Raw genomic sequence first — 72,089 nt, forward strand, 5'->3', positions numbered from 1 at the left:
CCTTTTTGTTTTGATAAATTTTGGCGAGCGAGCGCAGCGAGCGAGCCGAAAATTTTTGTATTTCAGCCTACAAAACATGGAACTCTTGTCAGTTTTTGCTTATCAAATCTTACAATTCTAATCGAGATATAGTGACGGCCTTATAGATAACGATTTTTACCAACAAACTGAAGACTTGAAAAAATACTCTAAATTAGTACGATCGCGAGTGAGCCGAAATTTGTATATTTCAGCGTCATCATCACGTTTTGTTCTTATCTCCTTTTTGTTTTGATAAGTTTTGGCGAGCGAGCGCAGCGAGCGAGCCGAAAATTTTTGTATTTCAGCTTACAAAACGTGGAACTCTTGTCAGTTTTTGCTTGTCAGATCTTACAATTCTAATCAAGATATAGTGACGGCCTTATAGATAACGATTTTTACCAACAAACTGAAGACTTGAAAAAATACTCTAAATTAGTACGAGCGATTGAGCCGAAATTTGTATATTTCCACGTCATCATCACGTTTTGTTCTTATCTTGTTTGATTTTTTTTGGCGCCCCCCCCCCCCGTATTTTCGAAACCGTTGGCGCCTTCTTTTGATCCAATTGGCGATCGCTTCAGAACGAAAGAAATTGCAGCCGCTGCTCCGTGAAACATTTTGCCTGCTAAACATAAAATGACATGTGTGAACACAATAGACATTGTCATTTTGTCCGCGCCATCATCACATTTTGTTCTCACCTTCTTCTTCTATGTAAAATTTAGAGAGCGAGCGCAGCGAGCGAGCCGAAAATTGTATTTCAGCTTACATAACATGGAGTTCTTGTGTGAACACAATAAACATTGTCATTTTGTCCGAGTCATCATTGTTTTGTTTTTAATCTTTTTTTTTATTTGGTTTTCTGCCCCCCCCCCCCCCCCACCATTCTTCCTCCCCCCCCCCCCCTCCGGTGAGTTGTTTCTTATTCTTCTTCTTCTTCTTCTTCTTCTTTCTTTTTTTTCCTTTTTTCTTCCTTTTTTCTTTTTTTTTTCTTTTTTTTTTTGCGCCCCCAAGGAGTGGCGCCTGGGGCACGTGCCCCCCTTGCCCCCCCCCCCCCCCCCCCCCCCCTAGATACGCCACTGGTGACGACGACTGGCGGTAAACACCCTGCGTATTAGCGGGACAATAGGAAAAAGAGTGGATTGGGGAAATCACCAGTGCTGATGACCCTTATGAAACAGCAAGAAACAAACTACTTAGGAGTGTGTTTTGCGAGTATGTGTGTGGGTGTGACATACACAATTCTGGTAGTGCCAACGGCGCATAAAACTAACATATAAATGAATATAAGCACACTACAGCAAGAAAACAAAACACACACACACACACACACACACACATTTGGTATGCTTAGCTTGCATAGGACGACAGTCCCATAACAGAACTAGATGAGCCTTTCGCAGGTCAAGCATATCACCCATCAGAGGCTGATAATGTATTACATAGTACGTTGTACAGTGTACTATTTAGTACTCTCTTCCATCACTTTATACGTCACGATTTTATAAACTTCTTATAGAACAAATTTCCACTCTCCTTGATAAGATTTCATTCCGAGGGCATACATACGTTAGTACAGTGCGCTCCGTTATAAACGAAAAATAAGGTTGTAACAAAATTTTTGTTGAACGACGTGAAAAATCCGGTCCCAACATTATCCGCTCTACATCTCTTAATGTTTATTTGGTTAATTATAACAAAACAGCTGCGAAAAGCTTATGAATACTGTACGGTGTATCGAGTTTCAGATTGGGTGTGGATCCACTTTATGTAACGATATCGGCACGCATGTAAGATCCATGACAGAGGGTAATGCTCTTTTGATATGTCAGTAATTCACAGCTCTCCCACTGTCACTTACAAACACACTACAATTGTAGCAGGTACAGTGGATTCTCGTTATAACGCAAGTCCTCGGGATGGCAGTTTCAAGTTCAAGTTTCAAGTTTCAAGTTTATTCAAAGTTTCCACACGTTTTCTTTCGTTATATCGAAATTTCGTTGCAACCACACAAATTAACGATAAAAAACATAGAGCCGCTAATTTCGCGACCTGGATTTTTATTTCGTTGTAACCGGAGTGCACTGTATGTAGAATGAAAGTCATAAAGAAGGTACATTATGATGCCAACTATCACAGCTCGTGGAATGTTACATTTATTCACTGCACACAGTTCCACAAACTAATGTACAGCATAATAGAAATTTCATGCATACACAATATATTTATATATTTATATATTTATATATTTATACATTTATATATTTATGTATACATTATGTCACAATGTATCTACAAAAACTAGCATAAATGAACAAACTCCATTCAAAAAAAGATACAGTACTAACGGCACATTGTAACAACCAATGGTAATTAAGTGGGTTATGAAAAATATGAGGTGAAAATTGAACAGCGGCAAAAATTTTCTACTTTAATGCACGTATGGTGTTTCATCTATAATTGACATCCTTACAAATAAAATATCCTCTTTGATTTTTAAATTTGTGAATTCCTTTGCACGTTACTTCTTATTTCATAGAAAATGCATATTTCAATGCCTGCACAGAGACTAAAAAGGGTACAACTTACATCTCCAAGTATAGACATATAACAAAGACAAACAGACAGGCATAAAGGAATGTCAGAGACTTTCATCATAATAGTTACACATGAAACAATACTCTTATTCATTCACGCAGCATCTTGCAAATTCTAAATCATAAATGTACTGTGCATCTGGTTAAATCTGAAAGTACTTCCTTGACATTTAGGATAATTTTCTTCTTAGTTGTTGTTGTTGTAGTTACTCTTATGTCACACAGTTAATTGTCATCTTTTCTTTGGCCATCAATCTAGAACTGTGGATCGCTGTGGACGATACTTCCTTTCCTTATCTGCCAGAAAATGTCAGGATGTCAGGTGATCTTCACAATGTTCTAAAACACCTCTTGAAGTTCTGAAAATATTTGATCTCTGCTGGTGCTGTCTTGCCCTACTCATTACAGAGTGTCTTTGTATTCAAGGCAAACTGGTATGGAAGAAAAATATTGCATGATACTTGGGTAATTCATATAAACTATCAACGTTTTATTAACATGAAAGTGTCAAAGTTTGATATACTGTACTTGTTGTGCATGGAAACCCCCGTAAGAGTGAGGTCGCCATGATTAATACCTCATCTATAACCACTACCTTCTTGTAAACATACTTAAAAAAAAAAAAGACTGGCTAGATACAGTACCAAGTGAACAGAAATTTGGGACTGCGAAAGTTACGTTCTTTAAAGTGTTGCCTCAGTGTAAACGAAAGCATTGTCAAAAGGTTTCCCTGTATTTATGACAACGGATGACATTAACTTGAAGTATGAGAAATAGACTTTGCTCCAGTGGCAAGAGAGATTGAAAGAAGGGAACAAATGTCCTGCGGTAGTTCAGAAATCAGAATACAGTGTCCCTGTTAATCTGTCATTAAAATGGTGGGGAAAAAATGCTTTGAAGCTAATCGGCAGTGGGGGAAGAACTCTTAAATAAGGAAAACTGTGACAGTTATATTGTTTAATCTATATCATGGAGCTTCATCTCAACGGAAGACATATTTGATGAGAAGACTGGTCACATTTTGAGGCAGGAGTTTACATCTTTGGCATTATCTGTGCATCCTCATTGTTGGCAGTACTGTGGTTCTCGGCAAATTGGTGTACTTTGCACAGCAAGATAATCTGCAACACATTGCTCAAACTTTATGAAACTTTGTAGGCTTCATTTAAAGTTTGCACATCTGGTATTTTCATTAATCAAATTCATTGCTTCTTTTAAGGAAAATAATAAAACTGACCCTTTTGCCTTTTCCTAATCTCAGAGTTTGAAATATTTGGTGCATATCAGTGGTGGATCCAGAGAGGGGTGCGCCGGGTGCATGCAACCTCTTTATTTTTTGTTAAAACAAAAGAAATAAAAAGAACTAGATATATCGCTACGGCGACTGATATGCCTCCGCCATAATGCATGGTTCTCCTAATAGGTCTATAGTACAATGTCTTGACAATGTGTGATGACAGTTTCACACAATTGGCAAAATATTAAAATGACAGGTTTGCCACAAATGTGCTGAATGTTCACTTTCCTAGAACTAGGTTCAATTGGATGAATGATTAAAATGTCAGAGTGCAGGTATTTGGGGAACTGATGATTTTTACTTGACTTTTGACCCTTTTATAAGTTTATGCATTGAGTGATTTTCAAGGTATTGAGAAAAAGTATAATTTCAGTATCAAATGGGAAAATAGCATTATCTAAACCTGGCCTTTGACCACACAGTTCCAAAGAGAATCACTGTTAGGTTGAACATGCATAAATATGTAAGTTTCATGATGATACCTTGAGTTACTTTTGAGATATGGAGGAAAAAGTGCAATTCAGCACTTTCACTTGACCTTTGACTTTTTACCTTTTGGCAAGAAACTTCCCACAAAATATATATTGGGTAATACATGCATACATCAAGTTAAAAAAAAAAAAACAAAACCTTCAGGCATTGCATAAATATAAGGAAAGTAGTGATATTTTGAGGAGTTGACCTTGACGTTTTACCCCCTGACCTTTGAACCATGACCCCCAACTTCCCTAGATAATCACTGCCCATTGGAACAAGCATATATACTAAGCTCCATGAAGATACCTTGAACCATTTGCGAGATATGGAGAAGAACATGAATTTTCAACCTTCTTTTTCACAAAATAACCTGTGACCTTTGACCTTTGACCCCGTGACCCTAAAATCCAAACAAAGCATTATCCCCCCAGGATATACCCTCATACCAAGTTTGATGTAAAACCACCACACGGTTCTTGAGATATCGACAAAAACAAACGGGACGGACGTACAGACGACCCGAAAACATAATGCCTCTGGCCACTTCGTTGGTGGAGGCATAAAAAGGGGTGCATGTACAACCCCCCCCCCCCCTTTGATTTTGTGTAAAGGCGCCTCCCCTTTATGAAATTCCTGGATCCACTCCTGCATATATACGGTAATGCTAAATATAGATCAGAGTGGCCTAGCAATGGGTGGATGGATGATGATCCAAACGCAAAGAAGACACATTTTGAAGGCAAGTCAAAGGCAACACAGTTTAAACAACAAATAATTCCTCATGAAAGAACATCAAGGTTGTGGCAGTTTTGGCCCAACAAATAATTTTCTGGTGAAAGGCTTTGGTCCATCAGTAGATTGTCCAGGTGACTTGTCTCATCTTGGACCCTTGTCCCTGCACCATCTCCAGGGCTTGCCTTGACTGGTCTGGGTAAAAAAAGCAGAGAATAAGCAAACAGTGAAACAACAACACCATGATTAGAAGCTAATCTTTCATTGCCATGGTGACTGGAAGGCATGCCTTGGATGCCTCTCTAAAGATGCTATCATGACAGATATTGAATGGTCCACATAAATACTGATTGGTGATTGGTCATACTGCATTCACATAACTAATGCAGTGAAGACTGACATTGTTACTGTAAAAGTGGATATTTTCACGCTTGGCTGGGTAAGAAGATTTTTCGTTTGTCTTTAATTCCACGGAATCAAGACACCAAGCACAGGAACATATAGCAAGCAAAAATATTTGCACGCTTTTATTTTTGTGCTAATTTTTCAACTTTTACAGTATTCAGTGAGCAGTGACATCAAGTCAGGTAACATCATTTGACAGGATGCCGAAGGGGCTGGAATGAAAAGTGTATTCATGTAGACCATTCGAAATAACAAATATTGCCTTGTCTATCAGTTTCACAATAACACTTGAAAGTCACCGTGAGTTATATTTTCCCTCATAACAATAGTATACAAAAAAATATAATGTCTCAAATATGTTTGTGAACGTTCTCAGTCATCCAGATTAAGTACGGTAGATCATTAACTACATGTGCATCAGTAAATCTAGTTAGGTGGAATTACAAGTCCATAGTGCAAAATTCCCCCACCCTGTTACGGGTCAACAACCAATTGCCGCCAAAGATCTGTTGGCCTGATGAAGCGTCCTGGAGAGGATGTGAAACATCGCTACTCCAAAACACAAGTAAATCCACTCGACTAGATTTACTGATATAGTTCATGATATAATGTCTCAGAGAAAATGTTAACGCCCTCAGGAATGTCAAGTGTTACATTTCACCTCTAAAAAGGCAATACAAGTGTACCTGTACAATATACTTGATTGTTATTCATTTGCAAATACTCATGTCAGGAATATCTAAGGCTATATGAAACCTTTCCAAGTTTTGCTTGCAAGTAGAAACATTAAACTGAAGATGACTTACATTTAGCTTTGAAGTTAAAACATATTCTTGAAAACTAACTTGGGATGAAAACCTCAAATCAATGCAACCTGAAGCTTTCTATAAAAAGGCTTATACACAGAGGCCTCCCTTGCTTGTGGATACATTTGCGCTGATGTCTTTTAATCAGTTCATTCTATGTTCTACGACAACATATGAAATTCTGGATGGTAAGTCTCCATGTCACAATAGTGTCGTAATGGGGTACAATAACAAGGCAGTTCCATTTTAAAAATCGTCTAAGCATATCAGCAAAATTATCATTATTTGAAGTGTAATGATTGTAATCCTGATACAATACAGAGTAAATAATTCTACAAGATACATTTTCTCTTTCTTTTTTTGAGCGGACAGGAAGAGTGATTTAAACACATGTGACGTGTCTTAAAGAGATCAGCTGAAAATTCTGGACATATTAGATATAAAAAAAGGTTAGAGGTGAATGACTGTTTTCGAATCCTACCGGTGATGAGGGGGCATCCATGGAAGAGGAGGATTGCTATCCTCGGGCAGAAATTGACCACAGCTTCTACGGATTCATCAGTCAGGAGCACACAGTTGTTGAGATGGAGCTCCATCAAGGACTGCTTACACACTCCCATGCACAGGCTGATGATGTCTTCATCCGTTACCTAGGAGACCGGAAAAATGATGACACACATTCCACATCAACCCCTAAAGAACCACCACCTAAGAAATTACATTATGATCATGTATAAACAGGTTTATACTGGGCAGTACTGAAAGAGTTAACCTAATCAAGACTACTACCCAGTATAGTAATGCTTGGGGTCTTCATGAATGAAAGAGTATATCGTCGCTGGGGCGATAAGAACCAGGCATGAGACAGAGAAAAGTTGAAAAAAGAGGAGAAGAGTTTGCGAGGGAGCGAAGCGACCAAGCTGCGAGGGAGCGTAGCGACCGAGCGGGGGGAGGGTGTGGGAGGGGGGTGTCCCCCCTCAGACGGTGAGGACTTTTTGAAATTCAAGGTACGAAAAAACTCATTTTAATGCATTTTACAACTGAAATTTACTATTGTTATGAGGTACATTTTACAGAGAAACATTGTGATAATTGAACTCATAAATGACACTTGCAAAATCTAAAGGAAGGAATAGTATGCTTAACTGTTGAATACCTAGGACCTACTCAAATGTGAGGCCATAATAAATCACAGTAATGTACACCCAGGTGACGTCTTGCTGGATTCAGTTCATACGGGTACAAAAAAAAAATCACAGCTTAGCATTGCCATTGTTGGCTGTCTTTACCTCAGTCCATTAACAGTTTACAGTGCGCAGACCAGGCAAAGTATTGCTGATCTTGTACTTGGTCCATGTAGTCTAGTAGAGAATCATATACCATGGTATGTAAGAGAGCTGAAAATAAATCATACATGCAGCTCAGCACTGTTGACCGTCTCTACGTCCATGCAACAGCTAACTTAGACTGCCTATAATACCTTACAGGAGGTACAAAAATTTGTAGACCCGGTTAAGTCCATAAACATTTTCTCGTTGAAGAAAGAAATATTCTCACCGGTCCACAAAATCACGATGACAAATGTAACGTTAGGTCACGCCAACGTAATCAGCGGGATACAAAAGCAGCGCATCGCGTTGACCGAAAGATCGGTCTGTATCTGTCCGTCGGGGAATGTTCCGCGGAGACTGCGTCTGGCTTCACGGATCCCTACGGAGGTCTACGCATCGCGTAGACAGAAAGATCCGTCTGTCCGGAGGACTCTTTTATATTTTGCCATAACGCTGTCCTCCGTATACGGAGATCCGTGAAGCCAGACGCAGTCTCCGCGGAACATTCCCCGCCCGACGGACAGATACAGACCGATCTTTCGGTCAACGCATCGCGCTGAATGCTGCGGCAGCATGCATGCCGAAGCTCCTTGATAGTAATGATACACGTAATACGCAGTTACAGCCTCACGTGTGCCCGTGCATCATATCACACCACACTGCAAGCTACACTAGTATAGTAGCTACAAGTTGATCGACACGCACGTTTCACATCCATTTCACGCATGAAACATGCAACATCGCACAGCTGCCCGCTGACAAAATGCACTCATCACCATTCACACACGGCGAGATATGGTGGCTGCAAAAAAAAAAAAAGAAAGAAAGAAAAAGAGGAAAATCACGGAAATTTTCCCGACTGTGTATTTTCTAACCAGAATTTCAAAATCCGCGGAAATCCGCGGATCCGCGGAGAAATCTCATGCCTGAAGTAGAACTCGTATCTACAAAATGTCAAATGTTCACGAGAGCCAAAAAACATGGCGGCCAAAGCACTGTGGCAAATGGGATAGCCTTTCCTTTGACATGCCGTGGTGGCTTCATTTTTGCAGTAAGACAGTTGGGATTTGGACAGGAAATCACTTAACCCATTATTTGACCATTAATCCAAAAAACTCATTTTCAACAAAATTGCAGATACAAGATCTTATCACCCCAGCGATGATATATGCTTTAGCAAAAGTGAATAGTCCTTATGGGTTACTAAACACATATTGTATATATACTTTATAAGATATTCTTTGATTTGGATTGGCTGAAATCTGGGGCATAAATTCAACAATATTCTTCAGCCCCATAACACTACAACTGCTCAATACAACACAGTATCAAACTGCCCCATAGTATTAAACTTCTCTCTTTTTGGTATGTATGAAGTGCATCTACAGACATGGGCACATTCACATACATGGAGTGTAACGCACGTATCAAGGTCTTGAAATGATTCCTCCTCTCAAGCTACTTCCATTGCATGATATGTCGTTTTCTCTCCTGGCGACTTGGCAATCTTATTATGAGCAATCATAAATATCACTTGCAGTGTCATTTGTTGATATCAGTTCAAATCTGCAACAGCCAACCTTTTTTATTTATTTATTTATTTATTTATTTTATTTATTTTATTTTTTTTTTGGGGGGGGGAAGCAGGTGGGAAACTAAAGAGAAAATACAAAGCAGCACTAAAAAAAAAATCCAACAAAAACATACTGTAGACCGAGAGACATTCGCGGCACTAAACTTTTGCGAAAGGGAGCTGACGGCCATTTTCACAGCATCAAGCATCGCGAATTAGCGACTGGCATTCAATGCATTGTGTAGACACAAACTTTGTTCACATTTTAATTTTTACAACTCTTGGTTCCTCGCAGACTTCGCAAAAGTTTCATGCACGCAACAATTCTAGTTTTCCAGTAACTTTGGCACTTGCCTGCGTTTTGGAGACATTCAGACTCCTGAGGGTTCTGCAGTTTTGTCCGATAGCCAGAAGTGATTCATCAGTCAGTCTGGGGCAGCCGCCGAGGTTGAGCTCAACCAGCTGCCGGCAGGATTGGGCCAGGGTGACCACCGCTTCGTCAGTGATGTTGACGCATCGACGCAGGTAGGCCACACTAAGGAGAGGGCACGATCTTGCCAGGGCATGAATACCTACGAAATGGCATCACAAAGAAAATTAGTTTTATACCTCCTACTATAATAGGTGACATGTAGACAGTACACAAACAGAGGAAAACTGTTGGAAATGATATAAATGGTTACAAAGGAAAGACTGTGCATGTTTTGTTTCAGTGCCTCCTGATACTGGTAAGTTGTTGTTTTTTTTTTTTCTCTCTCTCTCTCTCTCTCTGTTAAAATGCAGAAAAAGTCCTGTTTTGAGACCATAAAACATAGATCCTGCAAGAGAACTGCTACAGTACATTGCACATCAGGGGCAGATCCAGGAATTCTGTAAAGGGGGGGGGGGGGGGGTCGCAACTAATATTTCTTGTGCCACTTCCGGGTTTCATTTCATTTTTTTAAAAATGTCTTTTGTTGTTTTTAACGAAAAATAAAGGGGAGCGTGCGCCGGTCGCGCCCCCCTCTGGATACGCCACTGCACATCCAAAGCAGGTTTGTTCATCTCAACTGCAATGAACTGGGATATATGTCTCTGCCTTCTGACACAATAAAATTTCACCATAGGTACAGCCCTTCATGCAGTTTACTTTTAGGCATGGTTTTCCAAGAGCATTGATCACGACCTTTGATCTTGCCAACTGAACTTTGCTGTCTATCACCAAATCTCTATGATTTAGGATGCATTTCTTTCCTATGTACCACATCATCTTACCAGTCGAAAATTCCTATGCTGAGTCATGGATAGAAAATGAAATTATTGGCAAAGTTCAGAGACCTTGATTTGCAACATTTCACCTCTATCATCATATCCATTACTTCTTACACCATTGAGGGGTCACAGTAGGAACTATATCAGTGCATAGCTACAGCGTGACAAATGTTCTCTTTGCACCAAAGCACGTTAAATATAATATCTGAAAAGGAGAGACAACACCATCAGGATTTCTTACAAGGTAATACAAAGGCAAAATGCTAAACTTTACCTTCTGAGGTAATTTCAGCTCTTTCGCCCTTAGATGAGTTGAGGTCGATCTTTCGCAAATTTCGGCAAACTCCAATCCGCTGGAGAGCTCTGTCACTCACTTCAGACTCACTCAGATCCAAGATTCTTGTCCTCTTGTGAACTACCTACACCATAAAACAGATTAGAATGATTAAAGTTTACAAAAATAACCAAAATATCCTCCCCTCCACTCCCCCTCTACTGGTACCTGGCTTTATAAGATGTTTATATATTGGCATCTTAGAAGAAGCCTTGGGCATCCAGATAAATGAAAGAGTCTAAAGAAGTTATTTCATCTTCCAGCTCCACATTTACAATACAAAAGAAGAAATTTGCAATGAAGTTTGACAAAGGCTTCTCTTAGAGAAGGCATCTTCAGAGACAAATTTGGCAAATATTGAGTTTACAAATGAGTGATCTGACAACTTTCGAAGCAATAGTCCTCATTTGCAAAGTCATGCAAGAGGTTTCAAATCAAACGTATCACAACATGTTTTGAATGATAAATAAATAAATAACTTTCAACCCCAGGGTAACTGTAAAGGACCAAAATCTATCATTTCATACTTTAACTAATACTATGCTTTATTGTATTGGTCAAAGTAACCACAAAATGTACCCTGTATTCAGGTGTCAAATTCTGCTTTCAGACAAAATGTGATTGATAGAAGTTGAAAGGGTCTGGAAAAGAGAGCAACTTCTGTTAGGCATATAAATGGCTCATCAATTACAAATGAATATGATTTTGTCATTGCTTAAGTAGATAATATGTGGTAACTAGATGTACCTGGATACTTGTGGAATAACTTTGTGAATTTATCATTAATAGATGATTCTGCAGAATCATCACTATAATTACTGAAAAAGGGTAAAATATTTGCAAAGATAATGTAATGTACCATATGGCCACCTACAAGTACTTCAATGTTACTTGAACAAAAACAGATTTCATAATACAATCAGCTAATTAGGAAATAAAGACATGACCGAGATCCAACCATATGTACTTGAATGATGAAATTTAGTCTGTTCGGTTTGTCAAATTTCAAACTTTATCATTATTATCTCTATTAAAACTGTGATTAAATGATTATACTCCAAGCTGTGTAAGCATAGACAATGGCGAATTCTCGATACATGTATTTTGTTTTTCGAACAGGCAGGTTATACCTTAGATACATTTGCATCGGTGATAAGCCCTCGCTTGGACATAAGATGCAGAAGTTTGTCCTTTATGTTGACAGGCATGTTGTCAAGCTGTGACATAAAGCATGGCAGCTGTTTGATGACAGACAGCAGGGACCTGTAACATACCAGAGACCAGAATTCAAAAGGAACATTCAATAATCTTGAGTACAAAGCAATGATAAAACATGTTGAAACTTACACAAACTATACTGTAAAACATGATATATTCGCGGCATGAATTTTTCGCGAATTGGAGCCGACGGCCTTTTTTGCGGCATGAAATTTTCGCGAACTGCCACTGGCATTCAATGCATACAGTGTAAACAAGAACTTTCGCGCGCATTTTAATTTCGCGAATCTTGGCGCTCGCGAAATTCGCGAAATTAAAATGCACGCGAACATTCCTTGTTTTACAATATATTTTACCTTGATTTACCTTGATGTTGGGCATAAAGTATACTGGACTTATTTGCCCCTCTGCATCCTCTTGAAACTTGCTGCAATTGTTATTTGCTCTACTATTCGCATGCGTAGGGCAGGAGCATCATGGGAATATAGTATCCGTGTCATAACAGTTGAACTTATGTTTCCATGACTTTTCCAGATTTGATTTGAAGGTGTTAATGCTGCTGCTATTGATGACTTCAGGTGGTAGGCTGTTCCATAAATTGACTACTAGGTGTGAGAAATATATGCAAGTGTGAAATCAAAACTGTATGCGCCTAGACAATTAGTTTTCAGAGGTTATGCAATCTAGATGAAGAGAGTAATGTACACTATGTCTGACACTTCATAATCTCTGACCGCAGAATAAGAAAGGGCTACATTAAAGAAAAGGAGAAAAAGGTTTCAATATAATTACAGATGGTAGGTAAATGGAAAATTACACAAACATGATGACATCATGCATTCACTTTGTCTGTGTTATGAGTTTGATTGCATCATCGGTATTGTATATTACTAATACTAAATTACGGCGCTAGTGTACTTTCGCACCTGTTTGTCAAACGACCTCCAAACGTGCACAAACTCACCCAGGTCATTCAGTAACCTAAAGTACTTCCATCTGAGTCTCCAAAGTCGAATATACGTTAAGTTTTTACACTTTTGGCGTTTACAAGTGTCGGAAAATCATTGGAAAATCTTGATCGGTCTGCTCTGTACACAAGCACAATTACGACTTGGTCTGAATGTAGCGACACAGCGGCTTTTTCTATGGTGTCGTTGAAAAGCTAACATTTTTTTTTTCCTTTGTCCGCGGCCAAGTCTTCCGTTAGCAGTTGTAGCTTCATGGCGGCGGTTGAATGAGCGCATGCGCGAGTGTATGCTGTCACTTATATCTTTCTCTTTCTTTTCTTCTTTTATTTTCAGGTAGAATGTATTCCCCCTTCCTTCCTAGCAATTATTTCTTTGTGATTTTTCTCTTCTCTATCTTTCTCAATTTCCTTTTTAACTCAACTGTATAGATCTACTTTCTGCCTGTTTTTTGTTTCCTTCATGGGTTGTTTTTCCCTCCAACTACGAGGGCCTTTCCTCTCTATCCTCTCCAATCTTTTTCTTACATGTCGTTCTAATAATTCTTTTTTCCACTTTATTTCCTTTTCAATCTGTATAATTCTTTCTTGTCTTCATATTCATCTTTGCTCTCATCCAGGTTTGATTCATCTTTGTTTTCAATTTGTATTTCTTTGTAGTAATTGCTTTCCTCTTTTCTTTTAATGAACTCTCCATTTTGTAAACCTTTCGTTTTATTTTTTGTGGGTTTAACTTTTTGATACACTAGCCTGCTAGTGTATTTTTTCTTTTATTTCCTTTCCCCCTTTTCCTTGCCTTTCCCATATATTCTTCACCCTTGTCTTATCACATTTTAACAATCTTCTTTCATTCACACCAATTAACATACACACACACACACACACACACACACAACTTTTTTCTCTCTGTCAATCTTTTATTTTTCTTTCTTTTTCATAAAAAACATTAATATACAAATTATTTCATTGCAAAATAACATTAATACTAGTATACTAAATTATAGCAACATCAATTATACATTGTCAATATCAAATAAAAAATTCTTGATTTACCTTGATACAACATCATGGTAAATTAAGGTAAATCAAGAATTTTGTATATAAAAAAAACAAAACACACACACACAATATGAACAACCCCAATCAATCCTAAATCGCTATGCCGCGACTCGGTAGAAGCCAAGAGAAAGGTGGAAATTATCTTTTTAAAGACACCATAGAAAAACTTGCCATGGTCACTGTGAGATAGCTACATTCAGATTAATCGCGGTGCTCGCTGCTGCGTTGCCATGTGTTCTGTACATCATGCTGCGCTGTCTGCTCCTGTGCAACGCAGTTATCGCCGAGCGAGTAGCTGCGATCGAGCTTATTCCGAGAAGGATATAAGTGACAAAATGGTGAAAATTCCATTTCTACTGGACTTGAATCTCACTCAGATGCAAGTATTTAGGTTACTGAATAACTATGGTGAGTTTGTGCATGTTTGGCGGTCATTTGACAAACAGGTGCGAAAGTACACTAGCGCCCTAAATTACTATTACTATACTAACTTGTTAGTTATCTAGATCTAGTTCAATTCACTGAACCTACACTCATATTCAGTCAGGAACTCATACCATACATAATACGGCATTGCTTGCATGGACAGAGAGCATAAAAAGCAATTTATTAAGATGGTCCCAAACACTAGATCTAGTCCAAGCAATCATCGTCATCATCATCATCATCATCATCATCATCGATGATCATCGTCATCTCTAACCCGAGCCGAGAGTAGCCCTGTGCTGTGGAGTGTAGGGAGGCTGTAGGCAGGTCCTAAATCACTCCATCAGTCTCCCGATCATCAGCGCCTGATGCTGCACGAGTTATATATCACAAGCATGGGCGAGGATATTAGACAATTTCAAAATGCTCATCTGATAGTCATGGCCAGAACGTGTCTAAGCCATGTTTGACAGAGTTTACTAGTTACACGAGCGCCCCCTCCCCCATGCTGCTGTCATGTTGTGGGCAACAAACACAGAACTGGATATATGGGACTGTGTACCAAGTAATGCATAAATGAGCTCATCCTTCGCACGACGAAACCATTCATAAACCGTAAAAAAAGACAGACCCTATTCACTCATGTTCTACCAAAGTGGTGCTTGGAACACAATGCTTACGCTGAAAACAACGTCGAAACTTCGGCATCCATGCTATACCATTTACGGCGATTTTTCAAAGCTATTAATTTTCGGCTTCAAGTGTTTACAAAATTAAACGAACAATCACCAATAGATGGCGTGCTACATTTTGACATCAACCACCCATGGCCCAGTGCACCTACAACCCAGTCGACGACGAATACGGAGACTCGCCGCGCAATTAAGCTATTATACCCGAGTGTTTCCTACTCTGCCAACCTTGGACAAATTTTGTCTCTCAGTTTTCGACAGATGACGAACATTCGCTTTTATTTCATTTCATTCGAAATAGTTTGTATTTGTTTCAATTATTGTCTGAATAATACGTGGAAATGTGTTCTGTTCACACATCGTCACTATGTATAGCAGTGGGGCCTACATTTTATCTGATTAACATATCGCATAAAAATGACATAAAATTCGTAATTGTGTTGATATAAACAATAATCACAGCAAAATTGTATGTTAACAAAACGAAACTGCACTGGAGAAGTTAAAAGTAACTACACTAAGGTGTGGTTGAGACTGTTTATAATGGTCGCTTGTTTTATGGGTTGAGGTCAGTGGCGATTCTTACACTGGGCTCACCTTTCCAATCTCGCTCTTGTAAAGATCTGATCTGAATTGTAGCTTATTGTGCTGCTTTTTCTTCATTTTTTCCATCCTCTAACCTCCCTTTTTTCATGTTCTATGATTTTGTTATTCTAACCATGCGAATAATTTGTAAATACACTGTATCTTTATGATTCTTCTAATAAAGTAAAATAAAAAGAGTGACCCTACAGTCTTTCTTTTCCGGATCACTGGATTTTTCTTTTTGGCTCTCTCTCTATACAGCTTTCTATCTATCTATCTATCTATCTATCTATCTATCTATCTATCTATGTATCTATCTATCTATCTATCTATCTATCCATCCATCTATCTATCTATCTGTCTATCTATCTATTTATCTATCTCTCTCTCTCTATCTATTATATATCTATATCTATCTATCTATCTATCTTTCTCTCTATCTATCTATCTATAATCTATATCTATCTATCTATCCATCCATCTATCTATCTATCTATCTATCTATCTTTCTATCTATCTATCTATCTATCTATCTTTATCTATCTATCCATCTATCTATCTATCTTTATCTATCTATCTATCCATCTGTCTATCTATCTATTTATCTATCTATCTATCTATCTATCTATCTATCTATTTATCTATCTTTCTCTCTCTCTATCTATAATCTATATCTATCTATCTATCTATCCATCTATCTATCTATCTATCTTTCTATCTTTCTATCTTTCTATCTATCTATCTATCTATCTATCTATCTATCTTTATCTATCTATCCATCTGTCTATCTATCTATCTTTCTATCTATCTATCTATCTCTCTATCTTTCTCTCTATCTATCTATAATCTATATCTATCTATCTATCCATCCATCTACTAGTATCTATCTATCTATCTATCTATCTATCAAATCTATCTATCTGTTTTCCGCAGTTTCTCTCATTAGAACCATTGTATATTGATCTCATGCATTCTATTTGTTCATCCCCTCCCCTTCCCTTGATTTCCCTGACATCCATATTGTTTTTACCATTGGCTTCGCGGCATAAAAGACAGGGATCTGGGTGATATTGACTTAATTGTACACTTGTATTTGTCTGTTAACCCTCTTATTCATGTCAATCTCCTTTCTTACTTGGTGTTACACATGTCTACAGCAGACCTATGAATAGCCCCCGATGCTAAGCAAAGACGCGTTTGTGAAACAAGTGTACAGACGAATCGATTTTTCGTAACTAGGGAAATACCATTTGTGAGGGACACGCTTTCGTCCTAAAATGGGCATATGCCTCACTTTAAAATCTTGAATTTAGGTAATGAATTGTAGAAAAGATAGACTTGCTAAATATACTCTATGTCATTATATTTACATAGACGAATTTTTGAGGAACAGATAGAAAATGATCATAAATCATATAACGTCGATAATTCTAGACCCCCATACGGGACATGGATTTGATCCTGATGCCGATATGCACGAACTAATGTAGTCTACCGCGCATTAGCAAAGTACTATAGTACACGGAGTCTCGTGAGTTAGAAAACTTCGCCAACTTTGAACTGCAATAACAGCTAACAGGATTTGATAAAATAATTTTCACAATGTGACAACGATTGTATCATTGTTGAGACTTCGAAGAATGAAAATGCCAGGATTTTGTAGAAAAAGGTGATGCGATAGTGTCGAAATGACACAATTGCCGACGCTTTGTATGGTCAATTATGACCAGGAGGAGCCTCCAGGTTTTCGCTATCGCTTACCGGGAGACTTGGGGGGACCTCGACGGTCGGGCAACGGTACCTCTCCGAGACAGGCTCTATCGTTGCCCAACTCACCGAGATATGCCACACCGACAGTTACTGTCCAACGATCTCACACAAGTGGCTTTCCAATACCAAAGAAGCGATTTTTGACGTCGAAAGATGACTCTTATGCAACTCTTGTAAGTATTCTCGCTTACTAGAACTGAACCAGTTTTGTTGACTAGATACGATTGAAGTCTGAAAACATGAGTGTTTGTGTATGTATTTTATCGTCTCACATAACCCTCTCTTTATCTTTCCTTTCCACCCCCTCCCTTCATTCCTACCCTTGTTTTATGTAAATAATCTCCCTTCACCCCATTGCACATAGCCTCCCATGTCTATTCCCTGTTTTCGTTTGAGATTGTGTATTTTTTGTTATTTTCTTTCTTCCACTATGTATACATATATATACATGTATTTTTTTATCTCTTTTATTCTTGAGGGACCTTGTCTTACAAGCTATGCTTCAATAAGGTCTCCTCATTTGCCTTTCTTAAGATATTGTTACCCTTTCTTATCATTTCACATACATATGTAATTACATATTTATGTATTTGCAAAATTTTAGTGTTTTAGTTGTTGTTGTTCCTATATACTCCTGAAAGAAAGTGTCAATGTTATTGTTACGTTATTGTTATATTGCTTATTGTTGGAAGAAAGACAAATGAATAGATAAACTTGAAACTCAAGAGTACCAGTAGTAGCAGTACAAAAAGATGTTCAACACAGACATAATACTTAGTAGTTGCGATAACGTTATAGTACCTACCGCATACACTGATCACTGCTCATGCTGGAACTTGCACATTGTCTGTTTGCTTCAAGTTGCAAACTGTGTGTACCTACTTGTAACAGTAATCTACCTTTTTTCTAACTTTTACTTTCCAATCAGTCACCTAAACTATGATATGGGTCAATGTTTATAGTTGTGATAGATTACAGTTTGAAGGAAAGTTGATGTTCAGGACAGGTATAGATGTAGAATATAATGTAATGATATTCTTCTTCCAGTTGCAATCCTATTTAAAACTAAAAGGATCACCTGCTTGATCCTAAACAGTGCAGGAGTATAATATTATGCTGCTATGTTGTTGTGCTTTCATATGCTGGTTGTGCATGCTAGCACAGATCTCTCATTGTTCGGTACATCAACAAACTCATCAGCATTTGTGAGACTACCCATAAATGCAGACTTTGCTTCAAAATTTTAGATTGTGATAGATCTGTTTGTTTCTGGAAACCTCTTTGTGGTAGTTGCTATCATGTAAACTTTCTCTCCTATGCATGAAACAATTTCCTTTTTATCTTCATTTTTTAATTACAGTAATTGGATACTACCTTTGTCACTGAGATTCTCATATCTGATCATGGATATTTCTGTGGTTCTCTGCGTGAAGGATGTCATCCAAATGATGATTTTGTCTGTGAAAACAATACTTTTCTTCACAACTTAAATACAGCAGAAAAAAAAAAATATTAAAGCATTTCTTTCTGGTCTTTCAGTTCTTAATTTACATAAGAACTGTGGCGTTTGTGTGAAAGATGCTGTTATTGAATAAATGCAATGGTTGTTGAGATGTTAACTTAAATTTGATTTCTCCCTTTTATCTTACATCGCAATATAGAATCATGACAGCTCCATGCACCCGATTGCCTACAGGGACCAGCAGAAGTCGCGCAGCCAGGAAGCACTTCCCCTCCTCCAGACGCTCCCCGAGCACTTTGACAACTCACGGACACCGCACAACAGCCGAGCGGAGCCCGGCAGCCGCCATCGCGAGCAGGAGCTCCTCCCCCTCGTACCCGCCTCGTACGCCCTGCCCCCGCTGAAGACAATGGGGGAGACAAGCCTGACGGCCAATGCAGAACTGCTGGCTGATCCACAGTGGAACGAATGCCTGAAAGCCTGGGTGTCTGGAACACAGGTAAAGGAATATTTGGACACATTTCATGTACTGTGTATGCCATATCTATGGGGTTTTTACTTTTTGCAAATTCTGCCATTTGGGTGCTATTCGCTGATTTAACAACATGCAAAAATATCAACTCTGATCTTGACATGAATGCCATGTGCAGGTGCATATTCTTCTGTTCATCACTGTGCTTCAAAGTTGCGAATTTAACCAGTCACAAAATTATAACAAAGTCTTGATTTGCAAAAAAAAAAAAATTGACGTGCTAAATTATGCCGTATAGTTATATGTACATGGGATTGCATATATTTCGCAAGGATATCATATCATGCAAATTTTTCAAATGGTTGAATTCATGTTCAAGAACCACAGTATCAGGATAAGTATAATTATCATTGGTACTCCTTTTCTAGAAATAAGTTATTGATTTCCCACCCTGGAACAGATTTCCATTAGATTTCTCTTATAAATGGGTGACATTATTATTTGCCAGTTGTTGATTTTGCGAATACTGTACAAAAATGTATCAGTCAACTGGCAAATTTTCTCAAAAAATGCAAACACTGTGAAATGTAAATGGATCATACTTGCAGTATTACAAAATTATTCCCTACATTATTAAAATGATCATTTACTGTGTACAGATCACCCTTTATTCAACCTGCCCCAATATTGACATGATTTTCCTGTCCACAAGACAGTTTTCCCTAAGATAATCTGCCTCTTTCAGTCTTGAAGATTATTGCAGATCTCAGCCAGTTTTTGTGTTTGACCACTTCACTGGGATTTCAACATGCTCTTTATGAGAGACATGATGTGGGTTCTTAATACATCTTAGGGTATAGCTCTTTCACACATGGAGATTGATCGCTTTAAGTCTCCAACGAAGGACTTAGCGACAAAGATAAAGTGCTTTGCCAAAGAGCACTACTGCTGGGCTGGAACTTGAACCTCATTATATGCACACAGAAGCCTTGGGTCTTATTCTACAGACCTAACTTCTCAGCAAAAGATCAATTTAGGAGAAAAAATAATAATAAATTTTGTTGTGAAACAATAACCTAGGATTTATTATGTAAAGTAGACGGGAAAGGATTAAAGTTGATGAATTATTGACCAAAAACATGATTTTCATTTTCTTTTCTTTCTTTCTTTTTTGGCTCAAAGCAGTGGGAATGTTTTGAATTGGTGACATCTTCACCTAATTGTACTTGCTTGTAAGTTGTAGTCGCACTTTCATTACTCATACTCGTGCTTTAAGTTTGATTTTGAAGGAACTGTAGGTTATGTTCATCAAACTATGTTTTATCAAAATCATAACAGAGACATGGTGTAGAATTGCTTTGTAGATCTAATGCCACTTTTGACTCCCAATCATCAATATCTGGTTTGGAAGCAGTTTCAAAGTAATTCAGAATTAAAACAAAAAGAAGGTACATGTATGTAGCATTCTTCTCAAAGGAGTACACATCCATATGAATTGTGAATCAACTCTTAAGGACAGAATGCTTCAAATGTACATGTAGTTCTAGAATAAGTATCTCAGAGAGAGTAAAAACAACAAATTGTGCTGTTTTTGTTAATCTTAGCATGCATAGAGACTGTAATGGAGAACAGCGAACTCTCTTCCAAAACTGCCATCCACAGAGACTCCAACTCTCCCGTTTTCGACGGGAGATCTCCCGCCGAAAACCCATTTTTGCGAAATCTCCCGTTCTCCCGCCCTGGCTCTGTGTCTCCCGGTGGAAAGGATTTCTTACTTTAATATTGCTATCGTATAATGAAAAAATAAGCCTTAGATAGCACCAGAGAACATCTAGAACCCTAGGAACTTCGTGCTTTGCACACATCAACTTGGAGTCTCCCGTTTGCTAGGGGTTTCGGGGCGGGAGAATCTCCAGATCAGAAGGTGCTTGGGGTTGGAGTCTCTGCATCCACATGATTTCATTTATTTTCAAATTGTCAGATTACATTGGAAGAGTTTTCATTTATTGTCAAATGTGACATGCACACCTCAGAAGTTTAATTTACAAGGGCTTCACAGTCAATATTTTGGCATTTCAAGCATTGTGCTCGACTTGTTGATTATCGTCTGCTAAACCAAAGCTGATCAAGTACCATGTAACAGCATACAAATATTTTGAAACTTTATCCCCTAAGCTTTCGAGGCTTCGAAATACAAACCAGTTTACCTGTGCAGCGTACAACATGCTTTGTAGCTATGTTACCTAGCCTAGAAGCACCTCAAGGTCTTTGTAATTCAAAACATTGAAAAAAAATCCAACTGTTATTCTCGTTATGAAAAGGGAGCATATTCTTGAGTGATATGAGGTTAGTAATTTCTAACTTTGAAAGCTCTGATGTGTATTCAAATTTATGAAGTTCTTCCGTCGAGATGTTTTCATTGCAACTGATTGACAAATTGCCCTACATCGACGTAAATAAGCACTGAATTGATCGTTGCCGTAGCATTTCATATACAGTCTTTTAGAGACATTCTTGAACCGTGCAAAATTTGTGACATTTGCCAGAGTTTGCCAGAGATTCTTTACATTGTCGGGCCTTTATGCCTCAGGAGTGATAAACATGCAGTCAAATGCCCACATACACATTGTAGGTAATTAATGAAGAATTTGCCATGTTACAGTATGTAATATTATTATCCAGCACCATATGAAAGTAATTCAATCTCTAGGGTTTAAATTGATCTTCAAGATGAACCTTTGTTTGAATGTCCCAGTGCTGAGCATAATTCAAGGAAGAGCCGCAGTCAAACATAAAGATTGCATCTATAGATACACTTATTGAGTGACCATGATTCTAGAGCTTTTCAACATATAATCTGTTGAGGAATTTACTAGATAGCAAGGACAAGCCTAATCTTTACAGTTCTATTCAAGAATTCATTAATAATCTCCAAGAAGGTCAGACATACAGTCTACAGAATAGCAATAGCAATAGCAATAGTGGTTACTGATGTTAATGATTGCATCTTGGTGTTAACAAATGCCTGTCTTGCAGACAAAAACATAAAAAGGAACTTTTATTTTCCAGTTTCCTGCCATGTTTTCTCTCCAGAAATGTGACGTACAATTGTACCTCTCTTAGTTTTGACAGCATTTGTGATTGTTAGAGGGCAAAGTACAAGAGTTGTTTGAGTAAAGAAGGTGGGGTTGAAAGTTGACAATAAGAAACAATTTGTGCCCAGAGACCCTTTATAATCCTCCTAAAAGAGGAAGAATGTGGGGCAGAGTATTGATCCTGCTGCTGTTTTGCAACAATGGAAGACGGTTCTAAGAGCAAGACAGCGTAGCGATTCCTTTTATGTTCACCATGCTTCACAGTGGTATAACTCTTGTTTGCACCACAAAAATCGACGTGTCTAGAAGCTGAACTGATCCAAGCAGCAACGAAAAAAAGTGGTGTTGCTAGGTGCAGGCTTCCTTTATGACCACCGAAGTATACCAAATTTGTCGAGATATGCTCACTCAACCTGATTGTATTACTCACCTTATCGTTCAATGTTCAGCCATAATGTGCCCGAACAGACGGCAATAAAACACATATTAATGTGCATTACAATACTTCACTTTATCAGCACAACAGAGTGCGTATGTATTATTACGATACTGAAGCAGAACGTTGTAAATTCTTGAAATAGCATTCTATCCTTCTTGCTGGTAACAATTGAGTACTGTAAATGATGAAAAGAGCTTCAACAAATAACATTCAATGCCATGTTTCTAATTTGAACATGAAACAGAGTGATTATATGTACATTTTTATTAGATTGTTCAGCGGATTTAATGAAATCGAATGCATGTTTTGCTATTAACCCGTTGAAGCAGGATATACAGGAAACGTCAACTAATATTCATCTACCCTCCTGTAGTTCCATTCTTTGTCAACATGTTTCACTTTAGATACTGGTACCTTGATAATGGATTGCAGGGGGGGGGGAAGGTTCAACTCTTTTATCTTTCATTGTATGCATTGTCATTGTTGGCTGTAAAACTGTTTAATTTATGTTCTTTCAGTGGTACATTGTATCTTGAATCGTATCTTTTAGAAGATGAAATCTGACCTGGCACCACAAAAGCATGATAAATTTGCTAAACATCAAAGTTTAGAATCCAGTGTTTTTTGCATTTTTTCACAATGTAGGCTTTCAAATAATGTTTTATAACAGTGTCATATGTCATATTTCATTTCTAAACATCTACCACAGAAACCGAAAACCTGGTATGAGGTGTAAGCCTACAATTTTGAGAAAACTGTTCCAGATGAAGTCAAGCACTAAAGTGATTAGGATTTCAATAGAATATGTTTTATGTCAAGTCAACACATCTACAGTGCTAAACAAGCAACAGCATTTGCCAATCTTAAAGTTTTAAACCCAAACATTCTATAAAACTAAGATTTAGACAGGTACCAGTTAAGACATCAAATCTTCCATATATTCAACAAAAATGTCAAATTTCATAGGCTACAATATTTGCAAGCAGTTTTTCCATGTTGATAATTAAATGTCTCTGACCTTTTTAGGGTGACATTATGATGGGTCACCAATGCCTCATAATGAGGATGTTGTTTGTTTGTATGTTTTTGTTTTTTTAAGATAAAGACTTGTTAATCCAAGAAACATCCTTCCATCATCAGCAAACTTTGTGAAATAGTGATGGCAGTGTACTAAGCTTCTACCCAGAAAAGAGACCATAGGTAGAGATAATGTCCATTGCATGACATCAAGAACTTTGTGGACAAGTCAAGGGGGAGGCCATTAGTGGTTTGGCTTGATGGCTTGGGGGGAAATAATCAATGCTTCCCACGGCCATAGTTCTGATACAGTGTCAGTACTGAGAAGTAGTTTGCAGGGTTGGTTGCGCTGGCAAGAAAAACATGGAAGAGATCGCCATGTATGAAAAATGAGCATCATTTGAGGGGTGGGATGGAGGAAGGGGGATAGAGACTAACCAATGTGACATGCATTTACAATTGTAGAACATTCATTTAGCCATTGATTTTGGCTTACTCTTGGTTCATTGAATTCCGTTGTTACTGCATTGCGGATGCCTTTATCAGGGCAGCATGCCATGTGAAGTAATTGTCGTCTGCTATTGTTTACTGAGGTGTTTGACTTGCTGAGTTTTCGCTTCACCTAATCACTGAAGACGCTGTGATACATTCCGGTCTTTCAAACAAAACCACCTTTTCTTGATACCTATTGGTCATCATCATTCATAAAGCGAGCAGGATCGACCGGCTCAATACCTGTGGCAGAGATGCCAAAGCATCATTTCACATGTAACTTAGCCTCCTCTGCGTTCTGCATTGATGATCTGAGAATATTGTCTGTATGCTTGATTACAAGTGCCTTCAATTAAATCTTATGTTTTTTTAATTCTAGTATAAAGTTTATTAAGTAATCTGTGTAGTGCATGTATGTGTGCGAGATATTGCTAGTGTGAAGTAATTTCTTATTCAGACTTCCGAGATCTATCTTCATGCCTCAGTGTCTTCATTGATCAGTCGTATGTAGAATTAACAATGTAGAGAACATGGAAATATGATTAAAATACAGTTAAAGAGTCATGTGTCTGCCAACATTTCAAACAACCAACGTGAGCATAGAGGGAGTGTATTGTCAAGCGATATGTTTGAAGTCTGTATGGTGGGTTCTGGCAGAATTCACAGTTTCAACATCCACTTCAAACGACGTCTGTGATCACGAGGACCCTTTGAGTCTCTAGAGAGGGCCTTCAGTGTCACGGAGGAAACAAGTAATGGACGAAGAATGACCCCCTCCAGTGGCCGGACAATGCGCCACTGCAGGTTGTAGGTCATGAATTCTTAATGAGGTATTGATCTGGAGGTTGCACAGCTAACGGTAGAGAATTGGACGAGAGTTGCTTCTCATTAAGACTGAAGGTTGATGGCAACGACTCGATCAAAACAAATTTTGGCTGTCACAGAAAAAGTGTCAAACCAATTATTGCTACTTGGAAAAAAACAAAGAAAAGCGAGGAATAGCCCAATACTTTGCCAAATACAAGCCATGTTTTCCTCCTATTTCTAATATCACCAACATGTACATGTATGTAGTACCAAGTACAATGAATGAGGCAGTTATTTCATACTGTTACAGGAACTATCATGATGTAAAAAAAGCTATCCAGTAGGCTTACTTATACTTCAACAAGAGAACCTAATATCACTGTCCATATTTCATCATTTAACTGATTTAATTTCAACATCATCATATTGGTAAAAAGGCTCATTTTTGTTTTCTGTCCAATTTTAGGGCTCGGCATTTGCATACATCAGCTTTACCGGCGCCTTCTCACTCCACGACCGTGGACTTTGTGATTGTCGGGTGAGTATAAACTCTACATCATTTAGCATTTGTTCAGATGAAATAGGCCCGATCAGATAACGTTGCAGGAAAAGAATGTTATGTATGATTCATACAAAGAAGTAAATGAAATTATAGATCATCAACATAGAGAAGGGAGAAATTTGATAAATGACTTACAACTGTAAGTGTCATTTTTTTCCTTCCATCAATAATTCAGTGCACGTGGTTATCAATCACCCAATTAAGTAGCACCTCATGATACATGAATGCTTCCAATTATTTGTCAATTTATAAATCAGTCAGTCAGTCAATCAATCAATCAATCAATCAATCAGTCAGTCAATCAATCAATCAATCAATCAATCAATCAATCAATCCATCAATCAATCAATCAATCAATCATTCATGTATTTCAGTACCCATATTTCACTTTATCTCATTCTGTCTCTCTCACAACCTCTCTTTTTCACTTGGTATCATTCTCCCAGCTCTTTTCCAATTTTCCCCAAGACCCATTGTTGGCAAGGGCTAGGAAATGAAATTCATCTCAAAAACTTTGTCCTTGTTCTGTCGACAGCCCGAATTCGAGGATGCCCCCGTGTACCCCTGCCCAAGGTTCTACGCCCACTGGCACCGTGACCCCAATGCCAAGACCAAGGTAAAAGAGGTGAAGAAGAAGGACCTTAAGAAACCAGAGTTCTGGACTTGGAAAGGGAGGACACCCATCTCCGTCCCACAATCAAGACCAAGGAGAAAAGGTAGACAAAATTTGCCTGGTTGTCAAGGCAACCGTCTCTTCTGTCACTGCAGTCATCTGTCGGTGCAGGCATTCAGTGATTTGTGTGTGTTGCTTGCGGTGAAACATTTTTAGGAGTTTTTTCTGTTTGTCACAAAAAAAAGGTATATCTTTGGAAGCACTTTTGCATGCATGCACTAGATGAAGATTAGATGCAAAGCAAATGAAAGTGGAAATGAAGAGAAAAAAAAAATGATTTTCAAAATAAAAATTGATACATTTATTTCTCTGACATCTGTGAATAGAATAGCTGTAAAATAGCATGCATCAAGTTAGACACTTAGAAAGTTGGCAGTAGTATGATAGTGCATGATTCTCTTCTTAGTCTGTATCCAGCACAGTCTTGTAATCAGTGGTGTGCAAATTGTATACAATTTTTAGATTAGAAAGAAAATGGCTCTGACACTTTAAAAGTCAATGCACAAATTTCATTTCTATCTGCATACATAGACCATTGCACAGAATGAAAAAGTCACATTTCTAATTCAAAAGACCTATATACACAGCAGCACTTCTCTGACAGTGCCATTTGGAATTAACCTGTTCTTAGATTTGTAACTCATCAAAGATTTACTGCACGACCTGCTTGGGTTCTATATATAGATTTACATCATACTTACATTTGTAGCAAAATTAGTTTAATGAGCAAATAAGATGAAAAAGCAAGCATAAAGAAGTGTATCAAAACTTCAGAGCTTCATCAAGTACCAATATAAATTCATTCTTGAGTTACAAATACAAACTGCTCAGGGTTTTAGGGTGTTTTTTATTTTCTATAAGTGAATATCAATTCATAAGCAAGCAAGTTGAAAGTGACATCAACTACGCTATTTTACATTTCGAATGACAGTTTGCACACCAGAAATTATCTAATCTATTTCTGCATCATTGTTCTACTTTAGTAAACAAACTGTAAATTCTGTATATCATTCTAATATACATGTACATGTATTGTAGGCAAATGCTTATCTAGACAGAAACTGAGAAATTCTCACATTGCACAGCAAATTCCATCACTGTTTGATTTTTGTTTTGCATGTTATTTACCACATTTATGAGTGGATTCTTCTTCACTTTTGGCATGCCATATATATATCACTGTTTGAATTATAAATCACCTTGATCTCTTCTGTATTAGCTCAGGAGGGTTTTGTGTTTTTTTGGGGGGGCTTTCTTTTCAATCTTGCATGTTGCACTCTATCTCTTGTTCTTTACACCACCCTTGTTCTCATCATCCCCCCCCCACCACCCTTCACCTCTCCTATACCATACGGTCCCACCTTACCACAGTGAGATCGGTCCCCCAGCCCTCCCCTCAACCCCAACCCCCTTCACCACGTGCTCCCAACCCCCTTCCCCAAACAGCGACTCCGGTCCTGTGGGAGAATCTGACACCTTCTGACCCCTCACCTGTGGTGGAAAGCAGCCTCCTGATGCCAACGCCAGGTAAATATATCTTCTGCAGCCCTACCCATCCCCCATTTTTTTTTTTTTTGCCCCTAAATAGGTCAGTTATAGTCCATCAATAGCACTAAGCCTCATAGGTCATTCCTTCGCACTACCCCCTTTTTTCATCATAATGTAACAATACTGGTAGTAAGAGAGAATACAAAAATGTCATGTGAATTTATGACACATAGAGCTAAAAAAAAGAAATGATTGTAAGATGTATCTCTTATCATCAAAAACCTGACCTTACCATCAGAATCCTACAAAATTGAGATTATCAATAGCCCCCTGGAAAAAAAAAATGAAGCAATAACACATTTTCAAGATATCGATAGGAATTTTGTCAAATGAGTTGTACTGTTGTCCCAGGTTCTATCTGTAGAGTTGCCGATCACTGATATCTTGCATGGCCCCAATCAATTCTAACTATCATTTTACTCTTTTCATTAGCTCTAGAATGGCACATAATAGTAGTGATAGAAGTCATTTCTATCTGTAGAAGTATTAAGTATACTATAGAAGGAATAATGACACATTGCATGAAAACTTTCCTAGTCCCAACAAAATAATACAGAATCAGCCTTGAATCTATTCTGATTGGTGTATTTCTTATCATGTTTCATATCTTCTTCTTTTTTTGTAATGCCATACGCACCTTGTGATCAGCATATCTCTGTTCATTATTCTCATGAGATTTTGTGTTTTGCTGTTGATGTTTCACACACATGATGGTTGCATATAGTATATGTCTGTGTGTGTGTCACTTTGAGTTGTAAGAATCATATATCATGATATGATCACATTTCGTGTGTCATCTTGCACATTGCCGTGGAGGGAAATACGATTCTGTGGAAGCCTTGGTTTGATTTTTATATTTAAAGCATCAGGGCCCCATCTGGAGGAAAGACTTGCGATAAAAGTAACTTACAATAGTGGGGTGGCTTAGTGAAATTATCGTGACACGGCGGACAAAAGCATGATTTTTTCACCAAAGGTACTTCATGATGTACCTTCTCAAAAAATAGGGTGCTCCAAGAAAATTGATGCTGGGAAGGAGGTCAGAGGTCAAAGGTCAATGACCTTTATTTGTGAAATAGGTTTTTTTGCTATTTCTCAGGTCAGGAATATCCAATCTGGATAAAACTTGGCAGGAAGAATATTGAGAACAAGTAAAATATTTTGGTTGAATTTGGAGTGAATTTTCCAAAGGTCAAAGGTCAAAGGTCAATGAACTTTTTTCTAAAAATCATGTTTTTGTTTATTTCTCCAGGTAGGAAGATTCAATTTTCACAAAGTTTGATATGAACGTTGTATAGAAGGTACCAAGAGTATAAACCAGGGGTCAAATATAATTGTTGATTTGTGCGTTGCCATGGCAACCCAAAACTAGGGTTTTTAATTGTTAGTTAGTTACAGGAGGCTATTTTTCAGTTTGGAAGAGATTCCATTTGAATAGGTACAACTGATCGATGGGATGTGTAGAGGTTTGAAATACTTTTCATTAGTGTTAAGTAGTATGTTGCCATGGCAACTACATATATAGATTTTGGTTAAACTTAAAGGAGACTTCAGAACTTATGAATTTGAAGAGATTTCCATCAGGGTTGGTATAATTGATCAACAAAAAAGTCGCCAGACAAAGATTTGTCACCTTTATAGCATGTGGGTTGAGTGAATGCAGCAACAATAGTAGAACACATCAGTGAGAGTTTGAGGAAAATTGGACAATCTGTTCTAAAGTTATGAATTTTTAAAGTTTCTCCTCATGCAGTCGAGGCTGGATGAGAAGACTACTATACATTGTAATGTCACATGTGTACAACGATATAAAGAATGAATAAAGAAAATTCAACATAAATTATTTTCGCTTACAAAAGGATACTCGACTTCTCTTTCAGAAGGCAGGGGGAATAATATTACCCTTGACATACGTCAGTAGCAAGTCAAAGAAACTATGTGAACTTTATTCAAAAAGTATGGTTTTGTGAAATTCTCATTTTATTTTCCTTAGAATGTGCGCATGTGACATCATACACCGTGGTAGTCTTTTCATCCAGCCGCGACTGTGCAGATACCTTAAAAAATCATAACTTTTGAACGGATTGTACGATTTTTTCCAAGCTTTCTGTGATGTGTCCTACTAATATTGTTGTATTCACTGAATCCACGTGTGCATGAAGGTGGACTTGTCCTTTAAGGACAGATTCTGAAAGAGCAGACTGTAAGCTTTAAAATGATGTATCACACAATTCAAAGAGATTCCCCTAACCTATCTAAATAACAATACCGGTACTGGAAAGAAAGCACACACTCTGGATAAGTATAAACTGAGAAAAGAGGCTGCTTTGTCTATTTTAGCGTTTAATCTTTACCAAGCTGTCTCATGTCATTATGTTCATCTTTTCTTCCCCCCTCCAATTTTCATTTGAGTTTGTCATTATTAATTTTTGATGATAAGAACGATGCCACAAGGCATTGTTTCTTAACAATGCTTCAACTGCTCCTTCAGGTCCAAAATCTACATCAATATATATAATTTTCCTGATCTCCTCAACATTTTCCAAAAATAAAGCATACACCTTTTATGCATTGAGTCCTCCTTTGTGTGGATAATTAAAGGCAAAAACCCAAAATTAGTGCTTGAAAATTATTCTTAAGTGTGAGTTACGGATAGAAAGAACCTCTGTAAAAAAAAAAATGAATCTGTATAATCAATGTTAAGTATTGTTAATAACACAAAATGTGAACAATATTTCTATGATAACATGTTTCCAGACTAAACCGTCCGCATTTATGCTTTAATGAGAAAAATACTGATATCTCTTTATATGTTTGCTTTGATTGCAAAAACTGTATATGGTAGGATGTCTTGTGATACAACAGGGGGGCATTTCATGAAGCAGTTTGGTCAGATATTTTTCTGACAAACTGTTACAAACTACAGAAATCCTTGCATCTGATTGGCAGAGAGCAAATTGGTCCGACAACTTGTCGGACAAAATGCTTCATGAAATGCCCCCAGACCTACACATATTATGCATAAAATGTGATATCCTGAACATTTTTTTCAAGTCACTCTCCCAAAAGTGTATATATAGGACCTTTAAGTTTTTCTTGTGTTTGTTCCTGGCAGATTACTAGTACACAAATGCTCCAATCCATGATGAACTAACGGAAATTAAGGAAATTAAAATGAATATACTGAAAACCGAAACTACAGATACTAATAACTTACTTCATTCTTCTCTCCCCACCCCACCCCACCCCTTCTTTTTGGTTTCTTGATATACTAGTAGATCTAGCTGACTTTGATAATTGTCATTATGTAACATCATCTTCAATTGACAAGACGATAAAACTTAACAATCATTTCATTATGCTGCTGGACTAATGGGGTTAGTTGAACTATATTGTTTTTAATGTACTATACTTTTTCCTCCTATCAATCACATGAATTTTGGGTGGACTGTATTTTGACATAAAGCATCATAGAATCAACCGTCTTTGGGGTCGGGAATTTTGTCATATTATATTGTGATTTAGATTCTGCTCTATGCTGATTTTGTTTTATTTCTATCAACTTTTTAAACTTCCCCATAGACTTTGTTCACCAGCCAACTACATCCCACCCTCTTTGGATAATGTGAACCAATCAAACATTGCTTTTACTTTTTAATAACATGTCTATACATAGCTATCAGACCAAAAATATTCAAACCACTTTAAGTCTTTATGAGTGAAATTACAAATATCAATATATTTTTAGAAATATTCAAATTGTCTAAATTCAACTTCAGCTATGAAAACAAACTTTTAACCTTTTTAAACATTTGAATAACCCCCATAAGAAATAAGAAACATATAGAGAGGGGAAGTGCGGACTATAAAAATTGCTTACGGGAACCAGGTAATCCCTGCGCTAAACCTATGGAATTCACACAATCTTGGAGGAAACGGGTTAAATTTGTTAGGAAATATGTAGGGCAATACCCAAAACCTTAAGTTCTCAATGGAATATGCAGCTCTTCTACTGGTAAACTAGTAGTTCTGGGAGAAAAAATGAGCTGTGACATAGTCCTACACCTGGCTCAGTCATTGCCCAAGATTTAAAGTATCTGAGCCAGAGTCACATGTCACTCTTTGCTATTTCTCTACAGGAGGTAGGACAGTACTAAAAATATCCTTTACCAGAAATTATATCAAATTATTTAATGAAAAGGTGCTTAAGAAAACTGGACTATTCCAACACACCTCCCTCAGGTCTGCAGCACAGACTAACCACCTGTTACCATAGGAAAACCAGTAAAAATGGTGTATTACTGTAAACATGCACATAATATGTCGTATTATGGGTCTGAATTTTAAGACTAGCAACCATGTACATTGCATTGCATTGTACAGAAACCTGGCGAATGCCCTGTGTATAGTCTTTGAATTCAGACATTATTGTTATGTACAAATTAAGGGCATTTTCTCATTTTTTCTGTTAGCGGATTTCTTGGAGCACCCCCTAATTTTGATCCTCATATATATACAAATGTCTGAGGAAAAAATGACACTTTTGTCCGGCGTGTCACGATTATCAGTATATTTGTCACTAAGCCACCCCACTACAATGGTTGCAACAACAACAACAACAACAACATATCAAGCTGATTGGTTGTTGTATGGTAGTTGCAAGTACAATTGGCAAGAAATGATATGTGTCCCTTCTAATGGGGCCTATAGGTACTTCATGTTTAGACTGCAGACTGTTTCTCTTGTAGAGGAGAGGTTTGTGGTAGAAAATGATTTATAAAGATATACTGTATTTTTGCCCGATTTATATTGCATATACTTACTTTCTTTGATTGTCTTATGTTAAACCAAAATGCAGTATCGACCATTTTATTTCCCATTGAACAGATGACGAAAAAAAAATGTTGCAGGTTTTTAACTATTGACATATCATGTCTAGATTGTTTCAGCCTTGCATTCTGTATTATGTTGTTTGCTCGTTACTTTGTTGATTATTTAATGTCAGGTATTTGAGATAATTGTGGCACAAGTGTCAGTTTTTCATTTGTTGCTTGAATGCAGATGTTTGTGTTTGTGTGTGTGTGTGTGTGTGTGTGTGTGTTTGAGTGATTGAATGTGAAAATAAAAAGTAAAAGGAGGGAGGGAGTTGAGGAGCAACAGAGATACCAGACAGTGTTCCTGAGTGCCTTGCAGAAAGTAATAGATCCTAATTTGAATGCCACTTGTAACAATGTGTAAACAAATTTAGAAACAGATAATAGACCCTGGATTTTTTGCATGTACTGTAAAAGTGGAAATTTACGCGGTGTTGAAATTTTTTGCGCATTTCGCGCAATCAGAAACTAGCGTGAAAATAAAAACACGCGAATATTTTTGCTTGCCATATGTTCCTGTAGTTGATATCTTGATACCGTGGATTTAAAAACACACGAAACTCCTCTTACCGCGCCGAGCGCAAAAAATTAGTCGCGCGAAAATATCCACTTTTACAGTAATAGCTTGTCAAAGTGATAAAGTCCCTATCTTATTTTGAGTGTCACTATGATATGAACAGTGAATTTATCAAGTGTATTAAAGACAGATGCATTTTTATTGCTTTTATGTGCAAAAGTGGATTTTCTTTGCACTACATACTGTGTAGCAAGAAGTGGTCACAGACTCAGCAGGCGAGTGCAGTTAACTCAAGAATTATTGCTCAAAAAATGCACGGAGTAGAATCATCTTTTCAAATTTGAATCAGTTTCTACTCTTGTGGACAATTCACACTACAATTTTTTTTTTTCAAATATCAGTTGGATAATGTTTGGCTCAATTAAACTCCCATGTACAATATTTAAAAAAAATGTTCTTGTGTCATAAGGAGATGTATGGATTGGGTATTCAGTCTGTAAAATCATACTCATTAACAGTTATATATTTTTTTCCTTTGCCTTGTTCATGCTTTCCAAAGTTCAATTTGTTGAAAGGCTCAAAGGTAAGCTTAATGATGTGGAAACTCTATTGGTCTGTTGTGCTGTGTGTATTCAATCATACTTACGGTAGCAATGCCGTCTTTGGCTTAACTCTTATCGCGGTTGGTGGGGGGGGGGGGGTGGCCCTTCAAAACACAAATGTTGTCTTGGTAGCATACAATTTGTAAACACAATACATTTTCAGATGAGAATGATTAATACAATCATTGGTCAAAGCATCACTTGTATGGACAATTTAATCCTTTTTATTAACTTGAATGTGCCATGACTGTTAGCACATTTTATATTACACATTCATGAGATTACATCGATGTTATTTTTATACCTGGAAAAAGACCATATTTAAAAAACAGTGATCATTATAAGAATCTTTAGTTGATGTACAATACAGAGTAAAATGGGTTCTGAAAATAATATCGTTTTTAGGATTGCACAGAATGCCCTGTGTGGAATTATGGCATTGGAATGTGAGCCTTGCCCAGCAGGGAGTACTACTAGGCGCAGTTATCAATCCTCTAACTTGCTGTGTTTGCAATGTTTGAAATAACTGTACAGTAACTAAGAATTGTTTAATGACAAGAATAAGGTAATGTTATTGTTAAGAGTTGGTGCCATGGTTGCTATGGTTTCTGATGACATGATTTGAACAGGAAAGATAATCATATTAAAGATAACACATATCATTGTTTTAGTGTGGAGTTCCAGCAAGTCTTACAATATACCACGGTATGCACCCGTAAAGGCATATTTTGTCGTTCAGTCAAGCTACTGCAGTAAAGAGAAATACATTCATGGTAACATGTTCTGTGTTCATTTCAAGTTTGGTGAAACTTCTTCAAAGTTTACTCCTTTTTGGGGGGAGGGGGGATGGGATATGCCAGTCTACTTGAAGTGTAACAATATTTTTGCCAAATTCTCATTAGAAGTGTGAGCATAGTTGATAGCTATTGCAAAAATCCATTTTAGCAGTTATGTCATGGCATTTTATCTGGTGGATAATCAAAATTAAGAGCACAAACATGTTTGCAATGCAGTAATTTGCCTCAACACTTTGCAAAACCCATCCTATTATTTTGATTGTATGTTTTAATATGTCATGATATTGTATGTTGTTTCATCACACCCCTACACCATGATGCCTGAACACAATTATTGATAGTTTGTGTTTGTCTGGACCACGAGTTCATGTACTACATACCACCATCATCATTGTAATCACTGTCATCATCCCTTAACCACAACAGTAATGAATGCAAAACAGATAGTTTGATAGTATGTTATAACAGACCAACCAGTAGTATCAGCTCCTACCATTTGAAGGGATGGTATATAGTTTTGTTTGAGATGGTGGCTTCAAGTTTCCAACTTTTATTGTGAGATAATAAGAAACAATGTAAGAAATATGAAAGAGCATACAATGTTTAAGAAGAATTCAAAGTTTATTTGATGAAAATTGGTTTTGAAATACTGTAAAAGTGGAAATTTTCGCGCATTTCGCGCAACCAGAAACTAGTAGCGCGAAAATAAAATCACACGAATATTTTTGCTTGCCATATGTTCCTGTGCGTGATGTCTTGATTCCGTGTAATTAAAAACACGCGAAATTCTTCTGACCCGGCCAAGCGAGAAAACTTAGTCACGTGAAAATATCCACTTTTACAGTAGCTGAGATATCCTAAAACAAAGAGACCCTAATAAAAGGTGAGACCATGGAGATACAACAGTTGCTCTATGGTGAGACCCACCTTTTCCCAGGACCACTTTGTTTTACTTTTTCTTTGATCTCTCAGCCATTTCAAAATCAGTTTTCATCAAATAAACTTTGAATTCATCTTAGAATTGTATGCACTTTCATATTTCATGAAGAGGTTTGTAATCATCTTGCAAAAAGTTAAGGGACAAGTTCACCTTCATAGACATGTGGATTGAGTGAATGCAACAATATTAGTAGAACACATCAGTGAAAGTTTGAGGAAAATCCGGCAATCCGTTCAAAAGTTATGAATTTTTTAAGTATCTGCGCAATTACTGCTGGATGAGAAGACTACTACAGTGTGTGATGTCACATGCGTACAACGATATAATGAAAATAGAAAGAGAATTTCACAAAATTTTACTTTTTGAATGAAGTGCACATTTCTTGGACTTGTTACTGATGTATGTTAAGGATAATATTATTCCCCTTGCCTTCTGAAAGAGAGAAGTCGAGTGTTCTTTTGTTATGCGAGAAAAGTGAAAATAAGGTGAATTTTCTTTATATTTTCTTTATACCGTTGTACTCATGTGACATCACAAGCTATAGTAGTCTTCTCATCCAGCCTTGAGTGAGCAGAAACTTCTAAAATTCATAACTTTTGAACGGATTGTCGGATTTTCCTCAAACTCTCACTGATGTGTTCTACTGATATTGCTGCATTCACTCAACCCACATGTCTATGAAGGTGAACTTGTCCTTTAATGTCTTAATCCCCCACTTCAACCAAAACTGTACCATCCCTTTAAATTGTCTGATTCTTATCAGGCAAGCTGCAAGCATCATTTAGCTGCCTGGCAACTGAACACCCTCTTCATTTTTTATGGAATTCTAGCTATAGTAGTCTTCTCATCCAGCCTTGAGTGAGCAGAAACTTCTAAAATTCATAACTTTTGAACGGATTGTCGGATTTTCCTCAAACTCTCACTGATGTGTTCTACTGATATTGCTGCATTCACTCAACCCACATGTCTATGAAGGTGAACTTGTCCTTTAATGTCTTAATCCCCCACTTCAACCAAAACTGTACCATCCCTTTAAATTGTCTGATTCTTATCAGGCAAGCTGCAAGCATCATTTAGCTGCCTGGCAACTGAACACCCTCTTCATTTTTTATGGAATTCTGGAGTACCAGTACGTACGTGAAGTGATAGTGGAGAGATTATATTAAAGATGTACAGGGTTTTATGGGATTTGCATACATTTATTATTAAGGAAGTGGGGAAAATTTTCATATACTGTATTTCAATCAGTGTCTTTTGTTCCTCCAATTCCAGTTCCTAGTAGTCAACCAGAGGAGAATAGTGACTATGGATCACTGTCAACTGGTGAGGCATTTCAAACATATTTTCTTTTTTTATACCTTTTCTTTGCTTGGAAAATTTCTCATCAAAATCAGAGCAAAAACTGTTCCTTTAGCACTAACAGTTTGCCTTATACATTAAAAAAATATAAAATGCACAGCTGCCTCCGCAACCACTCTGAAGTGAAGTCAAATGCTCAGTTGGCTTTTTTTTTTTCAGAAATATGCAGATTTTGTTTGATATCTTTGGAAACAAATGTGTGACTTTTAACTGCAAAATGAAATAAAAAAGAAAAAAGGCTAACAATATGTATGTGAGTGTGATGTTATGTGACAAAGTGGATTCATTTATTGAAATAAGCACAAAACGAAAATGCCAAATATGTTGTGTCACAATTCTAATGGTTATTAGTGAGTTGCCATTTCCACTGTGTTTAATTGACCTCTCATGGCAGAGTTATTTTAGGCAGTGAAAAAAAAGGGAACAATCATCTCATTAGTCAGTGCTTTGTCCCCATTAGATACCATGTTTGATAAAGCACATCATTGTAACCCTGTCTTGTCTTCACACACAGCAAGCATATAATTTATTTTAAATTGATTGAAGAAAGAATGATAAAAACCTTAAGTCCAGTCACACTACAAATAGACTAATTACTTTGTTTTGATAGCCACTACTGTATTATAGCTTCCACGTAATATGTTGTCATTGCACCGATAGAATGTTTCACGTATAGAGCACAAATAACTGTCTGCTGTAAATCCACAGCATTATCTCTGAATTGATTTGTGCAGTTTTCATATATTTCATTCAGTAACATATTGTAGTACACAGCATCATACACCATTCATATTTGTTTTGTTCTGTGTTCACTTTAATAGTAGAAATTTTGTTTGATAACACGTCAATGCAAACTGTTTTTTGGCAATTTACCACCACCTCTTGTTGCACGCTGCTTCCAAACGTAAAGGAAAGCAAACGACGCCGAGTAAAGAGTTTGACAAGCAGTCCGTCATATCAGCCAGCACTGGTAAGACTGGGAAATCTAGAGCTATTATGTTTCTTTACATCATGCTCAACCCTCCAGCTCTCTGTTCCCTGCTCCCCCCCCCCCCCAAAAAAAAAAAAAAAAAAAAAATGCTGAATTGGTTTTTGATATGTCAATGTGTCTTTCCTCAAGCTAATCTCACATAGTACCATAGATCTGGTTTAATTTTAGCAAGCATAGACCTGTCATTTTGATGGATGAGTGCATGCTGCTTAAAGTCCCTCCAATACATCAGAATCCTGCTTAAGATGCATATTGCTATACATACCACCAAAAAAGGTGCCACTAAACATGCTGAAAATTATCTGCATATAATCCCATCAAAGCTCTTTTACAATCGTAAGACAATTTAAAACTTCTATAACTGTTATATGTGGTCATGATATGGAGCTCGATAACATTTTTGTTTGCTTACCGTGCTTTTCAACCCTAAAGTGGTATTAAAAGTTCTTTGTAACGTATTTGGCTGACAAGTATATGCAGCAAAATTTGATATCTTCATAGCACAGAAAAGGTAAAACTTTTTGGATAATGTGCTTCCTGTTACACAAAGACATTTAAATGGCTTTGGCCTCCTTTATCGTCATTTGCACAATATTTTCACTCTTGTGAAGGAATGTGTAGTTCCGTAGAGCAACAGAACACATCCTCACATGCATGCCCTCGGAGCTCACTTTCAAAATGAATATTAATTTTATCATTGGTTTCTTTGAAATCGTGGACAATCTTGATTCTTCTAGATGAAGATGCAAATGATGGAAGATAACTCTTGTATCAGGGAACATATGCTTGTGAAACATACCTCCCCCATGTGTTGCAGACATTTGTTCTGCCTGTATTTTATGCATTCTTTGTCAGCTATGTATTCAAAAGGCAAAAGGTCAAGGATCCGATTTAAAAGGTTACTTCCCCTGCTCGAAAGTTCACTGACCCCTATCAACCAGTCACCTGTGTCGAGTAAGTTCAAAGTGTGATGATAAATTTTAGTTCATAGAGGGCATTCGTTTTGCGAGTGATTCAGACATCCCATTTCATGGTGATTGGAATGCCAGTCTTGCAACTAGGTCCACCTCGAACATGAATTCTTGGGTGTTCATGCTTTACGACCTATGGGAAACACTAGTGTTTAAAGAGAATGATCAAAACTTCTGTAGAGGTTATGGCTTTGATACTCCTCTTACTCCTTTTCAATACTGTTTTTGGGTTCCATGGTTATCGCTTCATTTTGCATTCAGAGTTTATTCAGAGTTTTATGCAAGTGGTGGAGGAAAGCTCCTCTGTAGAACTTTTTAGCATCATGCTATGCTCTTGCTGCTGGTAGATCAAGCAGAATATTTTAAGCCTACAGGAAAACAGGTGGTATCCCCATACCATCGACAGTTATTATTCATATCTTTCAAACCTATCACTGCTTCTAGGGGTAACCTGCACAATAGAAACTTGTTCATGTAGAGCTTGCATAAAGTAGCTGCACTGAAAACTAAATCCACCAGCCACAAGTTGTTGTAAGTAGTCACTGCTAGAATTGTTGCTTACCACCCATTCATCATCATCATCATCATGCATGCCGGCACACATTCAGCACCATCATCATCACCACCACCCCACCCCCCGCTGCAATCGTTGCCGTCATCGTCACTATCACCGTCACCACCACCACCGCCACCTCCACCGATCCCCCCGTGGTCACCGCCGCCCCGCCCGGCCGAGGAGGGCGAGGCCTTGCCCAAGCCTCAGTTGTCACTCCCAGTGATCACGGCCGTGCCGACATTCGGCACACTCCCGGCTCTCTTTGCACTCCCCGTCATTAGGGTGTCCCCGCCCACACCCGAGGAAGGTTTGTCAGCGCTTGCAGTCTCAATGTCGCACCACGTGCAATTCCACCGTTTGCCAAGAGTGATAACTGATGTCTTTGCACGAGCACAGCTTGAAATTTGTAACGTTTTATCAGTGGAGAGCATATTCTGACTATGGAGCTTAACAATTCTAGCTCCATGCTCTGTCTTAATTTGTGAGTGCATTTTTGTGGTGTCAACAAAAACACACCTATCAGGGTGTGTTACAGTCTGTAATGTTTAATGAATAGGGATATTTTCATCATTTTAACCATCCTGGAGAGATTCTAACAAGCTTTGAAAATATGAAAAGGTTTACTCTGTAATATGTTGATGAGGGGGACTTCTGAAATATGGTGTTTGGTTTTGAAATAACATATGTTGAGATGATTGATGAGTGTTTGTTTTGACTGGCATATTAAATAGGAAATCTGAAATAGATGTGGTTTGTATGATATTTTGATATTTTAAAATCAGTATATGGCTTTTAATATGTTTGATTTGTTGGGTGTAGTCTTCTTTTCAACTATCCTTAAATGTTCCCTAACAGTCCATGTTCATATTAAAAATTTTACTTCATAAAATTGATTTAGAAGACTTTGAAGAGAGATTGTGTGAGGTTTTTGGGTCTATGGGAAACGTGTGTTTTAGCAATATCTGCTCGTCGTCAACAGGTTAAGGGTTAATCTCAGGAAGTTCCATCTCTCTGTCTCTCTGGCTTTCTCTCATCTACATCTTTCATACTCTGCACATTGCTTTCCTTTCCCTCTTCATTTTACCTCTAATTTATCATTGAAGCTCTCTCCCTGGGAAACATACATTCTGTATCATATTTTGTCTGCCAAACAGCGCCTCTTATACTTCTCTTGACAAAAATCCTATATGTATCAGATATAACTCTATGTGGCAGACCGGCCCAAATTGTATCTGAATTTCTTTGCAGTGTCTTTATTTGGATGACAGTCCTATTGAAAAGAGAAAGAGAAGAGAAAAATTCAAATGCGAAATGAATCTAACTCGGGCTCTTCTAGGCAAATACAAAAAGAGAAAATTGAGTTCACCTAACTGCAGTGCTGATTCTTAAAGAAAAATTCTTCTATGTTAGTTTAATGATATGTATAGACAAAGTATCTCAATACCTGAATACCCCAACGATATAAACTACTATTTGCTTACTTTATGGAATAATTTGTCTTTTGTTTTTGTTATCTCTACATGTGACTTTCCTGTTATACTGATGATATGAGTGTGTTTTTCAGGTTCAGGGGTTGTACTAAAAAGTCAAGTATGTCATAGTAATGTAATGAATTTGTTATTTTTGCATTTTCAGTTCTCAATTTTGGTGTTTTCATGTGTGCCAGGGTTGACATAGTTGTGTATAATCAATTGTCAGTGAGTGGTAATGTGGATCAACATGGACATATGAGTGTCATATTATTGTCTAATGTTCTTCAAAAGTGGAATTAATGATATGAAACAAATGATAGATTACAGTGTACAAGTACAGACATGTACAATTTGTTTATGAGACTCCCTGTAGAGTAATGTATGAAAAGGTGGCTATATGATGTATATGATAATCAGAGATTTTTCTTTCCTAACTGTATATCGGCAATTCACAAAATTGCAAAAATATTAATACAACGTGTGTACTTACAATTGTAAGTGTGCATTCTTTATGAAAGTTTGGACATGATATTCACATGCTCATTTGCATAAGGTTAAAATGTCATGTAAAGGTGTGCACTGTCAGTATGTGTGTGTGAATGTTAGAAATGACTGAAATGAATGATGGCAGTGTTGGTTTTTGTTTGTTAATTTGTTTGATTGTTTGTTTGTTTGTTTGCTTGCTTGCTTTTGAAAGGATAGAGCTAGTAGAAAGAGTAAGTGTCTGGTTGTACCAGTGCAAACATCACACGCAAATGTATGTAGAATACATCATGTGAGCCTGTACTTAGAGAGTGTCCTAATGTGCTCCATTCTGCTGAGTGGTGCGTGCATGAATAATATTACGCATGTTAGCAAGGTGGACATCCAAAAGTCGCTTCATCGTCAGCAGCCCAGTACCATACATAATATCAGCATACAAGATTTGGATGTAAATTTGCATCTAGTTGAAGACATGCATGCTGCTCTAGCATACCAACTGAAAGTATGATTGCATATGATATGAATTTGCAAAATTTCCTTGTGCAGATGCTCATTACAAAAACACAGAGTGAAATGTCAAGCAGTATTTTTACTCACCTGTTGTGCTTATGCTGCAGTGCCTGTACCTGCCCTGCCCCACCCCTCTCCCCCTCCCCCCAAAAAGTACTCAATATGATGTATCAAAATACATACAAATATAACCTTAACCACTTTTTATGCACATTGCACAGGAATGCTGGCTTTCTGCTTTTCCCTAACCCATCCCCTGTGTCTGTTTGATAAGCTCTTCCTCTTGTTTTCACCCCCTCATCTACCCCCATCCATCCCATCCTGTGCCCCCACCAGTCAAGACACCGGTAGACCTCGTGCGCCTCCCCAGTCCCCCTTACACTGCCACCACGGTCGACTGGGAAGAGGTCGTGAGTTGGGGAGGAGGTGATGGTCAATTTGAGGAGGACGAGGAGGGGAATCTGCTCCTCCCGGGAGAAGTCTCCTCCTCCGGTCTCACCCAGCTGCACTTCACCGTCGACTACGTGGAGATCCTCCAGCCTGAGGTTTATGGTGGGTTCAATCATCATCTTCGTTATTTTGTGTGCTCTGTATATATGTTAGCATCATTTTCTGTTCAATCGTCTGAAAGTTCTTGTACAAAATTAATGGTATAGAGAGCTGTGATGAGGATATGTGTCACATTAAAACCTGATCTAGCTGGCACCTAAAGCAGAAGACCACTTCTTTAGAGAGACCGCAAGATTTGAATTTTCCACTGTGAACTTGATGAGTAATTGGACCAGTTCATGAGACCACATTATAGTCAATGGCCTGGAGCAACTTACAATTGAAGTATGTGCTCTGAACACATAGTTATGCTAGTTCTAGTATAGTATAAGTGTTACTATGTTCTGTGTATAATGGAAAACATGTGCCTGACCTCTTCAAACATGATGAATTCAGCTTTGTGAGTTTTCCGAATAGCGTCTCCAAGATTTTCAAAGCCTTTTCAGGGATTCTTATTTTGAAAATATCAGGGACATGATTGACAGTAGCACTTCACCACCTTTTTGTTACCACCTGTGTTTAATCTGCATAGAATTTAATTGAGATATTATATTCCTACATTTTATTTCATTAGGTTAATGAGCAAATTGCTTGCAGTAGGTTTGTAAAGTGTCTATTCAATATATGGCTGCTAGTGTCATGTAAAGTGTGTGAGAGCAATTTAATATTTGAAATCTCACACAGTTCATATCCATACTTCCCAGACTGGCATATGAAACCCACTTGTATAAAATCCACTTAATTGGATAAGTGTAAATAGTGCCCACCACTTGGTTTGCTACTGTAATTGATATGGCTTTTCATCAGTAATCATATTAAGTATGCTCATATTGCAATAGACACTTTCATATGTTAATAGTTGATATAGAAAGCACATAGAAATTTGGCAGTAAATGTCATACATTATTGTCATTGCTCTTAGAATTTCTCAATCAAAAGGTACCACCAGGAAAAATAGAGAAACCTGTTAATATGTAGTTATAATTATAGTGAACTGAAGAAGCGGTTTCTTTTTCATGTACAGGTGAAGCATTGTCCCTTGATGCAAATCAAATGTCATCAGTCGGGTCATACAGCGGACTGGAAGTGACCTTTGACCCTCCTTTGAAAGTAGAGGAACCCTGGGTGCCAGAAGTACAGGACATAGACAGGATTGACTTGCGCAGTCCCCCACCCTCCCCCATTCCAGCCCCTAAAGTGCCAACCCCACCCCCACCAAGAGGTGAGTCACTCTTACTAGTGCAGCTAAATTACCATAAATTATATCCATAATTTATCAGAACGATACGTGAACTAGTGAATAAATCAATGGTTTCTATCACTTGCATTCAAAAGAAGCTAGACATCCCTAGAAGAGATAATGAATGGCATATGCCATTCTATATCAAAACAGAATATGATAAGAGTCTTTTTTTGTAGTTTACCATGATGTCATGTACCAAGAAACACAATGAATGGTTAACATATTGTAGATCTGTGAAAATGTACCTGTTTCTTAACCCATTGAGGACGGGCTGATTTGCTTCAACACGCATTTCCCATAATCACCTGCCCGAGTACACTCTGGACTCGGCCTCAACAGGTTAATCACTATGTAAATGTTGGACACCCCATTCTCTGGTTGTGTGATCCATTATACAAAGTAAATAGCTAATGCATAATAGCTTATGGCCTTAAGTATTGACTATTATGCACTGATAATTACTAGAAAATGAATTGAAATATGTTGAAAGAGTAATGAACGTAAAAGGAATAATTGTCAAATATATGCCTCTCCTAGCAGTTCCTGCTATGTTGTTCTATGTGACACTATAGCATATTCCTTTCCAAGTGTTGTAGACACCTATTATGACTGAAGATAACAAATTTTTGTGTCCTATGTTATTTTTTCCCCCACAGAACCAACTCCACCTCCACCGAAGTCCCCGACACCACCACCTCCTAAATCACCTACCCCTCCGCCCAAATCTCCCACACCACCACCATCTCCGCCCAAACCGGCACCCAAGCGAAAGCCAATCGTGAAGAAGAAAAAGGCTGCTCCCCCGCCCAAACCCCCCAAGTGCCCATCTCCGAAGCCCCCTACCCCCAAGCCACCCACCCCAAAGGAGCCCACCCCCAAGCCCCCTACACCTTCCCCATCTCCAGTCAAGGAACCCACACCCCCACCACCACCACCAAAGATCAAGTTGGGTATGTATGATTGAACATATTGAATTTATATATTGTATGTATATATATATATTTTTTTTTTTTGGTTTCAGAGTATAAGCATTTCACAATCACAATGTTGCTGTAGTGTTTTTGTGAATTTGAAGAAAAATCTAATTGCTGTACAAAATGGTGAAAAATGATATTAAACTAATTATGGATATGTGGCGTAAAGCCATGTATTTTTTTTTCAAAAATTAACAATGAAGTGCTTCATGTTTCTATTCTTATTTCAATGTCATTGAAGTATGAAGGTAACAATTGATATTTAGATTGTAGAAGGGATAAATAATACTTTTTCAGCATGGTGAATGTGTTCTTTTTTGACCAATAAAGCTGTCTATGTAAAAAAATATATTTTCTCCTAGAATTTGTGATCATCCTGTCTTAATCTTGTCATTCCTTGTATGTTTGTCATTTTTCAAATTCCTGACAACTTTCTTTTTTCTCATATATATGTCCGCTCTCCAATCAAACATGCTGTAGAATTATAATTGTTTTTCTTTGCTCTCGTTTGGATCAGAACTTAAATTGTCATCTGTGACTTCATTTCTCATCCTATATTCATTACAACCTCCTCTGTTGAAGGGATTTGGGGCATTTCTGTAACTTCCATCCAAACATTAATCTTATTTTTTTTTTGCAATGAATATTAGGTTACTAGCAATGAATTTGTCAAACACGTGCTAAGCATGGGATATCATATACGTCTTAAATCATTCACACATTCAAATAGTGACATTCTATTATTGTTAAAACAAGAGGATATCACTGTAAGATCATTTATTCTTTTCAGTAAAACCTGTTGCATTTGAGACTTTCAAGGTCAGAAAATTTTCAAGGTTTAAAATGAAATTCTTGTAAAAATTGGAGATTGATGTGATTGGTATACTTGGTATAATCCTACATTATCTATGACACAAAATGAATTTCATCAGGATGGCCTTGGTCACTTGTGAGAAACTTAACAAAATTATAAATTCTTATTAGAAGATTGAAAACGACCTTTGAAACATCATTGATTATATGTTTAGAATGTTGTTTTACATGCATGAAGATTTCATTTTACATTTCTTGAGGCTGTTACCAATGCGTCTCTTTGATACTATCAGCTCAGTGTTGATCATTCATGTCTCATGTCCTAATTATGTTTAAATGATCATCAACAAATCTTACATTGTGTATCTCTGATTCTTTAGTTGTCATTTACTAAAGAGCAAATGATATTGATGTAGAATCAAGAAGACTCCTCAGAAATTGAGGAGGCAACAGATTTTTGCCTGTGAGCATGTGATGGTAGCAATGTTGCATAAGCTCATCATTCTTCATTGATATATATTGCATATCATTTGGTCAAGAACTGGATAAATGGAATTAACAATAACAAATGATTGACTCTCATGCTGTAATCATCTTTTTTTTTTCCTATCAAATGTTTGATCTGTGGATATGGATGGAGCATTAACCCATAAAATGCAGTGGTATTATTGCTGTAGAGATTGTTTGTCATCCTATAGTAACTGTTCTTAAATTGGCAACCCTGAATTTTAACTCTTTCCTTTTATTGGAGAGAGATTAGATGGAAGAGTTTACATTCATTAAATCTGCAACAACAACAACAACAACAACAAAAGCCGAAAATCCTCCCAATTGTTAATTTCAGACAATGTATTGCCAATTTAAGGATCAGTTATAGATTTAGCAATTTATCAGTTTTTGATATGTCTGCCATTTAACAACAGTATTTGCTGTAAATATGGCTCAAATGAAAGAATACTTGTGAAGCATTAGCAACAAATGATGAAGAAAAATCACACTGTAAATATACAGCAGCAAACCATAAAAATGTGGTTCCAGGTGCTTGTTGGGTTAATGACCATGATATCAGTGAATAATATATGTACTGAACTGTCATTTCATGTGTCCTGTTTCTGTCCTTTGTTTCCGAATTGCTGGCCAATCATTCTTATACCATCTCCGTCATCGCACTTCAACAGCGCCGCCTCCATTACCTCCAGTTGTCTATCGCACTCCTCCTCCTCCAACGCCCACTCCAGAGCCTAAACGTAAATCCACCAGGATGAGAAAACATTTTTATTTTCTCATTCATTTGCTGTGGTCTTTGCTCTTGAGAGGTTTTGCACCCCACAAGAATTGTTGTGAAGAGCACTTCTACATTCCAACAAAAACTAAAGTGTAATATAAAAATGTATGTGAATGTTTGATCCTTATAGAAGTATTTTTTTCTGTTTTGACAGTCTTTGCAATGCACCAGTGTCACTGTGTGTGAGCACATCAGCCTAAAAGTATGATTTAAATATGCAGAAGACTCTGATAGTAATATATCTTTGACCATCTAAAACAACTTGTAATAGTTGTGATTTTGATCACATTTTTTTTCCAAACCAGAGTCATAATACCCAGTTCTCAGTTTGAAGCACTATATATCTCGTTTGAAGTCTATCTTTATAAAGTGAGCACAGAATTGACATTTGAAATAGAAAATTGTATGAACTATTTTTTTTTCACTCTTTAGGCTAGGTTTATCATCATAAAGAGAGAGAGTGTGTGTGACAGTTTGTATGAGGGGATGGTGTTCGTAAGATTTCACTTTGGCACTTTGTTTGAAACATTCATATTCTCACACCTTGCTGTGTCTTTTATTCTGTCTTGTCACACACCACTATAAACTTCCCATTCTCTGAAATATATTCAATGCTAACATGTCTGGTAACTCTATTGTTTTCCATCATTGTGATCTCAGGTAAGTGTGACTGCTGCTGCTGCTGTTGTATTGCCGTAGTCCTCATAGAACCGTCGCAATTCTCTTGTGTGCATTTGCTCTTGCCACAGCCATTCCTCCATTCATCCACTTCCTGAGGTTGTCAATCCATCCTGTTTTCCTACATCCTGGCCTGGCCTTCCCCTCTACCTCTCCTTCTACTGTCATCTGAACAAGGCTTGTCTGATCGGCGTTGCCAAAGTCCATACATAGACAGCTTCCTCTTTGTTTAGTTGGGCAAGCAGACCTTCTTCTGAAACTTTTGCTCTTTGGTGAATCCATGCATTGGTTCTCCTAATTCTCCAGCTGACCTGAAGCATTCTGCGCCAAACCCATAGCTCAGATGATTCTGTAATCTTCATGTGGCTCTGCTTTGATGTCCAATTTTGTGCACCATAGAGGTCTGTGCTCCACATGAGAGATTTCACTCGCTGTTTTTGGTGTGGTTTTTTTTCTCCAGTTTCAGGCTGATCTCTTTTGCCTTCCACAATCCAGTTAGTTGGCTGGTGGTATCTCTTGCAATTGCTAACCTAGTGCAAATCTCTGGTGTAGAGTTTCCATCAATTCTTACCATTGATCCAAGGTATTTGAGGTGGTCTACCTGGCTGATTGCACTTCCACTAAGGAAGATCTGTTCTTTACTACCATGAACCATAACATGTGTTTTGGCTGTGTTTATATGGAGACCAAATACAACGTGTATGTGGCTGCATTTCTCTAGTTCTGCTGCTTGGATTTCCAGTTCTGTCTTTGAGCATGCAAGCAGGGTGGTGCCATCAGCATAGCGGGGATATTCCATTTTGCTCTTCCACCAGCAATGCTTCCTGATCTTTCATCTAGCGTCTCATTCACCTGTCGCAAAATGGCTTCCCCACAAGCATAGAAGAGTATTAGGGGAACACAATGCAGTCCTACTGAACTCCTTTCTCAAGTGGGATACTGGTCTGTGTGGCCACCTTCTACTCTTATAACTCCAGTAGCTTTCTGAGTATAGTCTCTCAAGTAGTCAAACTAGGTGTTTAGGGGTGCCGTAATCCAGGAGAGTTTTCTACAAGACAGCGTGATTAACGGGGTCAAACGCTTTGGTGTAGTCGACAAATATCAGCCACAGTTGGTGATCTTGTCTTTTCACCGTTTTCTCCATGATGTTTGCGAATGGTGAGGATAGCATCGGATGTCCCTTTGCCAGCAACAAAACCAAACTACTTCTCTGCGATCTGTGGCATTACAAAATGTGCTAGCCTGCTTGGAATAACTTCTAGTAGCACTTTAGAAGCGTGGCACAACAGACTGCTGCTTCGATGCTTGGAGCAGTCCCGCGTTCGTCGTACCTTTGGTAAGGTTATGATTTCAGATTGTGTCCACTCGCTTGGCCAAACACCAGTTTTCCTGATGTTATCAATGATTGCTTTCATGGCTTGTATGGCTGTCTCTCCTCCCACCTTCTATCATTTCCTACAGAAGTCCCATCCCGACCAGGTGCCTTTACATCCTTCAGTTTCTTTATTGCTGTTCTAATTGTCGCTGTGACAATAAATGATATCATTTTGGAAAAATTGTCAGGAAAGCAGCACTTGTCTGTGTATGTTTTCTCAGCAAGAAATAATATTATGTAATGTGAACTGACAGCAACTAGAATCTGCCATTGGGAATCCATAGTGAAGGAAAATTCAATTTATGTTCAGATTTCTCACTGCTACATGTATGAATGATTTCCAGCTTGAATTTTTGGTTATGCTCTTATGAAGGCAAAATACAATGTTCTCTGCAGATAAAATGTGGCAAATGGCTCTACAGTTTCCATGAAGTGAAGCTTTTAAGCTTTACTGTACTTGGTACTTGCACTAGGAAGCTTTCTTCACCAATTGGCTCAGATTTCAAAGCCCCCTTGCCCCAATTGTGTCTCCATGCATTTCCCCCATTTTGACTGAGGCATATTGCTACTCTTCAGTGAGCTTGCTAAAACTTACAATCAGGTCAGGTTTGGAAGGATTAAATGAATGCTGATGTGAAAGATTAGCAAATTTTATAGCTAAGTGCCCGAGCACACAGATTGAATTGTACAGTACCTTTTGTGCTAGAATGTAAAGTGTCTTTTTCACTGATTGAGGTGTTGCACTAATTGTGTGTTTTTATTCACTTTTCGCTGAATATTATTGAGTTACTAGTGAAATTATTTGTTTTAAACATATGCTTTTTATTTGAATTTTTCATGGGGATAGTGCAAATGAAAATAGAGAATCATTCAGTAATCATCAAAAACTGTAGTCACATGAACATTTTTAAGCAGTCAGGCATCATTTACTCCTTTACTGTGATCTATTTCAGTAGTATGTCTGAGTTCTATGGCCCTCTGCATCATATTTTCCCTGTGACAGACTTATCCCATGCCAACTTTTATTGTTGATTGTATTAAAAACTGATAAGATTTGTTGATCACCTGATGTTTTAACTAGCAAATATCACAGATGCCATAGATTTTGCACATTATTTTGCATATTCATGTATATTCTTTTGATCTCTCTTCTTTTCAAAATGAATTGGACAACCAGTTCCCACCCCAGAGCCCACACCTGAGCCCACACCTGAACCCGAACCTGCCATCCCCACACCAGCCCCTCCCACTCCAACCCCTACGCCCCCTCCAAAGGAGCCCACGCCCGAACCGGAGAAGGCTCCCCTGCCGCCAGCGGAGAAGGACCCAGAGTTTCTGGCTGAGATGGAGAGACAGAGGTTGGCAGAGATACGACGGCAGAAGGCGCTGGAAGCCTTCGAGAGCCTGAAAAAGAAGTTTGTGATGCCGGAGAAGTCCGTACCAGAGGAGCTATCATTCAAAGAATGTAAGTTAGAAGACTGTGATGTAGAAAATCTTAGTCCTTAACAAAATTGTATTAACACCAGATTGCTATAAAGATGGTAACATGTATGTGTGAAGCATGAATGGGGTCTTATTCAGGCAAGTTGTTTGCCATTGTGACAACTCATCCTCTGTGCATATCCTAGTCAAAAGATGTTTAACCATTCAGTGACAAAACTTTGTGATTGTAAAAAGTCTTCTTGCAATACTAGCCATGCTTATGGTGTAGTCTTCTTGACATACAGTGATAAAATGACTTAAGTTTGGAACTGGCTAAAGACTGATAAAGTTATGAGAAATTGCACATTTAGGAGTTGTTGATTAATTTATGAGATTATATTTCGTGAAGTTTTGCCTTGTGTAGTGTGGAACACATGCTAAGTGCTAAAAATTCAAATCACCTCTTTATGCCACCTTATAATCTTTAGTATTTACTCATTTTATGTGGTTTGTTCAGGTCTTTTCTTTATATATTTTATCAACCATACATTTAAAATATGTTTGTCTTATGTTCTTTTTCCAGATGGCTGGCTGGCCCAGTTTTGTATACTAAAAGAAGAGAAGGTCAGAATGTACCAGATGGCTTTTAGTACGGTAAGTTGACTCATCTTTCTTCCCCTCTCTATTCATCATCTGAAAGGCCACAGCTAGATTTGATTAACATTATGAAGCTATTAGGACTTGTTGATATTGGCATTTTTTGGTTATCAAAAATGTCTAGGGTTGTAAATGGGTGAAAACTTTGCTTTCATGCGTAGCAAAAAAAAAAAGGAGAAAGAAAGAAAAAATGTGAAGAAGAAGAGGGAGGAGGAGGAGGAGGTGGAGAAAAAAAAAGAACAATCACCTTTTTAAAGCAAGTAATTCTACTGGTATATTCCTTAGAGATAGTTTATCAAAATAACAAGATTATGCTGAGTGTGTCACCAGGCATTGACATCTATGTAGTGCATTATGAGCACTTAAGTGGCATTTTTTCTCCCACTCTAATACCTCCAGGGGCATTCCAGGAAGTAATATGTTTAGCGAGCTTCCTGACACAGTTGTTGCTCACGTCTCAACATGATCAATCCATTTCCTGACAAGATGCATTGTTTCCTGTGTCAAAATTCCTTAATTTTGTTTCATCTGACAAAGCTGTTCATACCTACCCCAAACAAGTGCAGCCTTTTTAAAGGGATCGTATAGTTTTGGTTGAGACCTAACTTCAGGTTTCTAACATTTTTGGTGATATAATGAAAAACCTCTTATGAAATGTGAAAGAGAGCATGTAATTTCAAGAAAAGTTCAATGTTTATTTGATGAAGATTGGTTGTGAAATAGCTGAAATATCCAAGCATAGCAAACCTAATAAAAGGTGGGACCCACCTTTTATTAGGATTGCTTTGTTCTACTTTGTTTTTAGATGTCTCAGCCATTCCAAAACTGATTTTCATGTAATAAACTTTGAATTCCTCATAGAATGGTATGCTCTGTATTGTTTCACAAGTGGTTTCTTGGTCTTTTGCAAAAAGTCAAAAGATCAATCCTCATCTCCACTAATACTATACCATCCCTTTAAAGTTATTCTGTACATATTTTATCAATTGTCTAATTCCTTATCCATGTAATCATATTATTTGTATTTTGTTGCTCTTCAAAGGTTGATGAGGATGAAGACGGCTTCTTGAGCCCTTTTGAGACTCTCCTGGCTCTGAAAGGCATCACAGGAGCTTCCACTCTGACTGAGAAAGAAGAAGCCTATGTCCTCAGGGTGAGAAAATCTCTCGAGAGAAATCCGTTCATCATTAGCCATGTCTGACACAGTCAAAATTGCTTGTGTGTATGTGTGTGTGTGTGAGAGAGAGTCTTGTAGTAATGTCATGTGGAGTCAGTCACCTGGTGTTAAACAGGGGCGGATCCAGGAATTCCGTAAAGGGGAGGCACCTTTACAAAATTAAAGGGGGGGGGGGGCACACAGGGGCATGTGCCCCCATTCTTTCTTTTTATTTATTTTGTTTTAACAAAAAATAAAGAGGGGGCGTGTGCCCAGTGAGCCCCCCTCTGGATCTGCCACTGTTAAACACAAGAGGAGGCAGTGAAACAAATCAAATATTGATTATCTTTTTCAGGAACACATTACTGCAATTCACTTGAAAGGAATCAAGTGCAGTGTTTCAGAGTTACCTCTGATTTTTGTCAAACCTACGTAATTACGCCATCTTCAGTAGGCAGTCATTTTCCACACATGATTGTCTTCCTGACACTGATGTGTTAGTGTGTGTAGGTGTACTGGTTTTTTTTTTTAAAGAATATGTATGATGATTGTGTACAGTGTACAAGTGTATGTTGTAATAACATCACTACTGACCAAGTTTGTGCCACCACTGGTTGTTTGCCCCCCTCAGGTGCTGGAGTTGGCAGATTACAACCTGCACCATGGCACAGACTTCAGATTGTTTTCCCTGATGGCGGCTCTCTACCAAAAGATTTCTTCCATTGAGTGAGTATAGCCATTGGCAAAGAGGTTCCATTTTATTGAATGGAAAGTCTAGGTCCCAACGACACTGAACAAAACAAAAAAGAAGAGGGAAAGAACAAGTATTCATCACTTACATCATGACTTTCATGTCGGTGGCCAGTCATCAAATTATTCATTTGAAGAATTGTGGTTGTCTTTTTAGTTGCAATCCAATCTAGTTCCTGTACAATATGCTCAGGGTCTTACATTTCTTGGCATGTCTGTAATCCATCTGATTTATGGCCTTATGGTAACTTGTACTCAAAGTGACAAAAATAGGATAAGCTGATAATCACAATTTTTAATGACATGAGATGTGTCAGTGTGACTTTCACAGGTTCATGGTCATCATTTGACTGGCTATGTCTACATTTTGCAGGGTAACAATTTTTTGGTTTCTGTCATATCAATTGTGATAACATAGAGCATGACTGCAAACTGAGTGTATATTTCTATATGCAACACATGTTAGAGTTTGTTGGAAGCAAAATCCTCAAGAAGACTATCAACCCATGATTTGAAATTGTCCAAATTTGATGGTTAAAGTGCCAAATTGGCATTGCCTTCCAGAAGATATTCCCAACTGAAAAAAAAACCAACATTTTAAAATGCCCATATCCGGCTTACTTTCACAAAGATTGGTCAGAAATAGAGCATTTCAACATTTTATGTGCACTTGTAGATGTCTAAATTCATAAATTGTTCTATTTCATCTATATCTCTAGTGTGTTCGTTCGCAATGTGATTGCCAAAATGGACTTGGAAACCTTGGACTGGAAAATATTTCGTGCCAAGGTGAGTAGAGCTGATACTACATTGGACAGAAATGATTGATATCACAGGATAAATACCCAGCTTCTATTAGGTATATAATGAGAATAAATGTAGTGTCATTGCTTGACAGAATAATTCATACTTCAGGACGAATCTTCCAGCTTTTCTTTGTATTCAATCTGTATCATAATTCTAGTTGTGGTCAGCAAAGCTATCAGGTTATTCATTTCATTAATGGCATGTTTTGCATTTCAAATGTAAGTATGTGCTTCTTCAGGTTGCATATTTCCATGATAGTTTAATAAAAGGTAATGTAAAGATCCATATTCCGTTTGTCTCACATAGACATCATAATAGATCAAAGAATATATACTGCATCAATTTCTGTGAAGGAAGAACTGCATGGTTTTGGGAGATATTGTTATAATTTCACAGTCATTGCAGGTATATTAGTCTGAAAGTGCACAAAATGAAGAATCATTTTGAGAAAGAAAAAAAAAGGTTGATTTAGATACACTCACATCTCCAAGCTTCCAAAGTATCATTCCCTTGAAAGCAGTTGTTCAATTTTTGTCCAATTTTGTCAAGTGGTCCCATTTTTTTGTCCCCGCCGAACGAGTTCGAGCAGGGGACTATGAAACGGGCTCCGTACGTGTGTGTGTCCGTCCGTCCGTGTGTCCGTCCGTGTGTCCGTCCGTGTGTCCGTCCGTGTGTCCGTCCGTGTGTCCGTGTGTGCGTCCGTGTGTGATCAAAATCTTCAATTTGCTACTTCTCTGTCATTTATGAGCCAATTTTGATTCTGTTTGCTTTATATGATAGCACTACATGGGAGCTTTGAAACTTCTACACAGAATTTCAGTCGTGACCTTTGACCTTGACCTTTGACCTATATTGTACATTTTGCTACAAAATGCTACTCCTTCGCCATTTCTAACCCGATTTCGATTCCGTTTGCTTTATATGATGGCACTAGGTGAGGGCTTCAAAACTTCTACACAGAATTTTGACCTTTGACTTCTTTGACCTTTGACCTTGATTTTTGACCTATATTGTACATTTTGCTACAAAATGCTACTCCTTCGCCATTTCTAATCCGATTTCGATTCCGTTTGCTTTATGTGATGGCACTAGGTGAGGGCTTCAAAACTTGTACACAGAATTTTGACCTTTGCCTTCTTTGACCTTTGACCTTGATTTTTGACCTATATTGTACATTTTGCTACAAAATGCTACTCCTTCGCCATTTCTAACCCGATTTCGATTCCGTTTGCTTTATGTGATGGCACTAGGTGAGGGCTTCAAAACTTCTACACAGAATTTTGACCTTTGCCTTCTTTGACCTTTGACCTTGATTTTTGACCTGTATTGTACATTGGCTACAAAATGCTACTCCTTCGCCATTTCTAACCCGATTTCGATTCCGTTTGCTTTATGTGATGGCACTAGGTGAGGGCTTCAAAACTTTACACAGAATTTTGACCTTTGACTTCTTTGACCTTTGACCATGATTTTTTACCTATATTGCACATTTTGCTACAAAATGCTACTTCCGGCGGGGACATATATTACGCACCGCGTAATTTCTACTTTTCCTTGTTCTCATGAACACTCAGGAATTGTTCAACTGGTGCCTGGACGAGACCACTAGGCAGCTGAAGATGGACAAGCTCCTGATTGAGCTGAAGGCGGGCGGGGTGAGCCTGGAGCACCAGCAGGAGTGCGAGGACATCCTGGGCCCCAAGGGCCCCATGGACATGCTGGACTTCCTCACCTACCTGCCCCTCTTCATCCTCACCCACGACTCGGTCGTAGAGAACCCTCTTGACATGACAATGGACAAATGAGTTGCCAAAATATTTTGGGAGAGAGAACAGCTGGTGAGGAATCTAAGATGAAGAGGAGGAGGAGGAGGAGGATGAAAACGAGGATGAGGAGGAGGAGTTCCTGTAATCCTAGATCTTGTGCAATGTTGTGCAGGCCATACTCCAACAGATTTAAGAACATACCTTGTAGCAGTGGATTCAAAGACTGTCCTAGTCTGATATGGGTCATCGCTTTGTTTGTGTATCAATTTTCATGTGCTCAACTCCTGCATGTGATAGTCAAACTGACCCTCGCTTCACCATGTGAGATGGACAAATTGATGATGTCATGGCGGTGGAAGGGAAACCAGGAGCTGACTGACCGTTACCTAGAGAGACCCAAGTATAAGGATGCAGGCCATCTAGCCAGAGTGCAGGGGAGCACCCCTTGTTCCAGCAGAAGATGGATCGTCAGTGGTTTCTTACTACCGCTCCACCAGTTGCGTGCACATACTGCCGTCTCTGTATAGAGTGTTGAGACACTAGAAAAAGGATTGAAACAAGAAGTATCAAAGACTTTCAGACAAATCCAAAGAAGTGTGAAGAAGTACTATTTTGACTCCGTCCATTACTCATTATCAGCTGGACATTAGGTTTGTGAATGTTTAAGCTATTTGGGAATTTTAAGCTTGAAGAGGAAATCTGAAGGTTTCACAAAACAGAATTTAGCAAGAAGAAACTTCAGCTCTGGTTTCTTCAATTCAAAGACACATGACATTGCAAGCTAGTGATATGTACAAAGAACTCTCCTAAGATACTTGCTGAATGATGAAGAGTTTATGCACCCATCAATGTAAAAGACAATATGTTAACACCTATAAATACACACTCAATAGATATTTATCACCCACATCCTTTTTAATACAACATTGTCACACAATAATTGTAACATCTATTAGATAGTAGAATGTTGACAACTTTACTTCAACAAGATCATCAATGTTTTCTTATAAGAAGGGAAATTCCCTGAACATCTCACCAATCAGGAGCTTGTGGATCCTCTCAACTGCCAGAATCCAGCGGATTATGACGATGGCAAAGTGAGGTCCTGCAAATCTTGGTTGTCAGTGAGCAGTATGTGGGTGTGTTTGGTTTTTTTTTTTCCATGTCTATTAGTCAGCCATGGATCTCTTCCAAGCTATTTATTGTGAGCTGCTAGGAAAATTGTGACGACTTAGAGATTAAGGAAAAACTCTGAATGGTTGAAGAAAAAAGTGGTTTTAAGCGATACTTCCCATCCTTTCAACTTGTGTAACCTACACAAAATGCATAAACTCTTTCTAATACGATATATGAACTTAATGAATGATTAGAATACATATTGTGAAGTAATGGTAGCAAATCTATGCAAGTTCACATTTCATATCATACCTTAAAAGTTTTTTTTTTTTTTTTTGATAGTGCACGTTGATCGAAAATAACTGAGCTATTAAAAGTATTATGACTACAAAGAATATTGATGAGAGAGTGTTATATCTCACCGAACAAAAGTTGATCAAAAGTTTGACAACTTTAGAATGGAAACAAGAAGTTTTGATTTAAGCAGAGTTTTCTTTTTTAAATGGATGATACTTTGATGTTTTGATGAAGCACAGGATTTTGCTAATGAATACAATCAATAACATATTATCCAATATCCACATTGTAGCACATTTTTCAATTTGCCTTTCGAAAGAAAAGGATCGTGGATTCTATTAAGCATGTAGGCCTACTGTACCTACATCTTGTGCTCATGCCCACCGTTGCACATCTGCATGGAACGATCACTCAACGACGTTAGTGCATCATCGCAATACAAGTACATTTGAATTGGACCAGTATTATGAAAAATGACTAAATCTGCATATCAAGTAACATTTTATTGTTGTCAAAGCTTTCTGTAGTACATGTCATGAGATAGTTAAAGAGGGAAAAAGATGGAGGAGGCATTTTGTGCTCACAAGGAAAAAGAAGAAGAGGCACAACAAAAACAATTTCCTAGGTTGAGGTAGAAGTTGCAATTTAGCAATGCTGATACTCTACTACAATGCAAAATATTTTGATTTGTGTCAGTACTATTGTATTTTAGTGTAGACAAAAGAGAAAACAAAAGAAATATGAAGCAGGAGAGTGTTTATGTTGGATATGACATCATATTGGAGACGTGATCATGAAGTGAGTGTCATTCACATTTAGTTTGTTCATTTGTTTGTTTGTTTTTGTTTTTTGGTGGGTTTTTTGGAAGAATGATGAAGGGAAAAAATAACTGGTTCTGCAGAAATGCTCTAGGTGGATGTTGAAAGTCCAGAATTTGACATGTTATTGAAATAATCCTTTTCTTATTTTTTCCCCATAAATTATGCAATGTTTGCTACAAGCTTGCTGTTGAAATCTTATATTGTGATATACTTCACTGTGTAGGATGTTTGAAGAATATCTGTATGAATTTTAGAGTGCAATGATATTTGATATCAACAAGATTATAACACGATCATTGTAAAATATTGCCATCATAATGTAAACTGTTAAACTCTGTATTCTGTGTGTATTTTACATCACCTCATTATTTTGTATCTCTGTCTTCTGTATGTTCTCATTTATATATTTACAATATTTTCTATTATAAAATGGGTTCAAGAATGTAGCCAATTGGAAGCGCTGAAATGAGTCACGTGTGCATGCATTATTTTCTTCAGGTATGCACTAAGAAGAGTCTCTCTTCACCTCCCTGGCCTGACGTACGTCACAATGTTTACACTAGCAGTGCGCACTCAATCAGTTGTTACAAGTGCGTCACGCGCTACTATACGCGCTGTCAATCCGGTAAACAACTTCTAGTTCGGGCTGCGGGCTGCCACAACAGCCGGCGGCCTTTCTTGTGTATAACAGTACGTGCGTGGCGTACGTATACAAATGTACTCTTATACGTACGTACAGTACTTATGTGCGGGATTTCCGAGTGCGATGTGCGTAAATGTTTGGGACGAACATCTTCGGACATCTTGACTTTTGAGCGAGTGCTACATGTAACTGACTGGTATTGACCCACAAAGGTACGTGAATAATGCTGTTAGTTTTCGACCCATTTTATAAAACAAATGATGCACAGGATTATTTCATGGCGTTAGTGAAGGTGCGGCTCACTCTCGAGTATTGACAATGGTTGCAAACATGCACTCGGCTGCGCCTCGTGCATGTCGCACCATTGTCAATACTCTCGAGCGCGCCGCACCTTCACTAACACACTCTATCCTGTGCGTCATTAGTATAATAACAAATGAAATAATTCCTTGCAAAATATATACAGTGCTCATAATGTACAAATTGAAACACATGACTCAAATAGTTGAAAGGATTCAAAGAAGAAATTCTCCTTTCGATACCTATCTGCAAATGCATACCTGCTAACTGTCAAATGCCTACCTGCCCACTGTTCCCATTTTACAGGAACATTCCAATTTCTTGGGAAAGATGAATCTTCATTCAACCTTGTGTTTTTAATGTTGTTGACACCTGCTTATAGTGATTTATGGGAGCTGGGTGAAAATGTGTAATTTTGCATTGTTTTCTTCTGGTTTTTCTGATTTCCTGATTCCCCCCCCCCTTTTTTTTTGGGGGGGGGGATGGGGTGGAAGGGTTGACAGATATGCAAATGTCTTGTTTTCAATTACTTTTCCTCCTATCATCATCCAATGGCAGTGCTTCATTATTAGAATATGTCATAGTTATGGTGAATGAGAATGGCAATGATTGTAATAATGACTACATGTATACCTTTTGTCATTGACATCCTTTATGAATCACAATTTCACTGTCATTATCATTACTATGACTTCTAAAATGATTTCTACCACTACTGCTACTACAACTGCTATTATGACTGTAACATGTACTCTACTATCATGATAAAAATTCCTTATGGTTTTGTCAGCCTGCAGTAGTAGTAGTAGGGGCAATAATGAGAGTGTTTATGATAGCTATTCCTCTGACATAAGTGTAACCATGTATTACTTCTCACATTTTCATTAATTGTTATTTAATTTTCTCACATTGTTTTGCAATATTATGTATCTTCTTTCATATTCATGGCAATATATTACCAAGTTTTTACCTGAAACATGAAATGAGCGTTGTCATTGTGCAATTATTCATAACTACCCGGTAGTCATTGTGTTAATTGGGACGCATAAAGGATAGGGAGAGAGAAAGAGAGAGAGAGAGAGAGAGAGAGGGAGAGAGTATAGAGAAATAAATAAAAGGTGAATATTCAAAATGAAAGCCTGCATTATGACCTAAGACTACATTCAAAGTTTATGAAAGACAATGTTGTCATTGTGTTATACAAATGTAATTCTTTTATGTATGCATATGTTTGTGTTTTGTGTGTCAATGTGTGTATCACGCTTGTATCCATTGTGACAGTTTTGTGTGTGAATCTGTCTGTATCTGGATGTGTGTGTGTGTGTGTGTGTGTGTGTGTGTGTGTGTGCATGTGGAATTGAATAATCTATTGGTTACAGAGAACAAAAAGAGTACAATAATTGCATTTATTACGTCTTGAAAATACTACAGAAGAAATGCTTGAGGGTATGAAAACAAGAATACAAATGAGAGAAAATTCAATGTAGTATAGTGCCCCATAAATCAGTACATGTAGGCCTAAGTGTGTGCGTTTCTTTTAGTATAATAATTGCATTTATTACGTCTTGAAAATAACACAGAAGAAATGCTTGGGGGTATGAAAATAAGAATACAAATAAGAGAAAATTCAATGTAGCATAGTGCCCCATAAATCAATAGTGTATGCATGTGTGTGCGCTTCTCTTAGTAGATTCAGTAATTCACTGAGTTGTAAAGCTGTACATTTAACGGATTGGATATTGCAGTGAACCACCAAAAACTAATGTCATAAAAAGAGTTTGCCCCTCGTGACTATAGTACAGAAAAGCATGTCCATACAACGCACAATCATGTTCTGCACTTTTCTCTTTAATAGCCAAATACTTTAAGTTTCTGATATTAATTGGTCATAATTAGGCTGTACCCTTCTCCGCATCTCCGGAATTTCCGATGCACTGTCCTGAAAAAGATGTTGTGCAACTCCATCAGAACAGGGACAATTCTTTTAGGAGTGATGATGATAGCCTCACGTGCGTGCGTGTGTGTTCTTAATGTTTATTGTTTGTTGTTGTTTTTTATGTTTATTCTACCATGTCAGCAATAAGGAACCACTCACTTGTCTTAACATGCCGTGAATCGATTGACCGATGGCTTTCGGAAGTCCCTTCGAAGGAACGTTATCAGGCGTGGGTTCGTTATAATCCAAAAGGTTTGTTATCCCAAGGGGTTCATATTATTTCAAAACACACAAATTCCGTGATGTTCGTTTGTCCGAAAATGAAACAGGATTCACTAAATCAACATTTGTGGCGTTATTCCGAATAACAGATTCGTTAATTCTGAAGGTTCGTTAATCCGTATAAATGAAATAAGGCAGGTTCATTTTTCCAACAGCTTGTGATCCGAAAAACAAAAGGCTTGTCATTCAAAAGGTTCGATAGTTCGAAAATTACATAGGTTTGTTAATCCGTAAACGGAAAAAGTGCTCATTAATTCACCTTCGGAATTCACGACCTTATTTTGTTTTTGCAAACCATCGAAATATTGAACTTATTTATTTCTTCGGTGTGAGGAACCCTCGGAATAAGAGCCTTGTTTTCATCTTCGGATTTACAAACCCTTAAGACAAGGGCGCCTTTTCTTCTTCTTTTTTTCATCTTTGGATTTACGAACCTTCGGAATAATTAACGAACACATTTCATTTTCGGACAAACGAACCTTCAGAATAACGAACCTTATCTCACTTTTGGAATGATGAACCTTATTTCATTTCGGAGTAACAAATTACCTTCTAATTAACGAACCTTTCTTTCCCATTTCCGGGTTATAAGAACATTCGGAACAAATCTGATTTCATTTCAGACTAACTGGTACTATAGAACCTTCGGTACAACAAACCTGATAGTTCATTTTCAAAATAACGGACTTTTCAAAAGAATGAATTTACCCATCACATCACATTTGAGAGGGAAATGCTAAACTTGCAAATATTGTAGACGGTAGTGATTGATGTGCTGTAGGACCTTTGTATATATGCTTGTTTGTTTTTGTTTTTGTTTTCAGAAATATAAAGGCTCAAATGCAATTCAAATTTTTTTTTTAATGGAAGTGTGAAACTCGGTGTGTATCTGCCTCGCTCTTGCATATACTAGTAGACAGAGAGAGAGAGAGGGAGAGAGAGGGAGAGAGAGAGATTAGGATCAGAGGAAGGCCTTATATCATTCTTTAGCCCTTTGATGTACTAATGGTTTTTGTTGTCTATACTTATTTACTTCAATCTATAATTATTGATATCTTCTTGAATATTTCGTATCTGTTTCATACAGTAATGTATAGTTTTCTTTCATGTTATGTGTTTAATTTTAGTTTTGCTGTAGGGCCTACTTCTTCCCCTCACCAGTGTTCGACTAATGTCGCTGCAATATATTAGCGCTCTGGACAACGGCTTTGCCATAAATGAATGAATCCAAACCCAGTGAAAAGGGGGAAAATTCACCTCGTCTCATTTATTTTTGGAAATCTTTCATTACATTTTTGCCTCTCTTTTTTTTCTAGCTAGTGGCCTATGCCTTGGTTCATCGTGTGCATCGTAGTTTGACCGGTGTATCATTATAGGCCTAACAGTTTATAAAATGCAAAAAGTGTGAACGGTTTATAGTCTGGATGAAACTTTCAGTGAGGCGGGATCAGACATTGTGAACCAGGAATGTTGCATAAAGTTTAGTTTTAATTAGTGGTGGCATGGCCGGATCTCTGAATGCCAGCATCTTTTACAAACTGTTTATCGCTTCAGGCCAATTGAAAAAGGGTGGTTCATGAAAGTTAAAATGAAAATGTAATGATGAGAAATTTCAACGTTCGTAACTCTCCAAGAATGTTAGGGATGTTGAATTGGTCATTACGTTGAGAACCTCAAACAATAATTTAGGCCTACTGCACAGAATTTGCTCCGGATACTATCTTTGTTCTGGCTCTGATGATCAAGACTGATCAAAATGAATAGAATAATAAATAGAATTGATCATTTAATTGATGTAAGAATGAATTCTTCAAAAAATATAGCTCTAAGATAAAGAAATAATGCATCTGTTGCATTACTTTTGGCGAAGATATTTTGCTTTTCTTCTCTCTCTCCCTTTCCCTCTCCCTCTCTTTCCGAAGTGCCGGTGGAAATGAGTCCATCGGCATTGATATTGCTTTTTTTTTTTCTCCTCTTGTCAATTTAGATGCAACGGTCCATGTTTCTTTTTGCTTTGTTCCCCCAAGACCACTTTAAAAGTCGAAAAATATCCAGGACCTAGAGGTTTTCATCTAATACTGCGTATCGTCACACGGTTAGATCTAAAAAGTCGTCCTTCAATGCACAAGTACTGTAAACGCCTGAACGCACAATGAACAATAATATTGAAATTTGAATTCCGAGTGCTGGCGCAATGTCCTTCATAACATAACACACACACACAACACAAAGCTAGCCACCCATATCACACACCACACATAGAAGCACGGCCGGATACGGTGCAGAATTTACCACGGGACTACATCTACAAGCTGAATACTGAGCACCAAGGGACAGGAAAGAAACCGATGGGAGATATTTCCAAGTTGCTACTAATACGAGATGCACATGTGTTTGCCCTTTTTTGTTGCATGTAAGTAAATGTTATCGTATTAACGTATTAATGTGTAATGAGCTTGTCGTTCAACATTTTGACCAGTGCTCCTGACGATGTGTTTGACATCTTCTGGCGTACGTGTTCTTGTACGTGCGATTGAGCTGGTGCAACCCGCAGTGCCTCCCGGTGTCTTCCCGTGCATATGATGACGCACACTTGGCTGGCTATCGGCACCGCTGATTTTTCTGCTAGGGTCGGATAACTTGTTGCTTGGACGAAGTGCCAACTGTCTCCACCGTCGGACATGAAGGACGAAACTGACAGCTGTCACTCTGCAGTTGTTTCGAATATAAGGGCAGTTACCATAGCCAGTTTGTTTCATTGCACTGTCGTCATAAAGTATACAATCAATAGACGTGACCATCTGATCGCACGTTATAATTTTGACTGGAGTCTTCACCTAACATTCATTAAGTTGCATAAAGATATTAGCCGATAGGCCTATAATAAATAGTTACTCATTGTAGTTTGTATGTCAAGATATGTTCCAACACCATGAATATGCATGTACATAGGCCATAGCCACAGGTTGCCTTGGGTAAATGTAACCTTTGTTTGATCTTCATTTCATTTTTTTTTTCTTAACTTTTTACTTGCTCATCGAGGTGGAACACCCTCATCAGCCAACAAAGGCCTTGTCACTTGATAATTTTGTTAAAATGCTGTAAAGTTAAGTGGCCAATGCAAATATGCTTGCTTTGCTTTGTAGCCCCAGCAGACTCCCAGAGACAGAAATGTGTTCTGCAGGTCTTAATGTGTTTGTTCTTGGATCCCTTTGAGTCTTAGATATGAAATAATCCTAACCAGTCGGTAACCCTGCACATAAAGTATTAAAGTGGGAGTAGTGTCCACTTCACAGCGTAATATACTTACTGACTACGCCATCGGCCTGATGCGCTTGATTTCACGGGATATTTCATGAGGTTTGTGAGGTTTCTATCTGTGAAGTTCCAGTCCAAGTCATCAAGCTATCAGTCAAGGTCATGGGGGTCAATTGTCACCTGATATAGAGTTGGATGTGTCAGTCAGGTGACCCCCTAGTCAGGTTAAAGTCACAGTCCGGGTCTGGTTAAGGTCGTGAGGTACAGTAGATAGGAGGGGAAGTTAAAACCAACCATCCCCCCAAAAACCAAATCCCACTACAGTATGCATGTGGTGATGCCTGATCGAACACAAGAAGTATCTGACTAAGTTCAAAATTATGTTCCGTGACTGTGATCTACTTTCTATTAAGTGTAACAAAAAACATGAAGTATAACAACCTTGTGTGTGACAGCCCCAAAACTCCTACTCATATTCCATGGCTTGTTTCCTTCAAATACCGGTACACATCTTGAGTAGACAGAACACATGTCTACATGTACACCTGTATTTCTGTTACACATGTCACAAGGTTGTTGGTACGGTACTTCATATTTATTTTCATTTTAATAACGATGTTGTAGGACACAGTGTCAACATTTTTCAGTGGTCAGTAATTACAACAAAAGGTACATGGTTAGCATCTAGCAATGAGTAACATGTCAAATATATTACCTGACGTGCAGTCATGTGATATCAATAGGTCCATATAGTAGTAGCATTGCCTGCTGGATTGTATGTGTAAACCACATTATTTTCTTGTAATATCCTGGAAATTGTGCCAAACCAAAGGTAGTGTGTCGTCTGAACCTGGCCTTTTGAGTTGCCACAAACTGTAAGATTAAAAAGATGAGCTAGAATATATCCAGATGCATTCCTAATTACAGTGTACCAGGGTAAGTGCTGCAACTGTTAGGGGTTTGTTTTGTTTATGTTTGTCACCACTGATGTATTCAGAAGTAATGACTGCCCTACTACATTTACAAAAAGTGAACAAGCATTTCTAATGGAACATGATATCTTTGCCTTCCTTCATGCATTTCTTAGGATATATGTCTTACTTTCTGCGATTCACTTTGCAGAAATAGAATGATATCACCATGGCGAATGACGGAGGAACTGGAGATGACTCGCTGGCGTTCTCACAGGAAATCAACCGGTCAGCTCAGGAGAGCCTAGTCCCCCTCACAGAGGACCTGGCAGAATGGCTGTCCAGAGTTGTGGGTAAGAAATCTCTCCATGGAAATACTATTGCCAATGTTGTATCATCGTTTCTGGTAGCCTCCAACACAGCAGGGAAGTCGCTGTTATCACAGTGCTCATACAAAAGGAACATCAGTCACTGTCCTAGACTAGAGATCTCCAGGAGTTGTTACCAATTTCATGCACATCCCATGGAACAGCTCAGGCCAGCTCATTGTGCTCAAGGTAAATCACCTTGCTTACTAGAGCAGTTGTGATTTGTGAGCTGGCTGGGCTTGATCCTTTAACTGTCAGAGAACAGTGCAGTAAACATGCTTCTTTGATTTTTGTTGTTTTTGTTCTCTTGTAGGGCATAGCTCTTCACATGAGTTTCCAGCCATGTTTCCAGCATTTTTTTTCATTATCTTTGTTTTTGTTTGTTTGTTTGTTTGTTTGTTTTTTCTTTTTGTGCTTAGCTTCTTTTGGATAGTACCTTTCTGAGCAGCAGTGAACCATTTGATCAGCCCAATTTGGAACTCTCCTATAGATGGCAGGGATACCTGAATTACCTGTTGTTTACTTTTGCACAATATGCAAAAAAAAAAGGAACAAAAATATGAGTTCTAAGGGCTGATAGTTGGTCTTCATAGCTTGATGCATACATACCTAGGGCTTATGTCTAAGCTTCATCTGTAGAGTTTGATGCCACATGGCTCCTGTGAACTTCTGTGGCTGAGTCTGAGCAAGGAGGTTCTAGAGAATGGAGTCACAACCGTCTTATTTCCTTTGCTAGATGTTCGAAGCCGCCGCTCAAAAATATTTGAAGCATGTGCCAAACGGGATCTGCCGCGCAAATAGGAAGACAATTGACTCGTGTCTCATTGCATAATCACCAGCCACTTTCAAAGGAAGATGTGTCTTTGTGATGGTTTACTTTTCACTATCCCTTCTTATGAAAGGTAGGTGGTACAGACACGAGGATGCGCGAATAGAAATTGAGCAAAAAATGCTGAAATAAAGATGAAAATTACTCGACTGGGCATACCCGGGCACTAATCTGATATATCTATCAATAAAGAATTATACTTGAAGATTATTCCATATTAGTTTCATTTGTGGAAATTAAGCGGAAAAGTGATAAAACCAGCTTTCCAGGATGGTACAGTTTTAAACATTTTCACATGATACTGCTCTGATTTACACTTTTGCGCAAATTTCTGGACGGAATTGACTTTTGTTTACATGCTTTATCATTACGTGAAATTTCATTTCATTTAATAAATAAATAAGCAAAATATTGCCAACATTATGATAACGTTTAAAATGAATCTTCAGATTGCTCAGCAAGATAGCAGCATGGAACATCGATCATCAAAGGCACAAGTGCACCTGTGGAATTCTTTTGTACATCAATAGAAATCTGACAACTGTTTGAATGATTACAGCCAGTTGGAACTCCAATGTATGAAACCTCCTTGGTCTGAGTTACGGGCAGACAGTTTTGTGCTTCAGGACTTGATGCCTGTAGCGTGCCAGAACAAATCCTCATCCAGACTGCTGCGGCTGTCAGATGCCATATTGTGTATGGATACAGTACAGTACTGTGTACATGTAGGTCACACATGCATGCACCATCGATAGTGATCGTGCATGAGGTTCGGGGATTGGGACTAAAGTCACAAGACTAGACTGTCCTTTTCCTTGTTATCTGTTTTGAAGAAATGACATGATGAATTTCTAACTCCATGCACACGCCCTGTAACATATGATTAACTACAATATTGAACATGAGGCTAATGAAACTTCTGATGTTGTCGAAAGTGCCGAGTATTTAAAGATGTATGTGAATATTGTATGCATGTTCTTGACTTCAAATTTATGTGATCATGGCATATGGTTATCTCTTGCTCTCTCTCCTCTCTACCACTGTCTCTGTCACTGATATCAAACATATTGTTTCCCCCTCAGGTACACCAGTTGCAGTAGAAACTTTTATGGATTCCCTGTCTAATGGAGTTATACTATGCAAAGTAGCTCAGCTGATTCAGGTCAGAGCAGTAGAGTGCCAAAAAGCTGGGACCCTGAGAGATGTAAGTCTTTTACCACTTTTATGCAAATGCCATAGGCCTACTTCTTTGTCTGATGTAAATTTAGATCAGTAGTAACCCTGCTATAAACCAGAAAACTCCATTAAAAAAAAAGAAGAAGAAAAAGTCAACCAAACAATGGTATTCTTGAATGTGAAAGTTTTAGTACATTTAGGGAACACAATTGTCATCCAAAATATCCATCTACTAGCTTGCTGTGAGTAAATACCTGGTGGCTGTCATTTGATGCATGTTTTTCCTACAAGATTAATTTTGCACTGAAAAATGGTATGTGACATTGTTGTAAACCATGAAATTTGTGTGTATGCATGTGTGTGTGTGTGTGTGTGTGTGTATGTGTATGTGTGTGTTGAAACAGAAATATTAAATGTTTCAACTTTTCTCAAAAGGATACCCCCCCCCCCACCTTGCTGCGTTGAAGATGTTATTTGACCTATATGACCTGCTATTTGATATGGCAGGTTTGTCATTATGCTGTTGTAAACCACACCACAGGGAGCTCATTATAGTGCTTGTGATGAAACGATTATCTCTTGCCGTAAATCAAACTTGGCTTTTTAGGGTCAGTCTTTGGGCTGTAGCTTCCACACTGCCTGTGCATACAAAGGGTTAAATACACAGATACACAATAACCCTTCATAAATAGTTTGATGACAGATACTGGTACATACTTTAATCAATTAGTGTGCGAATACAGCAATTTGTTAACGTTAGTTTACTGGAATAGGATTAATTGGAAGATGACGTGGCAGCCTTATGTGTTTGGCAAATATGGTCTTTGTGGAGAAGAACTCTAGCTTGTTCTCCTGGTAGGTGCTTGTTGAGCATGAAAATGTGTTTCGTAGTGACTGTGCTCCAGATACCTTAATTGTGAGGCAAGCCAGTGTATCTTTCACCGGAACTTTGGGCCAGTAAACAGGTCTTACCTTCAGTTTTCAACATGCATTTTCAGCAAGGTTTGACTCTTTGTGCATGGAGTATGTGTGTTGTCTGTGCTGCAGCTTTACTCTTGTAGTGGTTGCATTGTACAAAAGAGATAATACAGTGGACTCCTGTGATTATGAAGTCCTCGGGGCTGGCGGTTTTCTTTCATTATATCGAAATTTCGTTTATATCTGAACGAATAAACAATAACATAACATAGAGCGGATAATGTTGCGCCCTGAATTTTTACTTCGTTGTAACCAAAATTTTGTTACAACCGTGTTCATTATAACAGAAGTGCACTAAAGTGTCATATTTTTAGGAGATTTATCTGAAATTTTGGAAGGCAACCCAAAGTACTAGGTGTTACAAAAACCATTTCCCACTTTTGATCCTTGATAATTCAAATACTATATATCAGAACACTGACATTGATATGAGCAACAGCTGAATAGTGTACAATTTTGTTGGGAGGTAATTTAAAAATGATAGCATAAATCAGTTTCATAAAATTCAGGATTTATTTCAAAGTTAGGTTTCAGATTTTGCTCTGTTTTCAACCCTCTGTACAACATTTCAATTTTACACAGGGGTCAATTGGTGTGTATGTGAGTGTGTGGTTAACACCCTGACAATGGTTCTGAACAATGGCCAGGATTGGAATGCTCTATTACATATTCAAGAGAAATTCCACTATGACGGCTGGTCTTTATTCATCCTGAAATGTAGTGTATGCAAGCATATGAAAACATGTGCTTATGTTTTTCATGTGCATGCATTTTACTCTTTACCATGAATTCAGACTAGCAGTGCCCAGGACAATCCATCATGAATTATTAATAAAGCATTCATGTGCCTTGGAGCAAGAGTCCAGAAGCCTAGTTAGTAGAGCTCTGAAAAGGTGGTATTCATGGTATTTACATGTATGTCTATGTATTGTTCAGGGTCATTGTAAGCACACACTCACATACACATCATTGGTTCTTGTGTAAAGTTCAATTTTGTACAGAGGGTTCAAATTTGACCAAAATCTGGCACTTAACTTCAAAATTAATCATGAATTTAACGAAACTGATTAATGTTGTCATATTCAAATCACCTCCAACAAAATTTTACACTATTCAGCTATTACTCATGTCAATGACAGTGTTATCTGATGTATAGTTTTTGAACTATTAAGTATCAAAAGTGGGAAATGTTTTTTGTAACACCTAGTACCTAACTTTTTATAGTAGAGCTAGTAATGATTACACCTATACATGTATGATGTTGTCACTGCATATTTTACCTCATTAGTTTGATTAACATTGTCTCATATTTCACACAGAATGTGCCACAGCGCAAGATTAGATTCAGAGAAAATGCAGCACCGGAGTCTTTCATCGCCAGAGATAACGTCGCTACATTTTTGTCATGGTGCCGTGATCTTGGTCTGGAGGACACGTGCCTGTTTGAAACAGATGGCTTAGGTGAGATCTGTTCACGCTTCATGATGATACATGTGTGCATATTAATTGTTTTTCTTCATGTTGCTTCAGGCAATCAGCTATAGTGTAAATGTCAAGTTGCTTTTCTCTTTAGTATCCTCTAAAAGCCTACAATAAACATAGGATACCACTATGCTGCTGAATTACAGCATATAACACAGAATGTTTGCTTTTCAAAGCAACATCTCACAAGAATTGTAATTTACAACTAGCTGAGTGAGCAAGAGTTTGATATATTTCATGCTCCAAGCGACGTGTATACATGTAATGATCAAGAGATACAGTGGTAATCTTGTATGATTGACAAGCCTGTCACAGGCCTACCAAGTACATGTAAATTACTATTTATAAGCTTATTCATTTATTCATATGATAGTACATGATGTGTGTGAAAATTAGGCATCTGCAAAGGATGTGTTTTAGTTTTATGCGTTATCAACACCTCAAATGAAGCTCTGGTGTGAAAAATAGCTCTTTCCAAGCAGAAGAAATGCTATACCATTACTCAAGCATATATAAACTAAGATACATTTTAATATGCAAAATTTACACATTTTTGAGGGAGAAACTGTACTGCAACATTCATGCAACACTTTCTTTTCTTTTCTTTTTTTCATCTGAATACTACCTCTTTGAAAGCATTAAATCAGATTTCTGTGGGCCCTATTTGCTCATGGTCTCTTTATTTACAGCTGATTCTGTTTTTCCCAAAACTGTCCTTCAAACGGTGACCAATATTTGCAGCTGCGACAATTGCTCCTGTCTTATTTTCTCTGAGGAGTTAGGGTTTGGGTTGTGATTAGGTTTTATGTGTAGTTTGATGTGAGGATTAGGATCGGGGCAAGGGTTATGTTTGTAAGTAGAATTTATGTTTCACTTAGCGTGCAGATATTTCATGGGAGCAATTGTCACAGGAGCAAATGCCATAGAACCCCTTCAAACAAAAATATGCTAAATTTTAGATACAAGTCCCCTTGCACATTGAGGCACTGGTATGTAGTGTAATCCAGTTGTATGCACAAAGCTCTCTGCAAATAATAAGAACCAGCTGCTGTTGGTATCACGTCCTTGGAGGGTGGTATTGATTACCTCACTGCCATTGTGATGGGGCTGTCCCTGGGTGTGAATTAAGAGAGCAAGGTGAGGCTTTGTTAAACCATGGGGCTACAACAGTAGCTCCATGGTTAAACAGGGAAACAATGCACTTGTGTCCTGTGGAAGTGGATCATTGGAAAAGATTTGTGTATGAACACTAGGAGCAAGGAGGGGTATGACCCAAATGTAGCTGTATGATATTAATGAAGCAACCTTTGAGTGAAAATTTGCAATGTAGCACAACTTAACATGAGAAAATGTCTGACATTAATGATTGATGGTAAATATGTAAAATGCTTGTCATAATGTATGAAGAAAAACTACAGCTCCATTGAATATACTATTGCTTAAGCTAAAATCAGTAAAGCATAAATAACTAAATGATGCAAAGTCATCAGAAGCATTTCAAATTCGATGGCCTGATTTGCTTCAACTACAATTTTTGATATGGGACAGAGAATCATGCCCATTCATTCAAGATACTCGGTGATACTGGGTTACTGTGTGTAACACTTCTTGAGTCAAAGTTTGGTTTTCATTGTGGGGATACATTTTCATATCATTACTTGATTAATGATATGGCAGTTTCTTCCCAAATCTTGGGAGATGATGATGTCTAACTGATAGCCTCAGTAGATCTACAGATATAAATGTATACCAGGGTGATCATAATACAGTAATACAATTATGCGACTAAACAGCAGAGCTGTCCTTAGTTTTAGCACAGAGGAGTGTACAGTTACAATTTACTTACAAGGTGACGTGTATGCCTTTCTAGGGCTCGCCAAGTTGCAGTGCTGCTTTTGCAATAGATTGCACTGCTACAATGTACTCACAAGGTGTTTTACATGTATTTGATACAGTTCTGAAGAGGTCTCCCCAGAACGTGCTGGTGTGCGTGTACGAACTTGCCCGCCTTGCCTCCCAGCTTGGGATCGAACCGCCTGG

The 72,089-nt window shown here is 37.9% G+C and overlaps 3 protein-coding genes across 3 annotated transcripts in view; 2 read left to right on the forward strand and 1 right to left on the reverse strand.

The window, feature by feature from the left end:
• Positions 1–4,638: 4,638 nt before the first annotated feature.
• Positions 4,639–15,247, reverse strand: LOC139715845 (protein AMN1 homolog). The gene is made up of 6 exons (XM_071627380.1): positions 15,172–15,247; positions 11,955–12,087; positions 10,765–10,909; positions 9,594–9,811; positions 6,817–6,985; positions 4,639–5,319 (listed from the first exon to the last, which is right to left on the reverse strand). Exons 1-6 carry the CDS (start codon positions 15,201–15,203, stop codon positions 5,243–5,245), a joined length of 774 nt encoding a protein of 257 aa, XP_071483481.1. The 5' UTR covers positions 15,204–15,247; the 3' UTR covers positions 4,639–5,242.
• A 2,043-nt stretch (positions 15,248–17,290) lies between these two features.
• Positions 17,291–56,780, forward strand: LOC139715897 (uncharacterized). The gene is made up of 18 exons (XM_071627449.1): positions 17,291–17,711; positions 19,200–19,499; positions 25,789–25,860; positions 26,420–26,600; positions 28,004–28,084; positions 37,108–37,158; positions 38,105–38,164; positions 39,765–40,019; positions 42,514–42,729; positions 43,751–43,948; positions 44,626–44,921; positions 48,692–48,734; positions 50,272–50,559; positions 51,100–51,170; positions 52,216–52,326; positions 52,961–53,055; positions 53,799–53,868; positions 55,461–56,780. Exons 1-18 carry the CDS (start codon positions 17,457–17,459, stop codon positions 55,689–55,691), a joined length of 2,874 nt encoding a protein of 957 aa, XP_071483550.1. The 5' UTR covers positions 17,291–17,456; the 3' UTR covers positions 55,692–56,780.
• Positions 56,781–65,445: 8,665 nt separating this feature from the next.
• The window catches only part of LOC139715846 (growth arrest-specific protein 2-like), a 9,746-nt gene continuing 3,102 nt past the window's right edge, over positions 65,446–72,089 (forward strand). Inside the window, exons 1-4 of the mRNA XM_071627381.1 lie at positions 65,446–65,569; positions 67,496–67,617; positions 69,887–70,028; positions 72,005–72,089. The exon at positions 72,005–72,089 is cut by the window's right edge and continues 97 nt beyond it. Of these exons, the coding sequence (XP_071483482.1) occupies positions 65,446–65,569; positions 67,496–67,617; positions 69,887–70,028; positions 72,005–72,089 (473 nt within the window). The remainder of the gene's footprint in view (positions 65,570–67,495; positions 67,618–69,886; positions 70,029–72,004) is intronic.

Source organism: Diadema antillarum, unplaced genomic scaffold (genome assembly GCF_040938485.1).
Source record: "Diadema antillarum isolate AM-2024a unplaced genomic scaffold, OU_Dant_1.0 scf00000057, whole genome shotgun sequence".
Lineage (NCBI taxonomy): Eukaryota > Metazoa > Echinodermata > Echinoidea > Diadematoida > Diadematidae > Diadema > Diadema antillarum.

What these genes read in the sequence shown, in the direction of transcription:
- LOC139715845 (XM_071627380.1), bottom strand. Translation starts at nt 15,203, where the DNA reads ATGGATGCCGAAGTTTCGACGTTGTTTTCAGC. An exon ending in GTTTCGACGTTGTTTTCAGC is followed by an intron (nt 12,088 to 15,171) that starts GTAAGCATTGTG and finishes GGTATGTTACAG; the next exon opens with GTCCCTGCTGTCTGTCATCA. An exon ending in TGGATGCCCCCTCATCACCG is followed by an intron (nt 5,320 to 6,816) that starts GTAGGATTCGAA and finishes TTTTTTACCCAG; the next exon opens with ACCAGTCAAGGCAAGCCCTG.
- LOC139715897 (XM_071627449.1), top strand. Translation starts at nt 17,457, where the DNA reads ATGACACAATTGCCGACGCTTTGTATGGTCAATTATGACCAGGAGGAG. An exon ending in CCTCCAGCCTGAGGTTTATG is followed by an intron (nt 42,730 to 43,750) that starts GTGGGTTCAATC and finishes TTTCATGTACAG; the next exon opens with GTGAAGCATTGTCCCTTGAT. An exon ending in CACCAAAGATCAAGTTGGGT is followed by an intron (nt 44,922 to 48,691) that starts ATGTATGATTGA and finishes TACTCTTATAAC; the next exon opens with TCCAGTAGCTTTCTGAGTAT.